The sequence below is a fragment of the Helianthus annuus genome, chromosome 9, assembly GCF_002127325.2.
Source record: "Helianthus annuus cultivar XRQ/B chromosome 9, HanXRQr2.0-SUNRISE, whole genome shotgun sequence".
In the NCBI taxonomy this organism is placed as follows: domain Eukaryota; kingdom Viridiplantae; phylum Streptophyta; class Magnoliopsida; order Asterales; family Asteraceae; genus Helianthus; species Helianthus annuus.
In genome coordinates this window covers 140,959,894-141,031,982 of record NC_035441.2, presented here as the reverse complement: position 1 = coordinate 141,031,982, position 72,089 = coordinate 140,959,894, and the positions used below count along the sequence as shown (strand labels likewise).

Here is a 72,089-nt window from a genome sequence, read left to right as displayed (position 1 = left end):
TGCGCGGGTATGTTATTCATGTTATTCATGTTATTTCAAAGTCCCGTTTAGGGCATAGATGTACTAGTACTTTGTTTGAAATTTGAAATGGTTAATTTTGTTTACAAGTGAAAGCATAACATCAGAAGCCTTATGGTAAGCTTCAGCCTTTAGAAATACCAGTGCGGAAGTGGGAGCACATTGCTATGGATCTGTTAACTAAACTACCAAGAACATCACGTGGATTTGATGCCATATGGGTAGTAGTTGACCGATTGACCAAGAGTGCTCATTTTATTCCAATTCGGGAAACATACACTTCTGAGAAGATGTCAGAAGTATATACAAATGAAATTATATCTCGTCATGGAGTACCAGTGTCTATCGTATCGGATAGAGATACACGCTTTACTTCCAGCTTTTGGCGCGATTTTCAAGAAAGGATGGGTACTAAGTTATTCATTAGTACCGCATATCATCCGCAGACCGATAGGCAGAGTGAAAGAACTATTCAGACACTCGAAGACATGCTACGAGCATGTATCATTGATTTTGGCGGTAGCTGGGATATCTATCTACCACTAGCTGAATTTTCATATAATAACAGTTACCATTCCAGTATTGGAATGGCCCCGTATGAAATGCTTTATGGCAGAAAGTGTCGAACCCCGGTGTGCTGGAATGAAATGGGTCCACGAGAACTGGCTCACAAAGATATAGTCAGGATCACTAATAAAAATATTGAAGTAATCCGGGCTCATTTAAAAGCGGCTCAAAACCGGCAGAAGTCCTACGCGGATAAAAGACGAAGATCGATCGAATTTCAGGTGGGTGATAGGGTTATGCTTAAAGTATCTCCGTGGGAAAGGGTTATTCGATTCCGAAAACGGGGAAAACTGAGTCCAAGATTTATTGGGCCATTCAAAATTTTAGAGCGTGTCGGTAAGGTAGCATACCGACTAGAACTGCCTGAAGAATTGAGCGGTATTCATAGCACTTTCCATGTTTCACACTTACGGAAGTGCTTAGCTGATGAAACAGTTTATGTAAGCTATGACGACATCGAAATTGATGATAAATTGAATTATGTCGTAAAGCCAATCGAAATTCTTGATCGTAAGGTCAAAAGCTTAAGGCATAAAGAGATTAATCAAGTTAAAGTCAAATGGGAACACCGGAAGGGAACAGACACCACTTGGGAGTCCGAAGAAGAAATGAGACGCTTATACGCTTTATTCGGTACGTATCCCGATTTCGAGGACGAAATCCTTTAAAGGAGGGTAGACTTGTAACACCCCTAAATTTATTAATCTATATATGTTGTTATACATGTATAAGTTAAAATAATAGTCATAAAATAATGAGAAACGAAACTAGGAATAATAAGCCTAGTTACAATACTAATAGAAAAGATGGGGAAATTAAAGTGTTTTAACTCTTTTTATAAAATTTGGAAAATTGAGGGGCCAAAGATGTAAATCCTGAAACTCAAATTCAAAAAACCTGGATACTGTTCGATCAAGAACCCCAGGAGCGACCCCAAGCCCTTTCCAAAACCCTAGCTCTACAATTTCACTTAAAATCAAGGAATCAAAACTGAATTCAAGGAGATTCAAGGCTATATAAGTGATCTCCATCTTTAGTATATTCAAAGGTATGCTTAATTCTTGATAAGTGAAGATGTAGTGATGTTTTTAATTTCTCATAACAGAAATTAGTGTTAAACTAATGGATGTTATGGGTAAATTATGATGAATACAAGTCTAGGAATGAGAAATTGACTATAAATTCATTCATTCATGTTATAATTCATGAGTTTCATTACTTGTTATATAAGGGTATATGGGTTTTATGAAGAATTCATGTAGTCTTGAGATATTGGATGTTGATTGATGATTATGATGCAATTTCTAGTGTGATTATAGTATTCTTGAAGTATAAATTTGAATAACTAGGCTTAAACATGGTTAAAGGTATTAATCATGAACATGACAATGCTAGAATACTAAGTATGCACACTAGATGTTTGATTAAATGCTTGAATGAAATGAAATACTTGAAAAGTATGAATTAATCGCTTAATTCACTAAACAACAATATGAAATATGGAATATTGAACCATGAGTTCTAAACAATATACTCGAATCAAATTGTATAGGTGATTTGGGTGGATCATCGAGTGGACAAGGCGGATCGGATAACCGCTTAAAAGGAAAGCTCTAAAAGGTACGTGGGTATTCGCTTTGTAATATCGTGTTTAGTATGTTACATTGAGTACTTGACTGATAAGCAAATTATTGTAATGTTGGATAATATTAAAACGAAGGATTTCGTTTGTAGTATTCAACATGAATAAGTATGAAATTCGAACTATAGAAATACGGCAAGTGGTGGATTCCACTTGAATGTTTAAATGGGTCAAAGGGACTCGAATACTACACGTTTGATTCATAAAAGAGCGATAGATTTCACTAGTGAAATCAAACAGGTTAAAATCCTTGAAGTATTTCGTTTTGATAAGATAAGGTGTTAAATGTCGCTAAACAAGTTAAATCAGACAAGTAGAATATATGTACCTTAGTTTCAGCATTTGAGTTTGGTGTATCATGTGTCGAAATGTAAAACTATGATAAGGCATCGTTCCTATATCACTTTGAGTCATAAATGCATTTTATGTCTCAATAATGTAAACGGGTTGAATAACTAGAAAGATTTCTATAAATCAAGTGTGTAAAGTCAGAAATTTTGTGAAACCATATAATTGCTTTGTACTCCATGATATAGATGGCCGCATTAAGGTCACGTAGAAAGAAACGTGACTCAAAACGGACGAGAAACGAACTAGTTATGACGTTTATCGTAAAAAGGCTCTTAGCTGGGAAATTTGCAGGTTTGGAAAACAAACCTGCTATCAAAATGATACCGTTGCGTCACGCGATGGAAGAACAAGATCATTGTCGCGTAGCGCGACCATGGTGGCGGGTCGCGACGGCTGGATTCAATCCGGTGGCGCCACGCGACCGTACTCCAGATCGGCAAAAATTTTTATTTTGCTTTGTTTGCTATTCCGAACATGTTAAGTCACATTATAACATCATAAAAATTGATATTTGATGCCTTTTTAATCACATGTAGCTATATGACTTGCGGATGCAGATCAAGCTATGATTACGAAACCGAATACGCGCATAGAGAAGCTTCCGCAAATCAAACTAGATCTTTTGTCACAAACCATTTTAAGTGTTGTGTCTCCATACTTTAGTACTTAATGTTGTGTGTGTTTAAGAAAGGTTATGGCTGTTGGATTTGAAACCATGTTTTGGGTAACGTTTGTATACGTATTGTAAAGTGTTGAAACTTATCTAAATATTGTAAATTTGATGTTTACTATAAAAACGGTTAATAAATGATAAATTAAGCATGAAGGGTCTTACAAATATGTTAAAAAGTAACTTATATAAAAAAATCGGAGCTTTTGCATATAAATACATGTAGAAGCCTTTTTATTAAAAAAATCAAAAACTAAAAAAAATGCTTACAAACAATTAAAAAGGTAAAATAAAGTTTATAAAAAATGTTTTTTTTATTAAAATAGCTTCTACAAAAGCACCGAAATTAAATATGTATATTTATTTATCATTTTAAATTGAATTTTAAATCGGTACTGGTACGGGTACTCATCCCTACACTCATACACCATATAAACCCACACACATTCAGCAACATTTCACACATCCTTCTCCCAGGGCCGGCCCAAAGGGCTTCAGACCCTAGGCCCAGGCCTAGGGCCACCCAAATTAAAAGGCCTCCAAAATTTGGTGGGTTTTCTTTATACTAGACTCAATTATTACAAGATAATACACTAAACACTCCACTAAAAAGGATTGCAATTGAAACTGTCCATTAGTCCATTACCCAAATTGAAAGGCCTACAATCATTAGCTATTATTTTAATCGAAAAAGTGTTTTTAGAATAACTTGATTACGATAATTTCATCAAACAATTTCCCTTAATTAAAACTTGAAAAATATTTTTTTTTGAACATATACTATATCTATAAAAACATGTAACTTAATTTTTTTTAACTACGCCAATTTTTTTTTAATTGCATGTCCCAAGCCCAGGTAAAGAAGGTGGATTTTGTTACTAAATATGTTGAAAAGAATAATTTTCCAAAAGGGTCTCCACTTTATACTTCGCTTAGGGCCTCCGAAAACGTAGGAACAGCCCTGCCTTCTCCCTCTCCTCACAACCTTCAACAATACAATCTCTTTGTCTTAATAGGGTTTTCACCATATCCAAGCTCACTACAAACATGAATCGGATTTCAAGCATGTTAAACATATGAGCATATGCGAGGAGTGATTCAAAAACTCCTAAGGAGGTTTTTGAACAACTAGAGTACAAATTTGGATCTGTTCGTAAAGCTTTGGTCCTTTGGGACCTAGATAGGGGTGTCCTTCGTGCTGTTTTCTCGAGTTTCGGGTTTTTTCGAGTCGGGTTGTTTGGGTTTTCAAAACTAAAAGGCTCGGGTTCTTTGGTGTTCGGGTTAAATGGTTCGGGTTTTATCGGGTCGGATTTCGGTTTTGTATAGTTTTATTGGCTCTAGAGTGTATAACTTCAACTTGAATAAGTTAAACATAGTAAAACAAATGTAGAACACGTTCTGAATTTAAATAAATAGTAAAAGATTACACATTTAGCAGAGGTGAACACTAGATTGAAACTCGAAAGTCGTATGGAATTTAATTACGAAACTTAATTGCAAGGTTGGAACAGGTTTGGGTCTGATACTCTGATCGCCGATGTAATTTTAGGAGAAGTCGAGGTACATAAATACAATATAGTAGATGATCAATATCAACGTATATTATGAAAGGATATCGATTATGTAAACATCAAAATTGGGATTTTATTGTGGTTTTGAATATGTATGCATATCCATAATATAATTGGGTGAGATTTGAATATATGATGGATAATATAATATATTTGGGATTTAACTTAAAGTTTATAGTGCATATCAAGTAAATTGCTTAGAAAACAGATAAAAAAATTTTAAAGCACTAAAAATAAAAATCTATAAAACAAAAGTCCAAGCAATGTACTATCAAGTATTTGTAGGATTCATCGGGATTTTAATATGAGCTTGAAAGTTGTTCGGGTTAACTCGAATCATCGAAACTATCCATTAACCAAACTGTTTATAGTTAATCGGGTTCGGGTTTGTTATATATCGGGTTCGGGTATGATAGTTTCTCGGGTCAGGTGGCAATGGGCCAGGTTCGGGTTTCAGATAAAATGAACACCCCTAGACCCAGATTTATACGTCAGGAATGTGTTGGTTTATGTATTACAAAATGTGTGGTTCACATAAGTAAATCAACTTAAAGCCAATGAGATGGGAAGCTATGGCAAACAGAGTAGCTATTTGTTGAAGTTGGAGGTGAAGAGAATTTACAATAACATTGACCCTGCAATAAGCGACGAGTTCGACGGTTCCTATGATGATATATTGATCGTCGATCCTTGGCCTACCGGGTGTAAAATGGGTTCTTTCGAAGAGAAAGTGTATGTATCCTATTATTTTAACCCAATTCTGTGTAAGACTGAAATATATGTCACTAAGACCATGTGTAGTGGTAATGCCTATACCTTTGGGCGTTTTGCGGCATGTGACAGCCCAATCAGCAATGGGGCATTATGGGGCGTTTTCTAAAATGTGGGCATTGTGGGGCATTATGTTAAAGGGGGTGTAAAGAATTAAATAAATAAATAAACCATAAAAAGGTGACTGGCCAAATAAAAAAGAATGTTGGCTGTGATTGGCCAACAATATCTCCATCAGGCGTTTTATTTTGCACGCCCCAACCAAATTTTTGAAGAAAAACGCCCCGGTGGGCCGATGTCGGGCGTGCGTGGGCGTGCTTCATCAAAAAAACGCCCATTTTGTTATCCACTACGCATGGTCTAAATATCTGCCCACAGATACTGTTGGGTTAATCGGGTCTCCGGGTCACAGGTCAAATGATTAGCTTTCTGATGTGTTTTATTTAGTGATTAAATAAGGAGAATAAAATGAGTTAGTCGAATTCATGTGGAGAATTAGAAGGTTGTATTACTCGGTCATGGTTTAAGCAAGTATTTCCATCGTGGATGTAGTATATATGAAGTCGTGTTCTTTTAATAATAGAGTTATTGGATTTTATCATTCTTAACTATTGAATACTGGTCCATACGACTCCCAACTATCACTTTGACTCCCACCACTCCCAACTTAACATTTTGTGTGCTGTGTCACTCCGGTTGAGTGGTTTTTGGCTCCCCTTTTGTCTTTTAGGAGTAGATTCACCTGCAGTCATTAGTAATTCAGAAAGTGTTAGGGGCTGTTTGGCAACTTCTGAATGATTAAGTGCTGGACCGGTAAGAGGTCTGAACCATTAAGTGTTGAACCAGTAAGAGGTCTGTTTAGAATGAAGTGACATTTCTGACCAATACCCCGAGAGCATTCACTCTTAAAATTATGTTTTCTAAAATAGGTTTAAAAAATTGATTTATAAAAATGATATATTAATCGACGATCCTAAGGCGTCAAGGCCACTTGCCCTCGCACCCGTAATTCGGACCAAGCCCTCTCACCACGCCCTACGTGTCACGACCCCCGACCCCATCCTGGCCGGAATCGGTGCCGTCAGCAGTCTAGTGGTACCGGTGATTATTTTGAAAAACATTGCAGCGGAAATTTCATCAGGACCGTGAGTTAGGAAAAATATCAGAGTTTAGAAACACCAGATTTTATTTAAATAGATGGAATAAATTCCATGTTTTACAAAGGTAGCTTTTAATAAAAACAATATTTCTTAATTTGATTTAATTAATAAAATAAGCCACTTCTTGAAGTCCTTTCAGTGCCGGATCCAATCCTTACGCCAATCTACTGTAATTACCTGAAACGTGTTTTAAAAAGGTTTTGTCAACGGGAAATACTGAGTGAGTTCATTCAGGTTTTATATAAAACAGATTTGTTATAATTCACAGTATTAAGGGGAATTACAATGTTTCTGATATCAACCAACTACCCACAGTATTTGTCACTCGACCATCCATTGGCTAGCCCATTTGTCCAATGGTGTCTGTGACTGTGGTCAGATCACCCCTTGGCCACCCGTTTGTCCAAGTGTGACGGGAAATAAGTAATGTATACAAAACCCCACATACCGGCTGTAACTTGGTGATTACATAGACTTAATCCCTGTAATTATAACTTTGAAAACAATTTGGAGTTTTGTAAAACAGTTGACTCACAAACTGTGAGAAAAGAGTTTATAAAAGAAGAATGACTCACTTTATAAGCATGCAAGATTGATTTAACAAGCTTCTTGATTCTACTTCTTCTGATAATTAAGCATGCACTTTATTATTCTGGATCTTCTGATGATTTAATAGTTTGTTGATTGTGAGTGTGTAGTGGGAAGTATTTTCGGTAGTTAAACATATAGTTTAACAGAATGGAATACGTATTTGTGTAAAACCCAAATCAAACCTTAATGGTAGTCACGAGATTCGAACCTTAACGTATTTCACAAAGTATAGTCTTATTCAGACAGTACTTTGGTATTCATTTAATGAACTCACAAAGTATAGTACTTTGGATTCCGTTTAACGAAATTCACAAAGCACAACACTTCGGCATTCGTTAGATGGTTTCTGAATCAATCGGACAGAACATCGCATCGGTGATTATTGGTTAGAACACCAACGTATAGAGTAAAGAAGAAGAGAAATGAGCAAAGGAAAATGAATTCCTAAGCTTCCTATTTATAGGTAAGAAGTATGCCTTTCTTAGCTAGGAAGATTTCTTAGTTATTAAGTTTCCTTTTATTTATTTAGTTTTTCTTAACTATTAAGTTTGCTTAATTATTAAGTTTTACTTAACCATTAAGTTTCCTTAAACATTAAGTTTCCTTAACTATTAAGTTTACTTAACCATTTAACTAAATAACTTATTTAGCTTAATAAATCTTGCTTAGCTTGAATTAGCTTAATTAATCTTGATTAACTGGTTAATTAATCTTACTAAACTTAATTAACAAATTAATTAATCTACTCAGCTAACTTCACTGCTAAGTTTATTTAAGTTTACTTAGCTTTTAAGTATTCTAGCAGCTCTCTGCTTACGAGTTCTAATTTCTAGATACAAGAGAACCCGTATTAGTGTATTAACTCAATTCAACTTTAACGATAATCACGAGATAAAAAACCCTCACAACGATTTACAAGTGCAATACTTAACAATTCAGCGGATTCACAACGAATGACAGAGTATCGCCCGAGTTCGGACAGCACTCAAACATTCAAGTCGAAATCACGATGAATAACAAAGTATAACCCAATTTGAGCAGCACTCAGAAAATCGTTGGATAGTTATAATCGATCGGAGATTGAATCGTAGCAGCGATTAGAGTTATTACCCTGATAACGAGCAGAGTTTAGGGATTTAGAGGGAAAATCCCGAGCTATTATTTACAAAAATAAAAGCTGACGGAAAGAAAAGAATTGAACAGCGATTGAGTTAATACCCGGTATCGTAGCAGCACTTCGTGACCCGTGTGTGTTTTAAGAGTATACAGAGTATAACTCCGTGTGTAATTCGACTTTGATTATCGATTTTGTGCACAGATTCAAGTGCCAAGGCCTGCTATTTATACACAAAATTGGCCATGCTTACGGACCGTAAGCCTAACCCCTTTACGGTTCGTAAGGGGTACGAACCGACTATAGGGTTGCCACGCATGGGACTAGCTATGCTGAATCAACAGATTAGACCAATCAGATTTAGGCAACACGTTTTTAGGATAATCGTCCACTAGGTTTAACCCCCCCTTGAGTTTTAGGGGCCCTGATCCTGATTCCGATCATTCCGGAAATTTTAGGGTTTGTGCAGAATCACATGGGTGTCTTAATTAGGGTTTCCTTTTTATTCAATTAACATAATAAGTATTAATTTTAGTGAGAGTCGTTACATCCTCCCCACCTTAATAAAAATCTCGTCCTCGAGATTTGGACTATGATATTTTCTTGGGGTTATGTTTCTTCTTTTAATAGAAACAATATATTATGGGATGGAATCAAAAGATATTTGATAGGCATGAATTTTGAAATAAAATGACTTGGAGAAACAATAGGATTTAATGTCAGAAAGGAACTTACTTTGATCAATTGAGAAAGATTCTTAATTGATAAATCTCTATTTGTGAGTAGAAGTATGAAAAATGATTTGTAAATGATTATCCGAAAATCAATATTGTTTACTTAAATGGTACTGGACAATAGAATTTAGTGTATCGTAATCTGAGTACATAATTGTACTAAGAATATGTCAAATCAAACGAATGACTCATGAATAGGGTTTAACACAGGCTACAATTCTATTCGGACGCTATAAAGCGTTTGTAATGGTTGAAAGAATTTCAATAATTATGATGACCGAATAAATTCACCGTTTTCAAAATTGAGAGTTTCAAGGAAGCGAATCTAGATATTTCAAAAGATGAAATGTTTAAACGAATGAGATGAAATGGCATAGTTTTTCAAGGTGATTATGTTTAAGCCAAAAGATATATGATCTATAGATTTTTAGAATGAATGTGAAGAACTTTTTGGAATTAAAATTTTTTGTCAGAAGAAAACCTACCTTGATTGGTACCTAAGGAATACTGAAGATTGACCGGTTCAAAAGGAAATGAAAACATGAAAATGTTTTGTCATATATTGAATTATGATATGAGAAAATCAATGCGCTGCGATGGGTGATTTGTAAGAATACATGAAAAGACAATGAAGTTAGAGTATTTTTGTCTTAATACACAATTGTATTCAGATGATTTTAATCAAAATGTTTGATTTAAAGATAGATGATATTTTGATTTACTAAATACCTTTTCCTTTTATGTTATCATAAAGTAGAATAATAAATAAATATAGATAGGTTTAAAATATCAAAACCCGTGGTAATTTTGACAAAATAATGATATATGTTTTATAAATAGGTTTACCCAATATCGTAGAACTCATGATTATTATTTTTAAAATCAAGTGTGTTTAACTATAAGATTAGGGTATTTTAAATCATAAAAGTAGAATAATAAATGTTTATTTTAATATCGAGCATACTTAAATATTGGCTTGCGTAAATGACATTTGATATTTTAATATGTATATATTATAAAAGAATATTTCTATAAGTATTTAATAGTTGTGAAATATTAATCAAGTTGAACATTTATTTATAATATGTCTTGTTCATGAATACTTAGACAATTATTTAGATAATTTTAGTCGTCCCTTTAATTGTTTTATGAAAATATGTCTTCTCTTTACAGTACAAAGTATATATATTTCTATATATATAATATAAAAATATTTTTACATATAATTGAAATTTACTAAATAAGTATGATGACTTAATTTATATATATTAAATAGTTATTATCATGGTTGGATATTGGTTAGTGCTGCCTTGTTTAAGCATAGGTGGCCAGTCCATGCCTAACTAAGGCTAGGCTATTCAATACATGCCCCTGATAATAACTCTAGTATCTAAAAATAATACTAACACTATTACTATTTAATATATTATTACTACTAATAAAACTAATATTAATTGCCAATAATAAATGCATAAACTTAAATGAGAATATACTTCAAACAAAATTTTATACGTAAAAATATAAATTCTTTACCTTAATGGTTTTATCAAAAAAAAATTTTAATACAGGAATACTATATTGTAAGTTTCTATATATAATCAATTAAGTTTATATAATGTTTTTCGATCAATGATGATAAGGTAAGAGATATCACGAAAGGCTCGATTGAGGCTGTAAGGACTACGGAATTAGGACATGAAATGGTGGATCATTATCTTAGCACACAATTGTGTTAAGATTGTTTTTATAAAATAAATCAACAAAGCGGATTCAATATAAATAAATAAATAATTAGATCCTAGATTAGCGCAATCTTCAAATTTGTGAAAATGTCATCACAAAGTGATCGTGATCAAAGAAATGATTTTGATGAATTTCGAGGACTAAACAAGCATGTTATGGTTCAAGAGAATTGAAGTGCTGGTTGGGACTATTTTGAATATGATGGTTTCAATCCATCATATGGGACTTCGAATTGAATACGTATTGCGAGCAAGTTAACTGGGTTTGGATAAAACGAGTTTTAATAAGGAAGTTCGGATATGATCATAACAGAAACCATGTATACCCTTCAAAAGAAAATCGAGTTTTTCAAAAAAAATTCATTGATTCGATATTAAAGAGTTATCGCTTTGTAAAACGCGGTTTACAATGCAAAGATCAAGTATAGCAAAATGAGATTTGAACTTTTGATAAAACAATAAATTGGAATGAAGCCTTCCTATGGTTTTCGTAACTCAAATGAACCACATGTACAACAAACAGTGCATGTGTACGGTATAGATTTACCAAGAAATGAAATAGATCAATATTTGCTACTATGAAAGAAATCTTTATGGTATGATGACCATTAAAAGAAGTAGAAACACGAAAGTCAACTTATTTATAGGCAGAAGTCAGAATTGTACCGAAAGAAATATAAGAACTTTATCTGGAATTTCGTGTGATAACCTTTGTTAAGTGACATTACCAAAGAACGTCGAATGAAATGAAATGAAATAGGTGATTTGCAAAGGTAGATGACTTCTTTTGTAGTGCCAATGATTTGACTGTGTACCGATGGTTGTGAAATATTATTCCAACGTACCTCAGCGATATTTTGATCGTTTGTAAGATCAGGTGGCAAAGTGCCGCTTTTTGATTAGGAGTTCTTTTACTGACGGAATTAGTATTGGTATCATTGTGCCTAATTTATATTTTTCAAAGGTCTTGTCTTGGAAGTTGTGTGTGATAAACTTCGACGTCCGTGGACGTATAATTTAAGTTTCATGTGTTTTCTTGTGCATTAGCACAACTTTATATGCTTCTTATTTGCGTTCATAATTTATGGCGTTAATAATTTATGATAACGCATTGGTAATTCTTATATATTTTTGATGGTAATTCTTATATATTTTTGATGGTGTCCCAACTTAATGGGTTTCCAGTATTATTTTGTTGCACGAGTTACGAGGTAGATGATCAAACGAAAGAATGTTTGACATCGAAATTAAAGATATATGCGAGAGATTCCTGATAAAGAAATCTATATACATATGCTTGTGCTTTATTCTTAATTGACTTTTGGAATTCCTTATAGATATACATATCTATATTATCATATATTTCAAATGCGGTAATATACATATCCTTTATAAAGTCAATGTATTTATCAGATTCATATTTCCAAGGACCAGTCAGAAATCCGGTCAAGATATTATTTAGGGAAATTTTGTCACTCGTTTGACATATCATATACCCTGTCTTACCCGGTACTCGCCGGAGAGGTAATCTCAGTATATCCGAACAAACTGGAGAGTCTGCTACTCTATACCCAGTTTTTGCCGGAGAAAATTTTCTATTTCCCATAAATAGTATCTTTTCGAGATTTTAAAAGTGCCTTTTTTTATTAGGGCTTTTATCCGGAATCAAGGAAATTTATATTTCCATAACATATCTTTATTCTAAACCAAGTAATATCAATAAGCAAGAATTAATAGCAATTAAGTGCTATTATCTGCGAACCGTCATTCTTATAGCATACCACTATCCATTACATTATACTTATATAAGAAACTTTATCTTGAAGCTTATATTAAGGCAAAATTCTTAAGTTCAGGTCTAAATATCATTCAGAGTGCTACCAGATAATATTAAGTTTCTAATTCTCCGTTTAAACTTAGGTATTGTTATAACACCTAATTGCTTAAACAAGTGGCTTAGCTTATGCTAAGGCATCTTTTCTTATGTTCAAGTCTAAATGCTATAAGATGTGCTACCAGTTAATAGCAATCTCCTAACTCTTTTATTTAAGCGTAAGTGTTATTATCACAACACTTATAGGCTTAAAGCAGTGGCTTAGCTCTGATACCACCTTTACTGTCACGACCCCCGACCCCATCCTGGCCGGAATCGGTGCCGTCAGCAGTCTAGTGGTACCGGTGATTATTTTGAAAAACATTGCAGCGGAAATTTCATCAGGACCGTGAGTTAGGAAAAATATCAGAGTTTAGAAACACCGGATTTTATTTAAATAGATGGAATAAAATCCATGTTTTACAAAGGTAGCTTTTAATAAAAACAATATTTCTTAATTTGATTTAATTAATAAAATAAGCCACTTCTTGAAGTCCTTTCAGTGCCGGATCCAATCCTTACGCCAATCTACTGTAATTACCTGAAACGTGTTTTAAAAAGGTTTTGTCAACGGGAAATACTGAGTGAGTTCATTCAGGTTTTATATAAAACAGATTTGTTATAATTCACAGTATTAAGGGGAATTACAATGTTTCTGATATCAACCAACTACCCACAGTATTTGTCACTCGACCATCCATTGGCTAGCCCATTTGTCCAATGGTGTCTGTGACTGTGGTCAGATCACCCCTTGGCCACCCGTTTGTCCAAGTGTGACGGGAAATAAGTAATGTATACAAAACCCCACATACCGGCTGTAACTTGGTGATTACATAGACTTAATCCCTGTAATTATAACTTTGAAAACAATTTGGAGTTTTGTAAAACAGTTGACTCACAAACTGTGAGAAAAGAGTTTATAAAAGAAGAATGACTCACTTTATAAGCATGCAAGATTGATTTAACAAGCTTCTTGATTCTACTTCTTCTGATAATTAAGCATGCACTTTATTATTCTGGATCTTCTGATGATTTAATAGTTTGTTGATTGTGAGTGTGTAGTGGGAAGTATTTTCGGTAGTTAAACATATAGTTTAACAGAATGGAATACGTATTTGTGTAAAACCCAAATCAAACCTTAATGGTAGTCACGAGATTCGAACCTTAACGTATTTCACAAAGTATAGTCTTATTCAGACAGTACTTTGGTATTCATTTAATGAACTCACAAAGTATAGTACTTTGGATTCCGTTTAACGAAATTCACAAAGCACAACACTTCGGCATTCGTTAGATGGTTTCTGAATCAATCGGACAGAACATCGCATCGGTGATTATTGGTTAGAACACCAACGTATAGAGTAAAGAAGAAGAGAAATGAGCAAAGGAAAATGAATTCCTAAGCTTCCTATTTATAGGTAAGAAGTATGCCTTTCTTAGCTAGGAAGATTTCTTAGTTATTAAGTTTCCTTTTATTTATTTAGTTTTTCTTAACTATTAAGTTTGCTTAATTATTAAGTTTTACTTAACCATTAAGTTTCCTTAAACATTAAGTTTCCTTAACTATTAAGTTTACTTAACCATTTAACTAAATAACTTATTTAGCTTAATAAATCTTGCTTAGCTTGAATTAGCTTAATTAATCTTGATTAACTGGTTAATTAATCTTACTAAACTTAATTAACAAATTAATTAATCTACTCAGCTAACTTCACTGCTAAGTTTATTTAAGTTTACTTAGCTTTTAAGTATTCTAGCAGCTCTCTGCTTACGAGTTCTAATTTCTAGATACAAGAGAACCCGTATTAGTGTATTAACTCAATTCAACTTTAACGATAATCACGAGATAAAAAACCCTCACAACGATTTACAAGTGCAATACTTAACAATTCAGCGGATTCACAACGAATGACAGAGTATCGCCCGAGTTCGGACAGCACTCAAACATTCAAGTCGAAATCACGATGAATAACAAAGTATAACCCAATTTGAGCAGCACTCAGAAAATCGTTGGATAGTTATAATCGATCGGAGATTGAATCGTAGCAGCGATTAGAGTTATTACCCTGATAACGAGCAGAGTTTAGGGATTTAGAGGGAAAATCCCGAGCTATTATTTACAAAAATAAAAGCTGACGGAAAGAAAAAAATTAAACAGCGATTGAGTTAATACCCGGCATCGTAGCAGCACTTCGTGACCCGTGTGTGTTTTAAGAGTATACAGAGTATAACTCCGTGTGTAATTCGACTTTGAACATCGATTTTGTGCCCAGATTCAAGTGCCAAGGCCTGCTATTTATACACAAAATTGGCCATGCTTACGGACCGTAAGCCTAACCCCTTTACGGTCCGTAAGGGGTACGAACCGACTATAGGGTTGCCACGCATGGGACTAGCTATGCTGAATCAACAGATTAGACCAATCAGATTTAGGCAACACGTTTTTAGGATAATCGTCCACTAGGTTTAACCCCCCCTTGAGTTTTAGAGGCCCTGATCCTGATTCCGATCATTCCGAAAATTTTAGGGTTTGTGCAGAATCACTTGGGTGTCTTAATTAGGGTTTCCTTTTTATTCAATTAACATATTAAGTATTAATTTTAGTGAGAGTCGTTACACTACGCCCCAATGATATGACACCATTGGCATCCCCATGAAAATTTGAAAATTATTGCTCCCAACAAATCATTTAGAGCTTATATAATCTATCTATACTTTCTATAAAAGGAGAAATCCAAGTGACATAAGAAAAGCTGATGTGTCAGCAGGAGAGCATGTCCAACAAGACTTTTCTTATGTCATTATTACATCATAATGCCTAATATATAAATCACTTTAATTTGATTTCAGACCACTGTCTTGTGTATTCAAATGGCCTGGCCCACATTCCAAAGGGCAAACCACTGCTCTTCTATAAAAGAGTAGCAGATGCTTCCTTTGGCAAATGTATACCTAGCAGCAGATGTTTTGAAATTGTGGGTAATTTGAAATTCAAAATGCATGGGGATATGTAATTTTCAATTAATGCATGTCACTCACTCACTTCTGTCAATTATCTTCTTATATAAACGTGTTCTCTACTTTTGTATTTTCAAACCACATTTCTAATGTATCTCTCCCTCAAATCCCTTCTTCTCAATACTCGGCATTTGTTCATAAAGGATAACAGAAAACTGAAGCTCTCTCTGTCCCACTTTCAGAAAAAATTTTGGGGATATGTGGTTTGCCTTGATCATGGTAATCTAATATATATGATTATGTTTGTTTTTCTTTTTTATTTTTACTAAAATTTTGTTATCTGAGTTATGACTAAATGATGATTGTGAATGATCTGCTGCAGATGATGATGATGATGATGATGATGATTGTTCTACAGTTGTTTCTAGTGTCATTGTTTCAACATCGTGTAAAGTATGTGTTTTTTGCTACTCCAGTTTTGAAATTTTGAATTCTTAATTTTCAAGTGATATACTTTAATTCTCGGTTTATATTTCAGTATAATCCCAGTTGTTTGAAATTCATACAATCTGCTGCGGGTTATTATAGGTTTGTATTAAAAGAAGCATAAAGTTAAATTAAACACAAAGAAAGATTATTAATAATGTACATTTAAATGATGATTATATATATGATTTTGGGCAGATGATGATGATGTAGAACCCGCAATAGTTCCTACTAAACGCAAGAAAGGATCTGCTACTGCTGTAAGATAAGATTTTATCTTACTAGAGTAATGGTCTTTCCTGCCTTTTTTGTGTTAAAAGAAGCATAAAGTTTGGTTTAAAGCAGCTCTTTATGAACAAAGATAAGGATTACGTATATGAGGACAGGGCTACTCTTCAATAGTTGAAGAAGTGTTTTCATGTACTGCATCTTGATCTGTTCACGAGAGATCAGGTTTCTAGAAACCTGATGTTGATGCATTGAGTACTTCCGTGTAGTTCATGGCGATTGTCGAAGATATATATTGATGGAGTTTAAAGCTAAAAGTACTAAATTTTAAGCTAAAAGCATTAAATTTTTGTTGTTAGGTTCGTAAATTTCTTGGTGTTATTGTTATATTTTAAAGTTTCGTTGTAATTTTAAGCTGAACAAGTATTATTATGTAATTTTTAATATCATCTGATTATTGCAGATTGGTACTTTTGATGTAGAAGTGAAATTGTTTCTGAGTTTAATTAGATTATGTTGATATTGTATCAATTTCTGTTAGTGTATAGAGAACATCTGCTCTAAATCATCATCTGCTGATCTAACGGCTGTTTGACTTGCTACTGTTGTCAATTGCTAACATCTGTTGTTGCCAACATCTGTTTGACTTGCTACTGTTGGAAATAGGAGAGGCTTAAACAGATGTTCGCAATATCTTTGTATTCCGAATGAATAGATTTTTTATCTGAGTTATGACTAAATGCTGATTGTTGGTGTGTCAATTTTTATGCTTCTGAGATTTTTTATCTGAGTTAAACTACATTTAATTTCAAACTACTACTCTATATTTAAATGTCAAAGGTCTGGCCCACATTCAAGAGTGTAAACTACTGCCCATAGCCAAGAAAGTATAACTTAGCAGATGTTTCCTTTGGCAAACATATACCATAGCAGTGGTTTTGAAATTGCCGGTAATTTCAAATTCAAAATGCCTCGAGATATGTACTTTGCAATTAATGCACGTCACTCAATCACTTCTGTCTTTTGTTAAAGGCGTCTTATAGGTAAATGAATATGTTAATTGTAATTATAATAACGTGTTTAATTTTATTTTTTCTCATGTAAATGCATTAAAAGCCTAACGAGTGTCGCATCATATTCTTTAGTCATAACCGCCTTCATTGGGTATATAAAATACATTGGGCAGTGGTTTTGATCATTACTGTTTTCATCCATCTACTCAATCATCTTCAAAAGTTTGTTGACGAGATTTTCACAAGGCTCTCTTCAGAATGGAAAAATTTGGGTTTCAAGTGATTGTTGACGAGATTTTCACAAGGCTCTCTGCAGAAGATATTGGCCGTTTCAAATGTCTTTCCAAGTTTATAGCGAATTGTCAAGTCATGCATTTCAGATGATGCATGCTCTCCGAAGTGGAGATTCGGTACAAAAGAAACTACTATCCTTTAAAGACACGTCAATTGTCATTGACGACGTAGTTGCTGGTACTTTGGATGTTGTTAGAAGCAAAACCTTAAGTTTTCCTAACAATGTCCACCCTAGCAACTTACGTATTCTATCGTCATTTAATGGTTTGTTGTTAGTTTGCAATGAAGGGATTTGATGTCAGTTGATTCTTTGGAATCCAACTACCAGGCACTATAAGGTTTTGTGTGATGACTACTTTAATTACAATCATCATCGAAACTCTGATACTGGTGGAATTTATTTTGATCAGTTCAATGATCTGAAAGTGCTGAACATCAGATGTTACCGTAATATAACTGTTGCTCGTGTTTACTCACGACGTCGTGAGTCATGGAGAACAATAAATTTCGGTAGCGTAAACAATTATGGTTCAAGTGGTTATTCATGGTCTACAGGAGTTTATGCTGATAAAACCATATATTTTATGGTTTCAAATTATTGGTATCCACTAGGTGAGAGGAACATTGTTGCTTTTGATGTTCTGAGTGAGACTTTCAGAATGCTTCATTTTCCCGAGAGTATTGTAGTCAATCCTTGCCAAGGGCATTTTTTGACCATCGCAAAGAGGCTGCATTTGATTGTTATTGGAAAGTCTGCTGAGCTAACTGCTGGTTTGCTCAGATATGAAGAAGAAGGCTGGATGAAGGTGTTTATTTTCAATAATCCTCGTGTAGTTGACTATGTAGATAGGCGCCGAAGGACTAATATAATTGAAGACAACAAGTGGCTGATAACAAGCATCTGGGGGGATATGATTGAAGTTGATCTCAGCAACGAACTTCTGAAATACCTCCAACATGTTGACAACTACAATGGTCCAAAAGGAGCTTTACTTATCGAGACTACTGTTTCACCAATTGATTAGGAATTAGGATCCTGTATTTTATTGAATGCTATTTGCTGTTTTGAAAATTTTATTTTATATATAAATAGTTGTGTTAAAATTATTAATCAAAGCTCTGTTATTTGCTGCGTTAAAATTTTATTGAATGAATATTGATATTTGAGAGTGTAAAAGCTTGTAATATTGGCAAAGGTCTGTTTAAATGATCAAAGCTCTGTTATTGCGAACAAATTTTTCAAAATAAAACAGTGGTTGATACATCTGTTGACTTGGGTCAACAGATGGATGAACTTTGTATGCTGTTTGACACTAGTAGTTTTTATATAATTAGTTCTGTTAAAATTATTAACCATGTTTGTTATTTAAATTAAATAAATAAATATTTAGGTTTGAGAGTGTAAAAGCTTGTAATATTGGCAAAAGGTATGTTTAAATGATCAAAGCTCTGTTATTGGGAACAGATGTTTGAAAATGAAACAGTGGTTGATACATCTGTTGACTTTGGTCAACAGATGTATAAAAACAGATGTTTGTAACTACTGTTGAGAAAACTGTGGTTGAAACCGCTGTTTGGTTAAAATGGTGGTTTAAAACCACTGTTGTGTTAAAATAGTGTTTTGTGGAGGTTGAAGGGGATTGAAATGACTGATGGGTTAAATATTGTTTTTTTGGAGAAGGAAGATTCTTGAATTACTGTTTATATAATGACTGTAGTTAAAGCTCAGTGTTTTGATCCACTGATAAGCTATCCACTGATAGTTATAGTCAGCTACTGTTTTCATTTTCAGCACTGTAATATTGGCAAAGGTATGTTTAAATGATCAAAGCTCTGTTATTGGGAACAAATGTTTGAAAATAAAACAGTGGTTGGTACATCTGTTGACTTTGTTCAACAGATGGATGAAAATAGATGTTTGGAACTACTGTTGAGAAAACTGTGGTTGAAACCACTGTTTAGTTAAAATGGTGGTTTAAAACCAGTGTTGGGTTAAAATAGTGTTTTGTGGAGGTTGAAGGGGATTGAAACGACTGATGGGTTAAAATATTGTTTTTTTGGAGAAGGAACATGCTTGAACCATTGTTTATATAATGATTGTTGTTAAAGGTCAGTGTTTTAATTCACTGATAGTCTATCCACTGATAGTTATAGTCAGTTATTGTTTTCATTTTCAGCACTGTAAACTACTGATATTGATTCATCAGTGGTTTCCTAACAACTGTCATCCATTATTCATCAGAGGTTCTCACGTGGACAGTACTTAGCCGTCAGATCTTTTGTAACAGCTGCCACGTCAGCATTCACTTTTTCCACCTATAAAACCCTGATCAAAACCCCAAACAGGGTTTTGACTGTTGAGTCGAATTCAAAATTCCTTTCAAAAGCAGTTTTCATCAAATTCTCTCAAATCACGCATCTTCTTCCTTCGTTCTTAACTACCTTTGATTTATCATGGATCTGCCATTCAAAATCCGTCATAACTACGTGTGTACACTTGCAAAAACAAGTAAAAACACAGGTTTTCATTCCGTGATTGATGCACTTTCATCTTTAAAGTACAAAACTTTGTTGACCTGCAATGAAACCATCTACGTGGATACCCAACGAGAGTTCTGGAAAAATGCAAAGCTTGAAACTAAGGACAAAAAGACCTTAGCTATTACTTCATCAATAAGGGGAATTCCAGTGGTCATCACACCTAAAACCATTTCAGAGGTTTTTGAAATCAATGATCTTACAGGTAAAAGCTCTTTCCCAAAAACAGAATACCAAACTGATTTCTCTGAGAGAGGGTATGAAGAATAAATGAAAAAGGATACTTTAGAAAAGGGCAGTTCTCCTCCTGCTCCGAGGTTTTTATTCCATACCTTGCTGATATGTGTGTCAAATAAAACAACAGCTTTTAATGAAATACCATTGAAAATTCAATATATGGGCTATGCTATCATGGCTAAACAAAATTTTAACTACTCTCAGGGAAATTTCAATGATATGGTTAAGAATATTAATAAAAATCATTTTTATTGTTTCCAAGGTTTTTTAAGTTTTTATCTTCAAAAGAAATTTTCAAAGGATAATGCACATGTGCTTATCCAAGGAAATCCTATTCAAATAAACAGTCTAACTTCTGAAACATTCACAAGTCTATCAAAACCTTTAAAAACCCAAACATAGGTACCTGAGCAGAATTTAGCAGCAACAACTGCTCCTCAGACCCCTGTGTTGAGCCCACTGTTGCTGGTGATCACAGAAGCACAACCCCATCTGTGAAACCCACACCAAAAATCACCAAAAAGACCAAAAAGAAAACTATCCAAAAGCCCTCCAAACCCACCAAAAAGGTGACTCTGGAAGACGAGATCCCAGAGGTAACACCTGTGACAACACAAAAGTCACCTGAAACCACTGCTGCTACTTCCTCACAGCAGATGGAAGAAAGATCTCAACCTGAGCCTAAAACTCCTCCTGCATCCTCTCAAAAGGATCAGGTTGTATCAACAGGGACACCACAATCAATGATACTTCTGTTGGATGCACTTGATATAGCTCAGATAAAAATCAGTTCTTCTCAATCACCTATCAATGAGAATATACCACAACAAGTGACTGAGTCTGGTATCTCTATCTCTGTTAACCCACCAACAGTTGAGAAAGCTACACTGCAGGAATTACAAGTAATTCCTGTCAGCAGTGCAAGTGGAGCACTACTACTGGTGTTGAACCCACTGGTTTACACCTGGATAATAGTTTCATTAGTGAGACTCCCTTGAAGGCAATTTCTTCTTTGGGAACCATAGTGTCCACTGGTGTGTTTCCATTATACGCTGGTTACCTTAAAATGGTAAGCTCTGCTGAAGAAAGAAGTCCCCAGTACCGAGAACAAGGGGCATCAGTGGATGATTTTTGGGAAACTTTTCCTAAGTTAACCACTGATACAAGCACCACTAGTGGGAAATCAGATGATCCCATTAACTTGGGTGATGGTTTAAAGTACAAAGAATTGACGGAGAGGGTTGATAAACTTGACACATCTGTCACAGAAATCAAAACTATGCTGTAACAGTTGTTACAAGCTCAAAAGGCTACACCCACTGCTGCACCATCCGCAACATCTGATCCATCCGCTGCTGAGCTATGGCATCTGTTTCAACCTCTGTTTCACAAACAAAGACAATATGCAGATCAACAACATGAAGTTCAACTTCATATGGTCAGAAATGTCATGGAAGCTAGGTACAAAGATACTCAAGAAGATATCAAAGCCATTAAAGCTCATCTGCTTCAAACTACTGGCGCTGCTCCTCCTCCAATCATCTATGTTGAAAATCCTGTTTATGTCAAAAAGTGGGAGAAAACTAAAGGGGAGAAGGGAAAAGAAGATGGTTTATACATGCCACCAGATCGAATGTCCAAACTTGTGGTAGAAATCCCAAGGCCAGATGGTAAAGGTTGATGAGACTCAAAATGCATTTGCTGCATTAAAGGCAAACATGAAAGGATCTAAAAGGTTTGAGGCGGAGAAGAAAGTTTTGATGGAAAAAGAAGAGCAGGGTACTTCTAAACCTAAAAGAAGACAGCCTACCAGATAAGTAAGTCAACGCAAAACCACACCTTCCAAAACCACCAAACAAACTCCTCAAATTCCCAAAAGTTCTTCTCATCAAACCTCCAAACCAACAAATGTTAAAACTCATGTTGTATCAACAGTTGTTGGTACTTCAGTTGTTTCAACAGATGTTATCTCAACAACTGCCATCACTACATCAACCCACACTCAATCCACTGTTATACCAAAAACAATATCACCACCACAAAAACCAGCTGCCAAAAAGCAGAAAACAACAGTGGTTGGAAAACCAGTTGTTTCAACAGCTGTTAATCAGATACCAACTACTTCAATCTCTGCCACTGAACCCATAAATACACCACCAACTTCTCCAAAGCACAAAAAGAGAAAGATAACAAACATTATACTGGAAGATGACACTTCCCCAACTCTAACATCTACACAACCACTGTCCCTTGTCACCATTCCAAACCCTGTTCCATTATCTTCAGTTCAACTCTTCAATCAAAACACTGCCATTGACCCTGTAGGAGAACAATATCCTCTAGATCTTCCAGCAGTCAGGGAGGAAATCAATCATTCTACTCTGAAGATGATCCTGAAAAGAGGAAACTCCCATCTGTTCAAGGTTATCCTTTGCCAAGAAATATAGAAGAATATCTCAAAATAAAGGCCCAACAAGCAGATGATATATCTAAAAGAGATACAGAGGGAAAGTCTGACAAAGAGATTCAAAGAAATTATCAATACCTGCTCAGTAAAGTTAGAACTTTAGAGTAGTTCTCAAAAGTCTTTTGTCAGAAATTATCAGAAAAAGATGATGAAAGCATGAGAAATTACAGGGCAGAAAAGTATTAATACAAAGAATGGACCATCAGTGAACTGCAAGAGGAGACAATCAGAATTCAAAAGATTATTCAAGACAAGGTAAAGCAAACTCCTCCGGTTTGGGCCAATTACAAGAAAAAATGTACCAGAAAGGACCTTGAAACTGAAAAGAATGAAAGAAGAGCTGATAACTGCTGATTATGGGTCAAGGAACCAGGTTACAAGGTGGAGTGAAGAAAAGGTGTTTGCTACCTACAAAAAGTTGGAAGAGTTAAGGAAGAGAGATCCCACTGCTCCTAAAAGCCTGATTATCCGGAAGCAGTGGTTCCAATCAAACAACAAAAATTGTCAATCAGGAGACCCACTGCTCCACATGCTAGCATCCTTTATCAAAGAAGGAAAGAAAAGAAGATGGATGAATTAACAAAATAAGACAAGGCTCAAGAAGATTACATCATCAAAATGGTTTTTCAGACATTTACGGAAGAAAAACAAGACTCAGCAGAATCTAAACTTTAAGTTTTTATACTCTAAACTTTAAATAGAGTTAATTGCCCGGATGGTCCCTGTGGTTTCACATTTTTTCACGTTTAGTCCCCATCTTTTGAAAACAGCATGTATGCTCCCTATGGTTTGTCATTTTGTTACTAGGATAGTCCCTGAGTAGATGTCAGTTAGTTTGGAAATTGCATGTATGCTCCCTATGGTTTGTCATTTTGTTACTCGTATAGTCCCCAGAGTAAATGTTGGGGGACTATCCGAGTAACAAAATGACAAACCATAGGGAGCATACATGCTATTTTCAAAAGGTGGGGACTAAACGTGAAAAAACGTGAAACCACAAAGACCATCCGGGCAATTATTTACTGACTGACTTATTTATTTATTTATTTTATTTATAAGTCTATATAAATATAACTATAATCATCGTTTATATTTGTTATGCATGGTTTTCTAAGAGACCACCCGTGTTTGCCTAATCTAAACTTTGTTTGCCCAATCTAAACTTTAAGTTTGTTAGACAACTTTTAGACATCTTTTATTAACTTTGTTAAATATCTTTTATATTTACTTATAGTTGTCTTTTATCTATAATAAATAACACGTTTTGGTAAAATATCTATACACATATCTATATGTTTTGTCAATATGTGTTATGCATGGTTTTCTAAGAAACGACCCGTGTTTACACACGGGTCTTACCGCTAGTACTATATAATAAAAAAAAACCATTTTAGGGACACTTGTCATAATATTAGGTCATGTCTTATGGATAATTATTGTTTTAGTTTAATATCTTCTAATTAATTATAGATAACCCTCATACTAGATATTATTTAATTTAATATTTTATGGATAATTATTATTTAGTTTAATCTTTTCTAATTAATTATATATAACTCTCTTACTAAATATTATTAACGAGTAAACTGCCAAAATGGTCCCTGAGGTTTCGTCACTTTTGCCACTTTAGTCCAAAACTCAACCTTTTGAATCTGGGTCCCTGTGGTTTCATTTTTATTGCCATTTTCATCCAAAATCACAATATGGTCAGATTTTTCAGTTAACATTCAGTTTTTTTTTACTCTCTTTTAATGAAGGGCAAAATTGTTAGATGTTAGATTTTGTTTTTTAAATGAAAATGACAAAAAAAAAATTGAAACCACATGGGGCCTAGAAGTGGCAAAAGTGACCAAACCTCAGGGACCATTTTAGTAGTTTACTCTATTATTAATTTAACATATTTTAAATAACCAAATTATTTATCACCAAAACCAAAATTTTTATTAACATATCATTTATTTTTATTTTCATTACTAAAAAAATTATTATATCGACTTTATTACATAGTTTTTAATAAATTGTATATAACTTTCAATATTACTTTATATATCAAAATTAGATTTATTACGGGTTTTTAAATATAATTTATATTTTATCACTCAAATGGCTGATTATTTGCTTCTTGAATAGCATGTTTGACCACTGTTTCTTCTTTTCAATAATCTCCGCAATCACTATATCTGTCGCGTACCGAGTATATCCATTAGTTTTTTAAAATATAATTTTCTTTATTCGGTATATAAAATTATATTTATTCAAGCCGTGTAATACACGGAGGTTTTTAAAGATGTAACTTTTTTTATTATTTGGTAAACAATATTCTATTTATTCAACCCGTGCAATACATGTGGTTTTAAAGATATAACTTTTTTTATTATTTGTTATATAAAATTACATTTATTCAACCCGTATAATATGGTTCTTGTAAATATAACTTTTTATTACTTAATATTTAAAATTGATATTTATTCAACCCGTGTAATAAATGAGGTTTTTAAAGATATATTATTTTATTATTTAGTATATAAAATTCACTAGGTTAGTTCCCGTGTGTGTCACGGGTTGAACAATTTAAACTATATAGTATAGATATTTCCTGTAAATGCAAAACAAAGACAGAGACATTTACATACCATATTAACATAAATGAGTTAATATAGATGTAACCCATCAACTCGTAGAGTTCAATAAGACGGCTCTAATATCGATTGAATGAGGTCAATCAGAGTCTATTTGATACCCTTTGTACGACTTCTTATTTTTTGAATCTTTGTATTTGATTCTAAACCTACTATTAATATTATTGATAATAATTTTAGTTATATATATCAATAATATATTTAGTCTAACATATTAATATTATTATGAATTTCGAAACTTGTTTAGCTAGGATTTAAGATTCTATTGAAGTTTTAGTTTAACAATAGGTTATTGAATTAATAATAAGAATTTGTATTAGATTATATTAAATATTATTATTATTATTATTTGTATTAGATTAGATTAAATATTATTATTATTAGTATTATTAATAATTTTAATTAATTAAATGAGAGAATGACAAGTGTCTCAAAACAGATTTCTTTTATTATATAGTATAGAAGTATAGATTTATTAAACCCGTGTAATACACGGAATTATAAGCTAGTTATTTATAAGAAATAAAAAATCTAACCAATTAAATCTCAACAAACTCTTTGGTGTATAAACAAGACCAACCCTTATCCTTGATTATTGTCATTTTATTTTTACTCCACTCCACTACACACCTATGGAAGCCCTTTCTCCTGCGCAGCCGCTACCTCATAACCACCAAATCGGCGGCGTTATGTCGACGCCAGAGTCTCAACCGGCGCCGGAGAATGCTCACCATTCCTCTCAGACCTTATCTGCTGGTAAATCCATATCCTTTTCTCCTTATCTCCACAAATAACCATTACTTTTTTGTATGTTTTTTAAAAACTCTACATAATTCAATCTAATTTCTTCATTTTCCTCATAAACATAATTTGAAAGTGATTTAGTAGTATGTTAGCTACATTTGAAGAGAATTTCATATTTTTACTGGTTTGTTGGCAAGTATGCCAGTTAATAATATTTTAATTTCTGGAATAATTATTTTTCTTGTTCTTGTTTCAGATGTTGTGGTTTTTAGGAATTGATAATTTACTTTGCTAATTTTTCTACCTGATTTATGAATTTAGTGATACATTTTGATTTTTTGATTAAATCTAGCCCTAATTAAATGCAAAGTTGGTGTTGATTATGTTACAAAGGTGAATGAATAATAATTTATTGGGAAGTTTGAGGCTTTTTCCAGGCTTAAATATTATATTTTATTGGGAAATTGGTCTGTAATAATCCATAGTGACGTCATTGGGCATTGGCAGTCGCACTTTTGAATATCCCCATGTCAGTCCAACATTTCACCTATTTTTCGTCTACCGGTCCCCCGTTAAAAATTTTTAACGGAGTTAAGTTTTTTTCCGAATTACAAACAGATGTTTTAGGGCTTTTGATCAGAACGACGATACGAGTCGATTGATGTAAAACTTACCTCGAAATGCTGCTCCAAACGACTTGATTTTTGTTAATTAGAAGTTTAAACACCCGAATTGAAGCACCGATTTCGTCGTTTGGAGCACTGTTTCGAGGTAAGTCTTACATCAATCGACTTGTATCGTCGTTCTGATCAAAAGCCCTAAAACATCTATTTGTAATTCAGAAAAAACTTAACTCGGTTAAGTTTTTTTAATGGGGGACCAGTGGAGGAAGAATAGGTGAAAGGTTGGACTGGCAGGGGGAATAGTCAAAAGTGGGACTGCCAATGACGTCTACTAGGGATTATTACAGGCCAATTTCCCTACTTTATTTCAGCCATGGGTGTGATTAGGGATTTAATTTAAAATCGTACGGTTTGAAAGATGATAAATGAGACATTGTGGTAAAGAGTTAGAGGAAGATGTTGCTTTGTAAAATGAATATTTGTTATCTACTGTGACCGCTGCTTCCATGTAATTGATCTAAGTTGTGGAGTTTATGGGTCTCAAGGTTAAAGTAACTTGTCGATACTTTATATTTGCAATGGGTGCCGTTAGTACTTCTAAATTCTACGTGCAAAAAAAAGGTTTAAAAGAGTGCAGAAAACATGTGGTATGCCTTTTCATTATATACGAAGCACATATAGTTCCATGATTCATAATTTGATATATCACATTCGTTGGGTGGTTAAACTACCGTTTCTTAACTTAAATTTCAAATAAACTTATTACATTCGTTGGGTGGTCATAGACTCTAGTTGTAGTTATTTTATGATGCTTCTCATGAGAGACGTAGAGACATGATACCTTGCTTATTATTATTTTTTAGGTCAAAAGCCAACTTTTCTATACAAGTGTCTTCTTAACCAACATGTTCAAAAGTTGAAGAAGCCACCCCCCATATATCAAACACAAAATGAAGGATCTGAGCATCTACCATGGTTCAGGACCACTGTTTGGGTCGATGGTGTGAGCTACACATCTTCTAACAAATTTCACCAACGTAAGATGTCGGAAGCGGATGCTTCAAGAGTTGCATACAATGCCATAACACAGCAGGCAAAGACTGACGCATTGCGTTTTATACAACAGGTTTGGTGTTTACAAACTATAGCGCTGCTTTTCATATCATAAGTTTTGTTATTTAATTCTTGTTGTTATCCAGGAGAAAATCTTTTGCAAGTCTATTATTGTTGAATTTGCTGCTAAGAAGAATTTGGGAAAACCTGTATATGAGACAACTCAAGTGGAGGAGTCGGTTCATGTTTTCCGTTCGTATTTGCATTTTAATGGTGTGACGTATCCAGGAGATGGTGCCAAAAGCAAGAAAGAAGCCGAACAACTGGTGGCACGCTCTGTCATTCTTCAATATTTAGGTATTATTCAAAACTCGAGAGCATGTTTTCTATGATTTGACTTGCTTTTTTCTTATGTTTATGTTAATGTCAGAATCCGAAAATGGAGCTGACATGGCGGACATAGTTTATTGCAAGTTGAGGCAATATTTTGAAATGAATAAAGCTCCGGAAATCAACACCATGGCTAAATCATCTGCAGCACCCGAGTCAAGTTTAGTTCAAGACACCATGGTTGCAGCCACATTTCAGTCTTCAGGTGCACAACTGTCGGTTGAGCCCATCACTCCAGCTGCTCCAATTGTAATTCAACCACCTACCCAACAAGTATCAACCGAGTTGGTCAATCCGACTGTTTCTCTTGTAAGTCAACCACCAACTCCACACACATCAACTAAGCCAATTCATCCAGAGGTTCCTGCCGTAACTCAACAACCTAGTGCACAAGTAACAGTTGACCCAATCGAGCCAGTTGCTGCTGAATCTTTGGTTTCGACTGCGGTCCCATCTACTGTGGTCGCCAACTCATGCACTCCTGTAGTATCAACGACAACGGTTGAAGTTCCAGAAACCACCAACGTTAGTCTACAACCAAAGCCAGAAGCATCACCTGCACAAGCACTGGAGTTCATACCACTTGTGGATCAATCTTCTGACAAGAAACGAAGGCGGACACAAAAGAAAAATGCCCGAAGGAAGAAGCGTGCTAATGCTCAGTAAGTATAATGTTTCTATTAAAATTTTATGATTCCTTTCTAGTGATACGCGTTTCTAATTTATTTTGTGAGCGCATAGTTGTCAATAGCGGTCGTAGCGATCGCTATAGTGCGTTACGTAGCGTATAGGTCTAGGCTCGCTATTAGGGTTGTAGCGATAGATAGCGATAATAGCGACGGTTATTTATTTATTTATTTATTTTTATATAAATAGCAATAAAATATAGCTATAAAATAGCTGGATTTTAGGTTTTTGTTAAATATACATGTAAAATAACATATATACCATGGTATTTTGATGTAGTATACATATAATGTTTTTTTTTAAATTTCTAGTGTCGTGCTATTTATAAAATAGCCGCCCGCTATTTATCGTTATGTAGCACATAGGTACCTTATTGCTATTTGTTGTTATTCGCCATTAACAACTATGTGTGAGAGGTATTTTTTGCTATTTTTAAATTTGAATCTTATTGGATAAAAACGCACTCCTAGAATATAAAATGGAGGATGTATCATCTTTCTCCTTATCTTTATTTTATTTTATTTTATTTCAGGATACCTGTGATACCTGCAACAACTCAAGTTCAGCCATTTTCGCCTTCAATGAATAGCTCTAGTTCTGTGTAAGGTGAGCAAGCTTCTTTGCATGGTGGTGGCGCGTGGGGTTTAGCTCTGAATCGTTAGGCTGTGAACAATTAATTTAGTTGGAAGATGTTTTATGTATAAGTTTGTATTGTTGGTTGTCGGTGGTCATTATTGCTTAGTGCTTACATAGTTACATTGCATATGGCGAGGAAGAAAATCGAGCAAAGCGTCTGAACCGTTGAATAGAAAATAACATTAATAACTGCAACTGGAAATGCTATTCGAATTGAACGATAGAGTCTGAAAGCATTAAATCTGTGAAACTCAGAAACTTATCAGGTTTAAAGGTTTAAATGTGTAATTGACATTAAATAAGTTTGTAGCACAATATGATAGGTTTAATGTAACACTTTATTAGTGTGGTGTTTAGAGTATTATGAAGCCGTTGACATCCTGTTTATTTGAATATTGCTACTATTAAATGCCTCATAATCAACAACTTAAGTTTTAACGATCGTAATGAAAAAATATATTAACGACCAATGGAGTGGTGGCCCATTAGCAAAGACAAAACCTTTAAACACTTTGAGAGGAGGAGGTCTTGGGTTCAAGTTCCACAAACGACGGAAATAAAAGAAATTTGCTGTTAAAAAAAAAGTGACAAATTATATCACTTTATTGCATATACTGCAACTAAATGAAATGATGTATAAAAAAAGTATCAATAATATAAATTTTTAAAATCAATTCTACGAAAATGAAATACCTTTAAACGAAGACTAGATTCATATTAGACAGAAAATGATTATTTGTCATATTAATCTGTTATAGTTTAACTTAACCAGGAAAACAAAAACCAATAATGAAAAGTATCCTAGAATGATAAGAATCAATGGATGTGCTTATCGTATGGAATTTATTCCATCAAAATCTCTTTAAAAATTAATAATATGGTTTAATTTAATAATCATTAAGACATTAAGAGTTAACTATGTATGTAGTAACTTTGAGAGAAACTTTTATTTAAACTAGGGGGAATACCCGTGCGATGCACGACATGCATAATAGTTATTGTTTTTTCCTGGAACGACGACTGATATAGATAGTGCGTGACACGGTACGAAAGTGCGAATATAGTATAGATTTTTTAAAACAAAAACCGGGTTTTTTTAAAGTTAGCCGTTTGACCATGGTTATTTTGACCAAAGTCCACTCCTCATTCGGCGCTTTGTGGTAGCACCACCAGTCAAAAAAAGGCCCAAAACACCCGAGGGTACAGTGTTCCCCCACGTTTTTAAGACGCTTTGAGAGAGGTTTGCGCCCCACCACATGTGGTCTCACAAAGCTTCAAATCTATGGACGTGTGGTTTCTCAATCCTCTTCAAAAGACGTCACAGTTTTCAATTTTTTTTATTTTTTCTTTTTCATTGTGTTTTAAATGGTGTAAAATAGATGTTATATATATATATACATATAAATTTAGTTTTAACATCTAAAAGTCAAATTGCAGGTTTTGTTCCCTTTTATAGATCAGAAAGCAGTTTATAAACCAACAAAATTAACAAATCCTAACAGTTCTTCAAGTGTTTAGTTATATAATCTATATATTTATTTACTAAAATTTGTTACAATTAACCCAATACTTAATAAATAGGGTATGCAGGACTTAAAAAGTGTTATCTGGACACGTATGTCACTCCAGCTTGCCAATCTTGTGTACCGACTCCAGGGTAACATTTTCAGATGCCTGCAACACATCTGGTTATAAAAGTAAAAAATAAACAAAAATGATGTTTTAGATTTTTACCCTGGTCTCAAACTTAATGTAGTTGTTTAGTCCATTTAATTAAAATTTATTTTTAGTTGACGCATAGGTACAATGTAGTCCTCTATTTGTGACAATTGTCATTGTGCTTTTAGTCATGTGATGTTGTTTTAATACCCGTTAACCAACTCGTTTCGCCTCTATTTCTCAGTTATTTAAAGAAGCAACATATACATCAGAAGTAAATTTCTAAAGATAATGGTGAACTGTCAATGGTACAATAAACTTACCTCAAGACTACCATTTGCTAAACTGGTAGTGTATCTCAGAGTCCAGAAATCCCGTGCTAGAGCTATTTCAATTAATATATGGAGAAAAGGAAGAGCCGCATTGATTAAACATGGTCATAAAGGCTCGTACTATTTCATTAAAGTTAATTGTAATATTAAGTATTAGTTATCTAATAACCAATCAATCCTTTAAGGTGAATTGTTATGAAAAGTCTATAAACCCTAACTTAAACATTAATATATGGAGAAAAGGAAAAGACTCATTGATTAAACATGGTCATAAAGGCTGGTACTATTTCATTAAAGTTAATTGTAATGCATTTAAAGCAACCATAAATTTGATTTTAAATATAAGATATAGCTAAACTTAGATATTGTTTACTGAAAGTTGAAGTTGAAATAAATCATATTCAGATAATTATTTTTTATATGCAAATTCAAACAGACCTATCAAAATATGTAGGAAAACTCCATGCAAGTCTAACTCCGTCACGCTTAAATTCATGTAACCTGAATGCGGTTCATTACTTATTTAACCCATTTATTTAAATAGGCAGGCGAGTAGTAATCGGGTTGGTGGGTTGTAAAACTGTGTTAATTTTACCAGCATGGTGGAAGTCAATATTCTACCAGTATCATTACATCCAAATTTTTAAAAGTAAAACAAATGGTTTGATAATATGAAAACTATTTCAAATGAATATTAGTAATGTATAAATTTAAACGAACATTCAAATGAAAATAAAGAATGGTTACAAACGAACGCAAATAAGAGAGAGGACAGACATAAAAGAAAGTCAATCATCGAACATAAATGAACGAAAATAAACGAACATAACATTGAACCTCCAATTCGTTTACGGGTTGCACCTACTTCTGTTTAAAGCAAGATGTATAGATTATGCAACGTACCTTAACCACGCGCGTGTGTGTATGTGAATATATGTTTTTAACTTGATCCGCATAAATAGTTTTGAGCCAATAGAAAGCGAACCGGGGACTAAATAAAAAATGGAACCCAACTAAAAGCGAAAACCAAGGAAACTGAAACCAAACCTAAACGAACCAAAAAACAAACCAGACCAAAATGAACCTATACAAACTGAATAATTTTACCGAAACAAATAAGCTGAGACAAATAATGTTGCTGAAATGAAAACCGAACCTGAACAAAAAACAAATAAAGCGAATCTAACCGGAAAGGAAACTAAATTTACACAAAACTAAAAAAAAACTGAAAACGGAACAAAAAACGTAAAAGATCTTACCGAAACGAACTCAAAAAACTTAGATCGAAACAAAACAATTCCTGGGAAAAATCAAAACCAAAACGATGCAACTAATGAGATGTCGTACGGAGGCGAAACTAATGAGATGTCGTACGGAGGCGAAACCGAAATCTCTGGCGGAGGATTTAAAGCTTTTCCGGCGAACCTCCGATGACTCGCCTTCTCTTTCTTCTGGTTAGGTTTACGGCCGCGACAGTTAACCTGTTCACTACTGGTAAAGTTTTCTTCAATAGCTTCAATTACTTGATGAATTAGCTCTCGGTTAACAGACGTGTCCCACCGGAACCAGTAGTTCGTGTAATAATCGAAGCAATCGCAGTCGAATACCGGAGATTTGTGTGCGGCCGGAGCTTTCTTCTTATTGTTATTATCAGATGATCTAGGGTTTGTGGAATTATTTTTGTGGAATTATTTTTGACACAAATGATTAAAGTAATGTAACTTGTGATTATTAAACTGGAATTGTTTTTGACCCAAATGATTAAAGTAATGTAACTTGTGATTATTAAGTAAATTAAATGAAATTAATAGGATTCTTATAGGCTGGTGCATTTAAAAGGAATTTTTACATATATCCCCTTATTAAAAGCCCTTATTACATATTTGTCCAATCTTTAAAATCAATTACATATTTCCCCCTTTCTTTATGAAATTACCCTTTTACCCTTTTTCTTAATTTCTTATCTCTTAACTTCAAAATCAATCTAGTCAATACTCTATATATTGTGATAAAATCTTTAAAATATTTATTTGGAAAAAAAAACCGGTCATACCCATTTTATAAAACAAGTGACCTTTTTACATATCTAGTTACTGGTTAAGTTTAAGTTTACATATTTTTTACAACCGACCCATTATACATTTAAATTTTAGTTAACTACACTAACAATTTACGTTAAAATATTGATTATCTAAAATATCTTATATAAAAAAACATATTGTTATACAATATACGTTTGTTTTTTTCAAGTCGTAATCAATTTTTCTTTAGCCTAAATCTTAGTTCGATCATCAACATTTTAATTGTTTTGAAGCAGGAGCTAAATTTCCATTTTTTTTGTGTAATGCTATTTCAGACATCTAATTGTCATGTTTTAAACATTCAAAATAATATTGAAAAAACTGTTTTACAGCAAAAGTAAATTTTTAAACCATGGTCGCATGACTGTTTTCTTTAAAAAAAATAATGCTTAAGAGCTATGACGTATTATATATAAGCAAAACTTTCAATTTTCACATAACAGAGGCAGAAGCTTATAAAAAAATAGGCAGGGCTTATAAAAAAATGAATTCATATCATTAGGTTAATATCTTATTTGTAAACAATTATATTACACATTAAATCATAAAATATGTAAGTAATGGTATTAGAAAGGGGAAAAATGTAATAATCATTTAATAAGTTCATTAAGGGTAAAATAGTAATTCAATAGGAGTGATTTTAATAAAATGGGTAAATATGTAATATGTATGGTTTAAAAGGGGGAAATATGTAATTGATTTTATGGGTTGGGTATAAAAGTAATAAATGATCTTAGGAGGGGGATATATGTAAATGACCTCATTTAAAACAACCATAAATTTTGGTTTTAAAATAGAACATATAACTAAACTTTAGAATATATATAGATGATTATCACCAATCTACTCATTTACTCTATATTAATTAACTAGGTTATGACCCCGTGTATTACACGGGTCGAATAAATGAATTTTATGTACTAAATAATAAAACAATATATCTTTAAGAACCTCTTTTATTGCACGGGTTGAATAAATATAATTTTATATATTAAATAATAAAAGCTTATATCTATAAGAACCATATTGCGGGTTGAATAAATATAATTTTATATACCAAATAAAAAGGTTATATCTTTAAAACCACTTGTATTACACGAGTTGAATAAATGTAATATTGTTTACCAAATAATAAAATAATACATCTTTAAGAAACCTCATTTATTACACGGGTTGAATAAATGTAATTTTATATACCAAATAATAAAAAAGTTACATCTTTAAAAATATGTGTATTACACGGGTTGAATAAATGTAATTTCCTATGCTAAATAATAAAGGAGGATGGTATTCAAAATTTAAAATAGAAGAATGCTATTAAAAAATTTAAAGTATGATGAAATTTAATATTAGTTCGTTATTCATTTATTTATTTAATTAATATAGATAAGTTTGGAAGTGAGGTGAGAAAATCATAAAATAAATGATTACAATGAATGACAGGTGTCACACATTAATGTTTTATTATATAGTATAGTATAAATATATATTTATATTGATATAAATAGATTATTATATTGTAGTAAAATTTGTTAACAAAGTCTCAATAAATTTTACCCTTTATTTATAACTTGTAAATGTAACGAAGTCTCAATAAAGTAAACTATTTATTTAAAACTTGTGAATGTAGAAATGATAAGTAATATTAGTTAATTTTTTTAAGTTTCGTAAAATCTATTTGATACCAAACTAAACAAAACGTTCAAATATATAGTTAATATCAAGAGTAAATTATGATTTTGGCCCCTGTGGTGATATCACTTTTAACATTTTAGCCAAAAAACGAATCTTTTAACATTTGAGCCCCCAACGTCTTTTTTTCTAACCCTTTTGGCCTCTAATACTAACCCCATCCATTTACATTTAGGGGCCAAAAGGGTTAGAAAAAAGACGTTGAGGGCTCAGATGTTAAAAGATTCCTTTTTGGTCTAAAAGGGTAAAAATGATATAACCACAGGGGGCCAAAATCACAATTTACTCTAATATCAAATTAGTTAACTAAGTTTGAATTTGAAGTAAATAGATAAATATAAAAGTAATAATTAAACTAAATAATATTTAGTAGGAGGATTATCTATAATTAATTAGAAGAGATTAAATTAAAATTATAATTATCCATAAGACATGGCCTAATATGATGACAAGTGTCCTCAAAGTGGTTTCTTTTATTATATAGTACTAGTATTAAGCCCCTGCGTTGCAGCAATTGTCATAAAACTGTGTTACGTAGTAGCAATACTATACCATTGTCAGCGACCACCAACACCGGAAAAGCTCGTAAAAACAAAATAAATAAAAACGGGAAAAAAATAACGCCGAACGAAAAACAGACGTAAAATCTTTGAATCACGCACGCTCGTTGCTAATAAATTAAACCGAAATGTAAAACATAGAAAAAAACAACTAAGTCCATCCAGGACCCGCGTGTTGGATGAACTTGTCAAACGTAGAAAAATAGATGTGACGCGACGGGCTAGTCAAACGGGAAAAAAAAATACGAAAAAATGTTGAACCACACACGCACGTTGCGGTGCGTTAACTCACAAAATTTAGAACGAAACGAAAAACTTGGGAAATATGAAAAGTATGGTGGACCAAAATTGAAAATAAAAATGAGTTGGATTAAATTGCAAAAGATGAAAGACTTTGTGTTAAAGTAAAAAAATAAAGGGTCTAAATTGTAAAATTGAAGTTATTTATTAATTTTAGATAAAGATAAGGATAAAAATAAGTGATATCTATATATTAAAACTACTATAAAGAAGCAACAAAAACATGCAATAGAACTTGTACATTGTGTTTTATGAGTTTTTCAAAAAAAAAAAAACTTGATTTTTTACTTTTAGTCCAAAGATTTTTGTCTTTTGCACATTTAACCCTACACAATTTGTTTTTTTAACTTTAACACAAAACTTTCATTATTTGCAATTTATAATTACACAACTTTTGTCGCTTTTAGTTTTCATCTTTCGCAAATTTTCGTTTTACGTATAGTTCTAAATTTTTCGAGTTAATACGACGCAACGTAAGACTGTGGTTCAACTTTTTTATGTTTTGTTTCAAATTTTGCAAGTTAACACGGCGCAATGTGCATGTGCGGTTGAACGTTTTTACCTCTATTTTTTCATGTTGACAGGTTCGTCGCAGCACGCATATCCTGGGTCGAGTCAGTGTTGGTGGTCGATGACGGTTGTGTGGCATTAGTACTATTTGACACCGTTTTACACCCTGCCGCAACGCGGGGTGTGCTTTGGGGGTTTTCAAAGAAAAAATAGTTATGCATAAGGTTGTTGTAACCTTGGCTTTAGGGGTTTTCCAAAAAAAAATTGATTTTTTTTTTACATTCCACCCAAAGGTAGTTCGTAAATTATTTTTAACCCAAAACTATTTGTTTTTTTTTACTTTCAACCGAAAACTTTTTTATCTTTTGCAATCTATCCTCATAACTTTTTTACTTTCAACTTTAGTCCTTTATAGTAGTTTTCATTTTCCGCAAAATTTTCGCTTTATGCTTGGTTCTGAATTTTGTGAATTAACACATCGTAACGTGCGTCTTTGGTTTAACGTTTTTACGTTTCGTTCTAAATTTTGCGAGTTAACACGACGCAACGTGCGTGTGTGGGTGAACGTTTTTACATCGTGTATTTTTCCCCCGTTTGACAGGTTTAACATAACGTACGGGTCCTAGATCGACTTAGTTATAACTAAAGAATCCCCGCCGCATTGCGGCGTGTCGGAATCCTAGTTGGTTATTAATTAATATTAATATTAAAAGAAATTTATTAAACAAATATAAATAAAATTTATGAAGTTGAAGGAGAGACATGTGGCATTATTTGGAGTCTTTTATTATAAGTTAGATATTAAAAAAGATATATTAAATTAGTTAACTATGTAGACACTTATTATAACCTTATTATTGAAAAGCAACTAATTTATGCATATGAGAGTTGTACAATTGGCTTTGGGAGCTTTTCAAAAAAAATTGAAATTTTCCTTTTTGACCTTAAAGTTTTAAACTTTGACAATTTAAGTTTAAAGTTTAATATTTGTTTCATTTTTAACCTTAAAGTTTTAATCTTTGACAATTTAAGTTTATAGTTTTAATCTTTGTTAATTTAACCCCTTTCATTAATTTGATTTTTTACTTCTAATTCAAAAGTTTTCATCTTATACAATTTAACCCCTTTGATTAATTTGATTTTTCACTTCTAATTCAAAAGTTTCCATCTTTTGCGATTTAACCACTTTGATTTTTTTACTTATGTGTTGTAATCTTGGCTTTGGGAGTTTTTCAAAGAAAAAATGGTTATGCATATGGTTGTTGTAACCTTGGCTTTGAGGGTTTTTAAAAAACATTGATTTTTTTTTTTTACTTTTCACTCAAATGTATTTCATAAATTACCTTTAACGCAAAACTATTTGTTTTTTTTTACTTTTAACATAAAACTTTTTATCTTTTGCAATCTATGCTCACAACTTTTTTTACTTTCAACTTTGGCCCTTTATAATTTTCATTTTCCGCAAATTTTTCGCTTTATGCTTCGTTCTAAATTTTGTGACTAAACATATCGAAATGTGCGTCTTTGGTTTAACGTTTTTACGTTTCGTTCTAAATTTTGCGAGTTAACACGACGCAACGTACGTGTGTGGGTGAACGTTTTTACATCGTCTATTTTTTCCCGTTTGAAAGGTTCAACATAACGTGTGCGTCCTAAATCGACTTAGTTATAACTAAAGAATCCCTGCCGCATTGCGGCGGGTCGTAATTCTAGTTACTTCATATTTGGTAAACTTTTTTGAGTTTGTATTAGTACCAAAATTCTGATAATTTTTTTATAACTTAGATGTAACACACTGAGGGAGTTGTCAATGTATAATCCACTTTCGGAACGCACTATGGTTTGCCATCCGCTATGGCTCAAACCTGATTACTCGAATATGGTGCAAAAAGTGGGCTAAAATGTCTGAAAACAACAACCTTATAACTAGAAGTGTCGTATTTCATAGGTAAAACATTGTAGTGCGTAAATGGAATTGTTGCAATTGATAGGTAAGGTGTTGTCATAATCAAAATATGTTACATTTGTAGGGAAGCAAATTTGTAGTAGTGAGATTTTTATTTGAAATTGTGAAAAACGTTAATATCCTCTTTATTATGATATTGGTTTCAAGAGCATCGTGTGCTTAGAAATAGGAAAACACAAAAGGATTCTCAAAATCAAAACGGTATCAACAATTAAAAAATGAATGATTTAAAAGGAAAAAGATATATTAGATTAACTTTTTGTATGATTTTAACTATGTATTAAGCATATATATATCTATACTATATAATAAAAGAAACCAACTTTGGGACACTTATCATTATTCTAAACCATCCTTAATTTTAGATAATTATAATTATTATTTAATTTAAATTATTAACTATCAATTAAATTAATATAAATCTTATCAACCCTAAATTATTGCGATAAATTTAATTTCAAATCGTAAAGTCTTATTTAAACTAAAAAGCATTGTTTAACTGATATACATGCATATTATTTATTGTTAATGTTATTATTGTTAACTATGAGAAATTATATTAAACAACTTATTAATCAAACTGAAAATTTAAAATAGTATTAACCTAATTTAAACAATAATAAAAAAATCCATTTTGATTTAGAAAGATTTTTTTAATAATAGATAAACCTGTGTAATACAAAGGGTTTTTAAAGATATAACATTTTTTTATTATTTACTATATAAAATTAGATTTATTAAACCCATACAATACTCAGAGGTTTTTTTAAAATATAACTTTTTTTATTATTTAGTATATAATTACATTTCTTCAACCCGTGAATACACAAGGTTTTTTTAAATATAGTTTTTTTATTGTTTGGTATATAAATTTACATTTATTCAACCTGTACAATAAACGAGGTTCTTAAAAATATAATTTTAAAGATTTTTTTAACAATAGATAAACCCGTGTAATACACAGGGTTTTAAAGATATATCATTTTTTTATTATTTGTTATATAAAATTAGATTTATTCAACCAGTACAATACATGGAGTTTTTTAATTTTTTTTTTTTTATTATTTAGTATATAAAATTATATTTTTTTCCACCCGTTTATACACACGGTTTTTTAAAATATAACTTTTTTTATTGTGTGGTATATAAAATTACATTTATTCAACCCGCACAATAAACGAGGTTCTTCAAGATATATTTTTTTATTATTTAATATATAAAATTATATTTACTCAACACGTGTAATTAGGGCTGTAAACGAACCGAACGAACACGAACAAGGCCATGTTCGTGTTCGTTCGTTAAGGAAATTCAGTTGTTCATGAACAGTTCGTGAACACTGGTCTCGAACACAAACGAACGCACGCAAATGATGTGACACCCCAGGAAAACCAGCAAACGATATAACCTATCTAGCTTTAACTTATCTAGCTGCTTTAACTTATCTAGTTTTCTCAGTGAGTGCGTACCAAATTTCGGGACGAAATTTCTTTTTAGTTGGGGATACTGTGACAACTCGTGATTTGAACCTACTTTCTGTAACGCTATGTGCTTACGTGAGCTACTTTAATTGAATGAATGCATGTTACGTGATATGTGTGACTATTGTATGTTACGAATTATATGCTTATACGTATGTTGCTTGAACTAAACCCGCACGACATGGATCAATCACACAAGGCCATTTGGGCCGTAAACCTTGTAATCGGAACCAAGGGGCAACCCAAGTGGGGGTTCGGCCCATCCCTCTTTAATTGTTTAACAACTAGGGTGTTAGTAACTTTTGCACATTTTGGCAAGATCATTCTCACACAAGAAACCCTAGACCTTCTCTCTCTCTCTCTCGTTTTTGCTTGGAACCCGACGGCAGCCCTTCCCCACTCGAAGCTTCACACATCGGTCCATTCAACCCATTCAAACATCACGGTTAGTGTCTATTGGTTACTGTTCTTTGATTGCATGATAATAATGATCATGATCGATGTGTTTCATATGATGTTTGATAATAATGACTAGTTGTTACTATGATGATTTCGTGAACCGAATGTATGGTTAATCGACTGTTGCATGATGTTAATTGATTGAATATTGTTCACATGTTTGGTCTAGAATCCGGTTGCATGAAAGTTAAATGATCCGATTAGTATGCTTGATATATTTGCTGGTTAAATGATCTTGGTGATGATGATATGAACGTATATGAATAAGGATAATTTCTGAATTGAATTCTGTGATTGATCTGAATTGTGAAACTGCCATAGATGTTTACTGAATTTACGGAATGATTGTTGCTGTGTAATCATGGAAAGTTGTTACATGCACCGTTGCGACACCGATTGCGAGTCGGAATCACCCGTTGCGACTCGAAACCACACACGGTTGCGAGTCCCGTTGCGACTCGAGACCTCACACCGACACACAGCAGCACAACTCGAAACCGTGGTTGCGAGTCCAGTTGCGACTCGTAACCGGACCATGACGAACCGAAACGACCCTTGTTGCGACTCGAGACCTTCCTCCGTTGCGACTCGAGACTGTGAAACCAGTACAACCCGAGACCGTCTAGTCTCGACTCGAGATCTCTGGTCTCGACTCGAGACCATACATACGTACACACTGTTGGGCCTGCACACTATTACGAGCCCAACTGATTGGGCTGAACACTTGGACTTTGCTTGTTTACGTGATTGTTTACGTGGAATACAATGTTGAATACTTGTACAACCTGTTACAATATGTGTGGAACATACGTGCACTACTTGTATACGAATCTGACCAGTATAATAACTTTGGTAGGACGTGGTTAATCGCTCTATAACTTAATTGAACTGTGTGTATCATACCGAGCAACCCCAGGTGAGTTCATTGCATTTTCTCAAGCATGCGTCCCGGTGGTTTGGGACAACTGGTAAACATTTGGAAGGGAAACTTGGGGTAAACAACTGGAACATAGAAACAATCATCTACCGGATTGCCTGTAAGGCAATGGGGTAATTAGTTGATAGCGCTATTAGGTTTGGCACCCTCACACCGGGCCGTAAGGACGGGCGTGAACTAATTACTGGGACAACTTGTAACGCGGATATAAGACCTCCTACAGCTTGTCAAGGTTGTTTGATACCTTGACTTTGACCAATGCCTGTAAGGCATTGGGGTTAGGCATTCCCATCATTGACGCTGCATACGGTACAACAAACGAATTAACAACGATATCTGAAACAAACAACGAGTTGATTTAACTAATATCTGGTAACTTCACACGTAAGCAACACCTTGAACTCACCAGCGTAGTCTGACACCCTTGTCTGCATGCTTGTAGGTCGTTAACACTTGGAACATGGACTTGCTATCTGGGAGTGCTGGAGTGGTCATGGATCGTGGTTCTTGGATTTATTTACATTGGAAACTTTGGTTTTAAGTATTATGAAACAATTGCTAAACGATTTATTAAATGCTTCCGCTACACAATACTTTGGGATTTGATATTATATTTTATTTAAGTATTTACTATTGGTTCAATGTGATTGGTGGCTCGAACTCTGATGCGTAACACGTCTCGCGGGATTTCCGCAAGTGGGATTTTGGGGGTGTTACAGTTTGGTATCAGAGCCACTGGTTATAGTGAACTAGGTTTTAAAACGTTTTGTAAAACCAGACTATAACCGAACGTCTTCGAAAATCGATCATGACACTCAGCACCAGATTGCAAGGTTCGTTTCTCTCTCACTTTATACATTACTAGCTTAGCAGTCACACACCCACAACGTATATGAGCTGAAACGTTTAACACCATAGTGACTTGATAGTGTGACACTACTCTTCGACTCATGAGAACCATAGAACTGTGATATCATCTATTGTGTTGTTTGAACGGGGGAAACTTCGAGCGTAAGTTAAGAGGCACTGAGATAAGCATGCAAATTGCCTTATTATTATGGGTGCACACTTAATAATAACGCGGGGTGCATGCAAGTCCCAGTGAGGCTTATCGAGCGTGAGAAGGGTTCTGCCTTACTATGTGTGAACTTGGTAGTACGTGAATACCAGTATGATACTTGACTCCTGTTTTGTTTCGATTTCTAAATCGGTTTATTCCCCGCTATAGAAACATGAGTGGACGAGGACACGGACGTGGCAACATCAACATGACTCAGGCTGAGTTGAATAACCTAATCAATACCCGCATGGCTGAGGCTTTAGCAGCCTATCAAGCTGGTACGGAATGTACCAAGTACTCTCTACTCTCATACCACGTACACGTCTTTTCATTCCTATAATATGTTTCCTCCCGTTATTTAGGTCAACAAGCGCAACCTCAACCCAACCAGCCTGCGTGTACATTCAAAATGTTTATGGACTGTAAGCCACAGACCTTCACCGGAACCGAAGGGGCTGTGGGACTTCTGAGATGGTTCGAGAAAGCAGAGTCTGTGTTTGCTATCTGTAACTGTCCCGCTGGGGACAGGGTGAAATATGCTGCGGGTACCTTGGCTGATGGTGCCCTAACATGGTGGAACGCCCAAGTGCAGTTGTTGGGCATTGAGGCAGCGAATGCCACAACTTGGGAAGATTTTAAAGAACTGATCAGGGAGGAGTACTGTCCTCGGGACGAGGTCCAGAAGTTGGAAAACGAATACTACGACTTGAAGATGGTTGGATCTGAAGTCGAAGCGTATGTGAAGCGATCGTATGAACTAGCCGACATGTGCCCGAACTTGTCTCGGCCTATGTCCCGGAGGATTGAGTTATTCATCAAAGGATTGCCTCCGCGTGTGAAGAGCTTGGTCACTGCAGCCCATCTCAATGATTTGACACAGATCGTTCGTCTGACTCATAAGATTGTGGACCAAGAGGTGGAAAGCGATTCGTTACCTCCGCGCATTTCAGCCACTGCTGCTGCGACACCCACTGCTACTACATCTGCCAATGATAACAAACGAAAGTGGAGCGACTACGACAAAGCATCTAGTGCTGGTCAGACTCAGAAAAGGCCAGACAACAGCAACCGCAACATCAGCCAGTCGTCTTCTGTCAATCAAGGCCAGGGAAGTGGTCAAAGTCAGGGCTCGTATGCAGGGAAGAAACCACAGTGTAATAAGTGTGGCTACCATCATTTCGGGCCATGTAGTCGCACATGTCGCAGGTGTGGTAAAGTGGGCCATGAGGCCAAGGATTGTAGGGCTTCACAGCCCAAACACCAGCAGCAGCAGAACCAGCAGAATCAGAGACAACAGGGACAACCACCCCAGCAGAACCAGGGTTTCAGGAAGGGGTGCTTTCAGTGTGGGGATGAGGGCCACTTTAAGCGGGATTGCCCTCAGTTAAACCAGAACGCCAATGACAACAACAACCGCCCGAATAGCAACAATGCTGGAAACAACAACAACAACGGCAACAACGGGGGTAATGGTGCTCGGGGCAGAGTGTTTCAGCTTGGAGCAGGGGATGCCAGGAATGACGGCAACGTTGTAACTGGTACGTTTCCTGTTAATGATCGTATTGCTTCTGTATTATTTGATTCGGGTGCCGATTGGAGTTACGTGTCCCTAGAGTTTAGTCAACGATTAGGGATAACCCCAACACCCTTAGAGGTTAAACAAGTAGTAGAACTAGCAGATGGTAAGATGATAGAAGCCTCGAATGTCCTTTTTGGATGCAAACTAGATCTCGTGGGTCAGGTGTTTGATATTGACCTCCTTCCCGTTACGCTCGGTAGTTTTGACATAGTGGTAGGCATGGATTGGTTGTCTAAGCACCAAGCAGAAATTCTATGTAAGGAGAAGATTGTGCGTATTCCTCTCCCTGATGGAGAGCCACTGTTAGTGCAAGGACATCGTAGTGGGACGATGGTTGGGATTATCACGGCCATGCGTGCACAGCAGTATCTACAAAAGGGGTACCCAGCAATGTTAGCGTTAGTTACCAACGCTCAGTCTGAAGAGAGTAAGATTGAGGATCTACCAGTGGTGCGAGAATTCGCTGATGTATTTCCAGAGGAGCTACCAGGGTTACCTCCTCACCGTCAAGTAGAATTTCAGATTGATCTTGCACCGAGAGCGGCTCCAATTGCTCGAGCTCCTTACCGGTTAGCACCAGGAGAGTTACAGGAACTGTCTAATCAACTGCAGGAGTTGTTGGACAGGGGTTTTATTCGACCCAGTTCTTCGCCTTGGGGAGCCCCAGTTTTGTTCGTAAAGAAGAAGGACGGGTCATTCCGTATGTGTATCGACTACCGAGAACTCAACAAGGTGACCATTAAGAACCGCTATCCGTTACCACGCATCGACGACTTGTTCGACCAGTTGCAAGGGTCAAGCTTCTATTCAAAGATCGACTTAAGGTCGGGTTATCACCAGGTAAGGGTTAGGGAAGAGGATGTTCCCAAGACAGCCTTTCGAACGCGCTACGGACACTATGAGTTTTTGGTCATGCCGTTTGGATTGACCAATGCACCAGCAGTTTTCATGGATCTTATGAACCGCGTATGCAAGCCATATCTCGACGAGTTTGTTATAGTGTTCATTGACGACATCTTAGTCTACTCGAAGAACAAGGAAGATCACGAGCGCCACCTACGTCTCATTTTGGAACTTTTGAGAAGGGAACAATTGTATGCGAAATTTTCTAAGTGTGACTTTTGGATTCGAGAAGTGCACTTCCTTGGGCATGTTGTTAACGAGAGAGGGATACATGTGGATCCTGCGAAGGTGGATGCGGTAAAGAATTGGGTGGCACCAAAGACTCCGTCTGAGGTGCGACAATTTCTTGGTCTCGCAGGGTATTATCGAAGGTTCATTAAAGACTTCTCGAAAATCGCACAACCTCTCACACTTCACTAACACAGAAGAACACGGCGTACTCTTGGGGAACGAAGCAGGAAGAGGCCTTCCAGTTGTTAAAGCAGAAACTTTGCAGTGCACCGATCTTGTCATTACCAGAGGGTACCGAAGATTTTGTGGTTTATTGTGATGCTTCAATTCAGGGTCTCGGTTGCGTGTTGATGCAACGCGAGAAGGTGATAGCTTATGCTTCTCGTCAGCTGAAGGTGCACGAGAAGAATTACACGACACACGACTTGGAGTTAGGAGCGGTGGTGTTTGCGTTGAAGATTTGGAGGCACTATCTGTATGGTACCAAATGCACCATCTACACCGACCATAGAAGTCTCCAGCACATCTTCGACCAGAAAGAGTTGAATATGCGACAACGGCGATGGGTGGAGTTATTGAACGATTATGAATGCGCCATCAAGTATCATCCGGGCAAGGCGAACATTGTAGCTGACGCCCTCAGCAGAAAGGATAATGTACCTAGGCGCGTGCGAGCATTGCAACTCACGATTCAGTCCAATCTCCCTTCCCAGATACGGGATGCTCAGTTAGAAGCATTGAAACCAGAGAATGTTCGAGCTGAAGCCTTACGTGGCTCGAGACAACGACTAGAACAAAAGGGAGACGGCGCCTACTACGTAACTGGACGCATTTGGGTTCCACTCTTTGGCAACTTACGGGAACTTGTAATGGAAGAGGCACACAAATCACGCTACTCTGTACATCCTGGATCAGATAAGATGTACCACGACCTGAAAACTACCTACTGGTGGCCCAGCATGAAGGCTCATATAGCCACCTACGTCAGCAAATGTTTGACTTGTGCTAAAGTCAAAGCAGAACACCAAAAGCCCTCAGGTCTACTGCAGCAACCAGAGATACCCACATGGAAGTGGGAGCAGATCGCTATGGATTTCGTGACAAGACTACCAAGAACTCAGGCTGGGAACGACACTATTTGGGTGATTGTTGATCGCCTCACGAAATCAGCACACTTCCTAGCAATCAAGGAGACAGACAAGTTTTCTCAGCTGGCAGCAGTGTATCTTAAGGAAGTGGTTTCTAGGCATGGAGTGCCAACTTCTATCATTTCGGACCGTGATCCGCGTTTCACTTCAGAGTTATGGCAGTCAATGCATAAATCGTTTGGTTCCCAACTCGACATGAGCACCGCTTATCACCCACAGACGGATGGTCAAAGCGAGCGCACCATCCAAACACTCGAAGATATGCTTCGGGCATGCGTACTCGACTTTGGAAAAGGATGGGAGAAGCACCTACCGTTGATAGAATTCTCCTACAACAACAGCTACCATTCAAGTATTAAGGCAGCTCCGTTCGAAGCACTGTACGGACGGAAATGTCGTTCACCCCTCTGTTGGCATGAGGTGGTTGATAGTCAGATCACAGGCCCTGAGTTTGTTCTTGAAGCATCAGAAAGCATTGTGCAGATCAGAAACCGTATGGCCGCAGCTCGCGATCGTCAGAAAAGCTACGCTGACAAGCGTAGTAAACCGCTGGAATTCGAAGTTAATGACCGTGTTATGTTAAAGGTTTCACCCTGGAAGGGTGTGGTACGTTTTGGGAAACGCGGCAAGCTAAACCCTCGTTGTGTGGGACCGTTCAAAATTCTAGAACGAATTGGAAAGGTGGCTTACAGGTTGGAATTACCGGCTGAGTTGGGTAATGTCCATGACGTATTTCACGTATCGCAGCTAAAGAAGTGTTTGGTTGATGAGACACTAGTAGTACCATTCCAAGAGCTAAAGATAGATGACAAATTGCAGTTTGTCGAAGAACCAATTGAAATTATGGATCGGGAAGTTAAAGTTCGTAAGCACAGCCGTATACCAATTGTGAGAGTTCGTTGGAACTCAAGACGTGGTCCAGAGTTCACGTGGGAACGCGAGGACCAGATGAAACTTAAGTATCCACATTTGTTCCCCGAAGACCAGTCAAAACCTAGCGAACCTAGTGTTGATGCAACTAGCGAATTTCGGGACGAAATTCCCATTCAAGTTGGGGAGGATGTGACACCCCAGGAAAACCAGCAAACGATATAACCTATCTAGCTTTAACTTATCTAGCTGCTTTAACTTATCTAGTTTTCTCAGTGAGTGCGTACCAAATTTCGGGACGAAATTTCTTTTTAGTTGGGGATACTGTGACAACTCGTGATTTGAACCTACTTTCTGTAACGCTATGTGCTTACGTGAGCTACTTTAATTGAATGAATGCATGTTACGTGATATGTGTGACTATTGTATGTTACGAATTATATGCTTATACGTATGTTGCTTGAACTAAACCCGCACGACATGGATCAATCACACAAGGCCATTTGGGCCGTAAACCTTGTAATCGGAACCAAGGGGCAACCCAAGTGGGAGTTCGGCCCATCCCTCTTTAATTGTTTAACAACTAGGGTGTTAGTAACTTTTGCACATTTTGGCAAGATCATTCTCACACAAGAAACCCTAGACCTTCTCTCTCTCTCTCTCGTTTTTGCTTGGAACCCGACGGCAGCCCTTCCCCACTCGAAGCTTCACACATCGGTCCATTCAACCCATTCAAACATCACGGTTAGTGTCTATTGGTTACTGTTCTTTGATTGCATGATAATAATGATCATGATCGATGTGTTTCATATGATGTTTGATAATAATGACTAGTTGTTACTATGATGATTTCGTGAACTGAATGTATGGTTAATCGACTGTTGCATGATGTTAATTGATTGAATATTGTTCACATGTTTGGTCGAGAATCCGGTTGCATGAAAGTTAAATGATCCGATTAGTATGCTTGATATATTTGCTGGTTAAATGATCTTGGTGATGATGATATGAACGTATATGAATAAGGATAATTTCTGAATTGAATTCTGTGATTGATCTGAATTGTGAAACTGCCATAGATGTTTACTGAATTTACGGAGTGATTGTTGCTGTGTAATCATGGAAAGTTGTTACATGCACCGTTGCGACACCGATTGCGAGTCGGAATCACCCGTTGCGACTCGAAACCACACACGGTTGCGAGTCCCGTTGCGACTCGAGACCTCACACCGACACACAGCAGCACAACTCGAAACCGTGGTTGCGAGTCCAGTTGCGACTCGTAACCGGACCATGACGAACCGAAACGACCCTTGTTGCGACTCGAGACCTTCCTCCGTTGCGACTCGAGACTGTGAAACCAGTACAACCCGAGACCGTCTAGTCTCGACTCGAGATCTCTGGTCTCGACTCGAGACCATACATACGTACACACTGTTGGGCCTGCACACTATTACGAGCCCAACTGATTAGGCTGAACACTTGGACTTTGCTTGTTTACGTGATTGTTTACGTGGAATACAATGTTGAATACTTGTACAACCTGTTACAATATGTGTGGAACATACGTGCACTACTTGTATACGAATCTGACCAGTATAATAACTTTGGTAGGACGTGGTTAATCGCTCTATAACTTAATTGAACTGTGTGTATCATACCGAGCAACCCCAGGTGAGTTCATTGCATTTTCTCAAGCATGCGTCCCGGTGGTTTGGGACAACTGGTAAACATTTGGAAGGGAAACTTGGGGTAAACAACTGGAACATAGAAACAATCATCTACCGGATTGCCTGTAAGGCAATGGGGTAATTAGTTGATAGCGCTATTAGGTTTGGCACCCTCACACCGGGCCGTAAGGACGGGCGTGAACTAATTACTGGGACAACTTGTAATGCGGATATAAGACCTCCTACAGCTTGTCAAGGTTGTTTGATACCTTGACTTTGACCAATGCCTGTAAGGCATTGGGGTTAGGCATTCCCATCATTGACGCTGCATACGGTACAACAAACGAATTAACAACGATATCTGAAACAAACAACGAGTTGATTTAACTAATATCTGGTAACTTCACACGTAAGCAACACCTTGAACTCACCAGCGTAGTCTGACACCCTTGTCTGCATGCTTGTAGGTCGTTAACACTTGGAACATGGACTTGCTATCTGGGAGTGCTGGAGTGGTCATGGATCGTGGTTCTTGGATTTATTTACATTGGAAACTTTGGTTTTAAGTATTATGAAACAATTGCTAAACGATTTATTAAATGCTTCCGCTACACAATACTTTGGGATTTGATATTATATTTTATTTAAGTATTTACTATTGGTTCAATGTGATTGGTGGCTCGAACTCTGATGCGTAACACGTCTCGCGGGATTTCCGCAAGTGGGATTTTGGGGGTGTTACAAATGACAATGAATGTAAACGAACATTTAACTTGAAAATAAAAAATAAAAAACATTGGTATCCTTAAATGTTGGATATAAGTAGTTAAATACAACCATCAAATGATAAATCAAAACACAAGAAGTCTACTACACCATTAAATGATAAATCAAGGTTAACTAACCTAGGCATAATTATCCCAAAAAAATGTCTTCGAGTGTCCAAATTTTAGCTAACTTAGAAAAGACAGGGTTTCAAGTTTTCAATATGTTTAAAGATTTATTATTTATTATTTTAATATAATCAAACGAACAAGAACGAACGAACATGAACAAACGTAAACAAACATATTACCGAACATTCACGAACGCAGTTGAACGAACGAAACCCGTGTTCGTGTTCATTGGCTAAGCTAACCGAACGAAAGTTTTTGTTCATGTTCGTCCGTTAAGCTAATCGAACGAACATAAACGAACTTCCCGCCGAACGGTTCACGAACTGTTCGCTGAACGTTCGGTTCGTTTACAGCCCTACGTGTAATAAATGTGGTTTTTAAAAATATAATGTCTTTTTATTTAGTATATAAAATTACATTTATTCAACCCGTGTAATACACGGGGTTCTAACCTAGTGAATGATTTAAAAGGAAAAAGATATATCAGATTAACTTTTTGTATGATTTTAATTATGTATTAAGCATAAATAATTCTTAATAAAAGTAACTTTAAGTAATCACAAATGATGATAACCTAGCTGATTTATATAGAACACATTAATGATATTTTTTAGAGTTAAATACTATTTTAGTCCTCGTGGTTTGCTTAAAATATATCTTTCAGTTCAAGATATTTTTTTGTGATAAAAACCAAAGAGCAATAGAGATAAAAAACTGAATTCTCATTGTTTCATTACAATATATAATAAACAAAACTGTAAACCCTAAAGCCCATAAGTAATGGGTTGGGCCTAAAATGTCTGATTTATAACACTCCCCCTCAGACATTTAGAATTACACACAGTTTAACAACATACTTCAGGATGATGTTAAATAGGTACTTCAGGACCTGAATAAATAAACTGGTACTACTGGAGCAGCTATGATGCCTCATTAAAAACCTTACTAAGAAAACCCAGTGGGACAAAACTTAGTTAAGGGAAAAAGAGTACAGCGTGCATAATTCTCCCCCCTGAATTCAACAAACATCTTTCAATCTACGAAGACCGATCTTGTGTGATAGCTGCTCGAAACTGCTTCTAGGTAAAGATTTCGTGAATAGGTCAGCTAGATTTTCACTTGACTTAATCTGGAAAACATCAATTTCCCCTTCCTTTTGCAAGTCATATGTTGAGAAGAACTTTGGTGAGATGTGCTTCGTTCGATCACCCTTGATGTAACCTTCTCTGATCTGAGCTATGCAAGCAGCATTGTTTTCATAAATAATTGTCGGCTCTTTCTTGATCTGTTCTAATCCGCATGCTTCTTGTATATGATTAATCATTGATCTCAACCACACACATTCTCGACCAGCATCATATAGTGCTATCAATTCAGCATGATTTGATGATGTTGCTGTAAGTGTTTGCTTAGTTGACTTCCAAGAAATTGTTGTGCCGCCGTATGTGAATACATAACCTGTCTGAGATTTTGCTTTGTGAGGATCTGATAGATATCCGGCATCAGCATACCCAACGAGCTAGGACTTTTGATATTTCTGATAGAAAAGACCTAAGTCTTGTGTCCCGCAAATATACCGAAATATATGTTTTACACCATTCCAGTGTCTACGTGTTGGATTCGAACTGTATCTCGCTAGTACATGTACTGCAAATACAATGTCAGGTCTTGTGTTATTTGCGAGATACATAAGGGCACCGATCACGCTTAAGTACGGTACTTCTGGACCAAGTACTACTTCGCCTTCTTCTTGAGGGCTATAAGGATCCTTGTGTGGATCTAGCGGTCGGACAACCATAGGTACGCTAAACGGATGTGCTTTATCCATATTGAAACGTATTAACATCTTCTGGATGTAGTTTGATTGATAGACAAATGTGCCATTGCACAGATACTCAAATTGTAGTCCGATACATAATTTCGTCATACCAAGATCTTTCATTTCAAATTCCTTCTTTAACAACTGAGCAGCTTTCTCTATCTCTTCAGGAGATCCGATGATGTTGATATCATCAACATAGACTGCTATTATAGTGAAATTTGAGAGTGATCTTTTTATAAAAACACATGTACTGATTACATCAGACTTGTATCCTTCTTTTTCGAGATATTCACTAAGTCGATTGTACCACATACGACCAGATTGTTTGAGACCATATAAAGATCTTTGGAGCTTTATAGAACACATTTCTCGAGGTGTTGATTTTAATGCTTCAGGCAATTTTAATCCTTTAGGGATTTTCATGTAGATGTCATTTTCAAGTGTCCCGTATAAGTATGCGGTGACGACATCCATTAGTCTCATATGAAGTCCTTCAGAGATTGTGAGGCCGACTAGGAACCTAAGGGTTATCGCATCCACTACAGGGGAATACGTTTCCTCATAATCAACTCCTGGGATTTGGGAAAACCCTTGTGCTACAAGTCGAGCCTTATATCGTACAATCTCATTCTTTTCATTTCTCTTTATTGCAAACACCCATTTATAACCTACTGGTTTGACGTCTATGGGCGTTCGGACTACAGGTCCGAAAACATGTCGCTTTTCGAGCGAATTCAATTCGGCGTTTATGGCTTCTTGCCATCTTGGCCAATCATTTCTGTGCATGTACTCTTCTAAAGTTTTTGGTACGTAATCATTTTCATTGATTACATCCGTTGCTATAGCATATGTGAATATATCATCAACACGTGTTTTATTCCGGTTCCACATTGTACTATCTTGTACATAATTAATAGAGATCTCATTTTCGTTCGGTACCAGTGTTTCTTCTGAAACTTGGTTTTCCTCTGGATTCATAGTTGTCTCTTCTGGGACATTTACCACTACCGGGGTTTCACTTATAATCTTTTGTGAGTTTTCACCAACTATGTTACTTTGCTCTTTTCATTTTCGTGGGTTTTTGTCTTTGGAACCGATTAGTCTCCCACGCTTTAGTTGTATAGTAATCGCTTCTGGGATTACTTCAATTCGAGCAGGTGCATTTGATGCTGGTACATGTGACTTTGTCACTCTATTCGTGTCTGTGAATGCATCTAGTAATTCATTCGCTATTCTTTGCAAATGTATGATCTTTTGGACTTCATATTCACATTGACCACTTCGGGGGTCGAGATTTGATAGTGATGATGCATTCCACGTTATTTCTTGCGTTACCAGTCTTTCTTTGTCCTTATCTCCCCCTAAGACTGGGAATATTGTTTCATCAAAATGACAGTCAGCATACCGTGCTGTAAACATATCTCCCGTCATTGGTTCTAAATATTTAATTATGGACGAGGAGTTAAAACCAATATAGATACCCAGTCTTCTTTGGGGTCCCATTGTAGTACGTTGTGGTGGTGGTATTGGTGCATATACTGCACAACCAAAAATTCCGAGGTGGGACAAACTTGGTTCTCGTCCGGAGACCAGTTGTAATGGGGAGTATTCGTGATCAGCAGTTGGTCTCAATCTAATCAGTGCAGCGGCATGCAAAATAGCATGACCCCATGCAGAAGATGGTAATTTACATCTCATCAAGAGTGGTCTAGCGATTATTTGTAATCGTTTAATCAGAGATTCAGCTAAACAGTTTTGTGTGTGAACATGAGGTACTGAATGTTCAACATTGATCCCAATTGACATACAATAGTCATTAAAAGCTTGAGATGTGAATTCTCCTGCATTATCCATCCGGATGTTTCTAATTTGATTATCGGGGAAATTGGCTCTCAATTGTATGATTTGGGCCAATAGTCGGGAAAACGCTACATTTCGGGTAGCTAAAAGACTCACGTGTGACCAGCGCGATGAGGCGTTAATTAAGACTAAGAAATAGCGGAATGGACCACAAGGAGTATGTATTGGCCCACATATATCCCCTTGGATTCTTTCCAAAAATGAGGGGTTTTCTTGTGTCAACTTAGTTGGTGAGGTCGAGTAATGAGTTTACCTAGAGAGTATGCCGCACATGATAAATCTTGTGATAACAAGACTTTTAAATTTTTAAGAGGATGTCCATTTGCACTTTTAATTGTTCGCCTCATCATTATGTTACCAGGGTGACCTAGTCGGTCATGCCATATTATGAATGTGTCTTTATCTAGTAACTTCTGGTTACTCACCACAATGTATGATTCAAAAGGAGTAATATTAGTACAATATAATTCAGAGGATAAAGCTTTTAGCTTTTCAACAATGGTATCTGTGCCATTTTCATTTGAAGTAATTTGTAAGTATTCAATATTATTGTCGGAAGTTGTTTTGAGGTGGTAACCATTTTGTCAAATACTTTTAAAACTAAGTAAATTTCTTCTGGATTTACTAGAAAATAATGCATTATCAATAATTAATTGGGTACCCGAAGATAATGTTATGTGTGCTCTGCCGGAGCCTTCGTTAAGGTTACTGACACCAGATATAGTACTAATCGGTGTCTCTGCCGGAGACAACTCAGAGAAAAATTTCATATCTTTGAGAATAGTGTTAGTACTACCACTATCTACCAGACATTCATCACCGATAATAGCTCTACTGGAGCTAGCATGCATATTTCCGGATTGTGATGAACGAGTGGTGTTAATGAATTCCTGATGTTGAAAATTCCTGATGAAGATCGATGGATGTTCCCGGCGAAGAGCAATCGTGCTGATAACGTGATAAAAACTAAAGAGAAATAGAGATAAAAAACTAAATTCTCATTGTTTCATTACAATATATAATAAACAAAACTGTAAACCCTAAAGCCCATAAGTAATGGATTGGGCCTAAAATGTCTGATTTATAACATTTTGGACTTTTTAATCCAATAGTTTGGTTTTCATATCAATTTAAATCCAATCTACTAACTTCATCCAAATTTTATGTAAATTTCTAATGAAATGACCAAAATACACTTAACCCCCTTTTAAATTAATATTATATCTTTCTATACTAGTAAATGAAAATCATTTTAAACACATATTACTCTCTGGTGTCTCCACACTTTTAAATAATAATTAAACAATTTTATTATACATATTATATATATATATATATATATATATTCTCTTGTTAGATAATAATATTATTAGTTTTCTTTATACACATTGATGTATTTATAAAATATTATTTTGGTGTATAAAGAAAATATTTTTTTTGATATGCTCGTTTGATGTTTATGATCGTTTAAAAACATGGGGATAGTTGATTTAAAAGTAGCCAATAATTAAGAAAAGAGTATTTTTATCTTTCTATTATACCCCTTTGAATAAATAAAAGAAGTGGACAAGATAAGTGGTCAATAATGTGTGTGTATATATATATATTATTTCATACATTAATATTTTTTAAAGTAAACTATAGAAACGAGCATATTAAAAAATATATTTTTCTTTATACATGTTATTAGCGCGCAAAAAGATTTCAGTAATTAGTATAAAAGAAAAAAATAAAATATAAATTTAAAAAAAGGCTAAAGGTAATTTGGTTATTTCACAAGAAATTAACAAAAAAAAATTGAATGGAGTTAGTAGACTGGATCTAAACTGTTATGAAAACCAAACTATTGGATTAAAAAATCCCAAAAAAAAATCTCTTGAACTGAAATAGATATTTTGAGCAAACCACAAGGACTAGAATAGTATTTAACTCTATTTTTATCAAAAAAAGTCCGGTTAATGGGCATGAAATACATTTAAACCAAGATAGAGTCATAGTTTAAACCCAACCAGCACCACAAAACCCCATTTATACTATAACAATTATCAGTTTGTGTGATCAGTGCTTCAACCTGATTGGTCCATGTGTCATCACTTTATAGATTCATTTTTTCAAATTTTTAAAGAATCTACGGCCTTTGTACCCGTATCTAGGGTTCAATTTTGACATGAGGATGCTCGGAGAAGTTGGAACGCTATCGAACATAATCGGTCCAATATCGTTGAAAAACCAAAGTCAGATCTAGGGTTTGACGTTGAGAAAACCGTAGATACCATAAATGTAGATGGAAGCATCAATGAAAAGTGTCCTCACATGATAAGAATCATAAGAATGCGCCTTCCATGTTGTTTTATCAGTTATGCAAAAAAAATCATAAAACTTCTTTAAAATTTAATAATCTTGTTTGAATTAATAATCATTAAGAATCTAAAGTGTGTGTAATTGCTTTGAGTTGCTTACTAACCATATAACTTTGTACAAAATTTGGTAATGAATATGAATTGTTGTTTGCCGTTCAAAAAAAAAATCTACTTATGACCATAAGGTCAAATGTCAAATCGACTAAATCATAAATTCAACTGAATGTATGGTAATACCTAATTTGAACTACATGATACTAAATAACTTTACAACATCTAACTATTAATCAGTGAATGAAAATTAAGTCTAATTTAGCAATCACCATTCGTGTGTGATAAGGTAATCATGAAACTTGACTAATATACCTTGCAGCTCGTACTGTTTGTTGGCCATAATTCATGAACTCAGTTACCATAGGAAATATATCGTGAATATCTATAAAAACAAGATACTTGTTTCTTTCTCTTGTTTGAGACAAGTCGTGAATATAGACGTATTTTTTTACAGTGAAAGAAGTTGGGAAGAAGTTGTTAATAATAGATTACCTAGAGAAATAGGTAAAAGAAATTTCCATCCAAGATTTAATAATTGATCCATTCTCAGCCGCGGTAGAGTCCATCTTGTTGCGATAGGAATGAACAAGAGCAAATATGTTTTAGCTAATGTAATAAAGATACCAATTATTGTTCCAAAGACTCTACCCCTTTTAGTAATATCAAAAAGCTCAGGAACAGGTATGTACAGAATAGAAAGATTCCAAACCCCCAAGTAAAGAACTGTTACAGATAATGAAGAAACTAGTAGATTTAAATATGAAGCAACGTAAAATAAACCAAATTTGATACCGGAATATTCGGTTTGATAACCTGCTACTAATTCTTCTTCTGCTTCTGGTAAATCAAAAGGTAATCGTTCACACTCGGCTAGGGAAGAAATTAGAAAAACTAGAAACCCTATAGGTTGACGCCACAAATTCCATCCCCAAAAACCATATTTTGAGTGCGCTTCAACTATATCAACTGTACTTGAACTGTTAGATAATCATAGTAGATGATAACATCACATATTCTCATCCCTATTGCAGAACCGTACATGAGATTTTCATCTCATACGGCTCCTCAAAGGTCATAAATAAATCTAAGGACCCGTCCATTATTCTTTTTATTGATATGTTTGTAGGATGGATAGATATAAAATTAAATAGTTTAATGACAAAATCGACTCGTTTACACTATTATCATTTAATGATCAAAAGTTGATTGTAGAAAATTATTTATGTGGAATTAACACTCGATGATTTGATACACTTTTCTAATTTTGAATTGGTCCCTTAATTAGTTTTGTTAAAATCAGATCTAATAAAAGATTGAGGGAGTGTTAATACATAATTTTTACCAAATGCAATATTTGGAATCTTTCTTATTATACAACTATTGCTAACCCGACCCCCTTCATGTGGACCGAGTCAAAATCATCATAGGAAGTGATAATAGCAGCCTTTTTAAGAGACATAAGGATGCTTGGAGAAGTTGGAAAGACGGAATGCTATCGAACATAATTGTTCCAATATTGTTGAAAAAGTGGAGTCGGTATAGGGTTTGAAGTTAAGAATCACAGGGATACGCCTTTCATGTGTTTACCAGTAACGTAGTTGGAATGCATCAATGAAAAGTGTCCACGCATGATAAGAATCATAGGGATGCACCTTTCATGTGTTTATATCACTTAAGGAAAAAAAATCACAAGAAAACTTCTTTAGAATTAACTACATTGTTTGAATTAATATTAATAATCATTACAAATTGAATGTGTACATAATTACTATGAGAATAACATTTAAAAATAAAGATAAAAATAAAATATGGTACTATGACCATAAGGTCAAATGTCATATCGACAATATCATAAACTCAAGTGAATATATCATAATACCTTGTTTAAACTACATGATGGTAGATAAACTTTGCAACATATATCTTTCTATTAATCAACGCTTAGAGGACGTGATGTGAAAATCTAATCTAATATATAGCAATCATCATTTACTTAAATCAAATTCTTTACTTAATTCAACTAGTTGTTTATCATGCGCGCGCGTAGCGGCGCGCTAAACCAAATCGTTCTATAAGAATGACAAAACATGTCAAATAACAAAAAGTAACTCAAACTAAAACGTCACGTATTTTCGGTACCGTTTCGGCACCGGTATTCACCGATTTTTACCCTCAAATACAACCCCCGCCCAAGGGGCCACGCCGAAACCCAAGCCCACCCGGGGTGGTGACTTGGGCGTTTGTACCCAACCCACGACACAACCCCCGTCCCATACCCCATATTCTAATATTTCCTAGATCTTCTTTTAAACACATAGCCGTTGGCCAACAGCTAGCCTAAACGGCTACTTGTCTTGGCCAATGAGATCCCGCAATGTCATCTTGATAGCCCCGCTCGACGCCCGGGCTGAAACCCCCACCCAAGGGGCCACGCCGAAACCCAACCCACCCGGGGTGGTGAATTGGGCATTTGTACCCAACCCACGCCACAACCCCCGCCCCATACCCCATACCCCATATTCTAATATTTCCTAAATCTTTTTTTAAACACATAGCTGTTGGCAAACGGCTAGCCCAAACGGCTACTTGTCTTGGCCAATGAGATCCAACCATGTCATTTTGATAGCCCCGCCCAACGCCCGGGCTGAAACCCCCGCCCAAGGGGCCACGCCGAAACCCAAGCTCACCCGGGGTGGTGACTTGGGCGTTTGTACTCTACCCACGACACAACCCCCGCCCCATACCACATATTCTAATATTTCCTAAATCTTTTTTTAAACACATAGTTGTTGGCAAACGGCTAGCCCAAACGGCTACTTGTCTTGGCCAATGAGATCACGCCATGTCATCTTGATAGCCCCGCCCAACGCCCGGGCTGAAACCCGCGCCTAAGGGGCCACGCCGAAACCAAGCCCACCCGGGATGGTGACTTGGGCGTTTGTACCCAACCCACGTCACAACCCCGCCCCATACCCCATTTTAATTAATTGAATATACTAATAAAAAATAAACTCAAAATTACTGTTCATTGAGTTTACTTTTTATTGAGTTTACTTTTTATTAGTATATAATACCGTCACAAGTGAACCCCCAAACGCCAAACCATCGACCTAGTTTTCGCCAACTTTAAAACCCTCTTTTTAGTAAAAAAGAAAAACCTTTATTAACTTATAAATCGATAATATTACTTAGACACATTAATTAATAAAGAATACCATATAGTATTGTTAAAATTGTAACCATTAAGAAAATGTAACGATAATTGTAAGAACAAATGCATGATTGATGCATGTCCTATGATTGCACACAACCTTAATCTGAGTGAATGCCATTTTCCATATGAGTGAATGCCATTTTCCATAATTTATAACAATATATTTTCTATTTTAGCGTTTTCAAATCTTTGTTACTAGTTACAAAGTTAATTTTAAGTAGTTTAATCTCGTATGAATTTAGCTTTAGCTAGTTTAATAATCAAAGTTTGATACTCATTTACACTATCATTTAATAATCAAAGTTTGATTATTAAATTAGTTATTTATTGTGAAAGTGAAACCGAAACTCGATTCTTAATTATACTATTTTTTTAATGACAAATTTGAATCGCAACGCTTGCTCTACTCTATTACACCATTAATTCTAAATTGCTCTCATTGTCTAGGTTCAAACCTGAGACCTCTTCTCTAAAAAGCATAAGCCTCTATTAAGTGAGCTAGCCCCACATTGACTAAGGTGCTATTTGTTTTTAAGAGGTAAAATGTCTAAAGTCTGCAGACCACATGGTGGTGGTGTACGGATGGTGGTGGATGGTGGTGGTAGACGGTGGGTGTGTGGTGGTGGTAGACGGTGGGTGTGTGGTGGTGGACGGCGGTGGTGGGTGGTGGACGTTGGTGGTGGTTGTCACACCCGCTCATAGGCAGAAGCGCAATGTGTTAACTTTATTAATTTCCATTGCATATGATGTAAGTAAACAAACTATATGAATAAAATACGTACGATGTTCATCCATTCATTAACAAGAAATTGTTCACAGGTTTTAAGTTGTACTCAAAGGTCATCACAAGTTATATTGTTTCACAAAAAGACTTGTATAAAAAATAAAGTTTAAACAAATCGAGGTTTTGCATTCCATCTTTCGCACAAGGGCGGGAGATGTGAACCAAAATCTTACAAAAGGGTGACATCGCTTCTTGACATGCTCGTTCTTGTTTCATCTGCAAGGATCCACTAGTTGTCTGAAATACATGTAAGTTTGAAAAGTCAATATAATGTTAGTTAATTCATACGTTTGAGTTCGTATCACATGAATCTTCAAAACATTTGAAAGTTATTGTATCAAAAATCAGTATGTAAAAGTGTGGTATGTAAAGCGTCTATGAAATCGTTGATCACTAATGTTTTGCAAGGACGTTAATATGTGTGCCGGCATAGGAAACACTCAACCCGTATTCGCCCTTCACCTGGATGCCGCAGAAAATAACGGGGAGAGTGGGAGTCGAACCTGGGTCACAAATAACACCAAATCTTTCCACAACCACTCCACCACTACCTCATTGGCATTTATTAAATTAGTTAATTATGTGGAATTGACACTCACTTCTTAGTTGTTCTATTACTACATGATTTGATACACTTTTTCTAAGTTTGTATTAGTCACTAAATTAATTTTGTTCAAATGGGATCTAACATATTCAGAGAGTGTTATTACATAATTTTTACCCGATGCAATATCTGAAATCTTTCTTATTAGTTAACCACATATAATGATCAATATAACCGTCGGCCTGACCACCTTCATGTGGACCGAGTTAAGACCATCATAGGAAGTGATATTAGCAGTCTTTCTAGTGACATGGGTCTTGGGTAACACAATAAGGTTTTTTCTTGGGTAGTACAACAATAACCACTTTCTCGCACTAGGGTTTGTCATACGCTAATGCCCTAAACCGAACAAGCTTATATCAAAGTGTTTGAAAGCAACAACCATGTAATCAAGATCACATGTAACAACCAACCACCCACTACCTTTCTCTTGATGTTACGTCTTCATTGATGTTTGGGAGACCTATAGAGCGTGCATCTTAGAAGAATTTTCAAAAGTGGCGTGAGTAAATTTAGATAATATTAAGGAGTGACAAGCGGATAACTTGAGAACAGTCACGAATGAATTTTGCTAGGATCCGTATTGAATTTTTACATATTGTATTAAACTTCAATATGGATTTTTATTTAAATAGAATAATGATCCTTAATTGTCTAGATTAGTTCACATAAAAATTATGATGAATCGTTTAGACTGGTTCACATGAAAATTATGATTTTATGTGAGAAACTATGTATTGGCCTTATATGGTTTAATTTATTGATATACTTTTAAAAAAAGATTGTAATATATTAAAGATATTTAAGATTAAATAAAGTATAAAATTGTTTTGCTTTGAATTTGAAAGAAAGACGACGGGTTTAAAGTTTGCTTTTGCAATTACTCTTTTTTCTTTTCATATTTAGTTTGACTATTAATTACATTTATTGCAACCACAACAACCAATACCCAAATGATAAACATAATTTGTTTAGGGTGTAAGGGGTGCTCATCTAAGAGGTGAGTCCCCTCTCTTACGCCCAACCAATCCTCGTGTGCCACGTCAACTCCCATCTTAAACTCCCCTAACACCCTAAATTGATGGCGGCACTCCCCTCTTAGGTGACTTGGTTTTTATTAAAAAAAAAAAAGAAAAGAAAAGTTTTGATTGGTCCACTCATCCTCTCTCCTCCCTCTCTCCTTCCCCTCTCTTCGGTGAAGCCCCACCGATTTCACTCCCTCTCTCTACCTCACCGATATGTTGGCGCCACCTCCCCTAATCGGTACCGGGGTCCCCGCGTGGGTTTTCGGTGGGTGCCCCGCCCACCCTTATACACATCTTAAACAATGCTATGAGTTCAATACTTAGAACATGTGTAGTGGTTAAGAAAAATAATGTCCCCATCATGGGGCATTATCCGACACATTTCATCCCAGTCAGCATGGGGCGTTATTGCAAAAGTGGCGTAGTGAGAATAATGCCCAAATAATGCCCCTTCCAATCATTAAAAAAAAACAAACTTATTTAAAAAGCTTTTTGGTCAGACCATGTCAGCCCACTTGGACCAAATACTCCTTCCCATTGGTCAGCCCACTTGGACCACTTGTATCTTTGAGCGTTTTATATAAAACGCCGGACTCCTTTTTTTTCAAAAAAAAAAAAACAAAATAACGCCCTATGTAATGGGTGGGGAGGCGTTTTTGGGCGTTATTTTTGAAATTTAAAAAAAAAAAAAACGCCCCACTACACATGGTCTTAGAAATTGAAAGTATGAAACATCATCCTAAATAACACATTTTGCATTAATCTCCATATAACACTACCATATAAGACTTTCGCAAAACTCTTATGTCAATCTTTTTTTTTTAACGACAAATTTTCTTTTAATTCATTTCGTCTATGGGACTGGAACACAAGACCTCCTCCTCATGTTTCATTTAATTACAAAAATATCACCAGTTAATTTTCCAAAATCCGAAAAAACAAACACTGCAGACTTGGTTTTCTGTTTTCGATTTTCAAGTTTAAGCGTAATTTAAGTTGTAAGTGAAATTATTGATTGAAAAGTTTTTTTCTTCTCTTAATTGTTTAAATCGTAAGAGACAACTTATTTCATAAATTAACTCATAACTTAACAGGCATTATTGTAATTTCCATATACCAAAAGGTAACATTTTAACTTTATACAACTCATTATACAATAATGTTTTTTCTCTTATACCAAAAAGTAACATTTTAACTTTATACAACTCATTATACAATAATGTTTTTCTTTTAATATTTTCTGGCGATATTAATTGCAATTAATTCGATATCTTTCTCTGCACTATAAATACCTTGTCACCTTGTACTCGAACGACTCACTAAACCCTCTCACAGGAGCAACCGTCTCACCGTCATCAAACCACCGGAGCTATGTCGATGCCACCGTCTCAACCGCAGCCGGAGAATGCTGGTAAACTCATATATTTTTTCTCTTATCCTGTTATGATTCCTACTTCTAATTCGCTTTAATTATTAACTCCATACATGTTATAATTCCGTCATTCTTATACTATTAAATTAATGTAACTTAAAACACAATGCAACAGTGTGATATATGCATGTGAATTGTTAACTTTTTTTAGCTACCTGCTGCTGTTTCATTGTGTTGATTTTTTTGTTTGTGTGTTTAATTTTTATTTTTAATTTGTGATTTCTTTTAGCCCTAATTAAATAGAATGTGCGTGTATTAATTATGCTACAGGAGTATCGATATTTTTGTGTGTGTGTGTATGTTATAAAAGTGAATGGAATTACAATTTATTGGGAAGTTTAAGGCTATATTTTGGCTTTGATGTAAGTTTTCATTTGACCTTTCGAGTTGATTTACCGGTCGCTACATGATGAACTTATCTTGAAACTGATACATTTGTTGGGTTGTAATCGAGCTGAGTCAGGCTGGGCTCGAGCTTGAACTTAAACGATCCGGCTCGGCTCCGCTTATTTATTTTCGAGCTGAAAAGTCGAACTCGAGGTCGGCTTGTAAAAACTTCGAATGAGCTCGAGCCCAATTGAGCCGGCTCATTAATTTTTTTCCCAAATATATTAATAGCATAAAAAACAAAAATGAAAAAATTAACACACATTTCTAAAATATATATATACACAAACATACATACGGGCCATGAGTCGAGCCATCGAGTTGAGCTGGCTTGGCTCGAAAACAAATTGAGCTTTTTTCGAGCAAGCTTTTTGAACACCCCTATACACTTGTGGCACTGCCTGCCATGGGGTACGGTATTATAAAAGAAGTAGGGTTGAGGGGCTTTGAAAAATGAATATATGTTTCTTATTGTGGCTACTGCTTCCATATTGATTTATCTGATGTAATTTGTGGTCTAGGTGGTGAAAATCACAGTTAAGGTAAGTTGGTCATGCTTGTTGATGCTTCTATATTTGCAACGTGTTGTTAATATCTCTGTTCATGCTTGTGGATACTTTGTATTTACACGAGACGTGATGTCGTGCTTATTATAATTTTTTTTAGGTTCAAAGGGATACAGGTGTCTTCTCCATCAACATGTCCAAAAGTTGCGGAAACCACCCCCTGTATATCAAACACAAAATGAAGGATCCGACCATAATCCAAGGTTCAGATCCACTGTTTCCGTAGATGGTGTGAGCTACACGTCGTCAAGCACATTTCAACTTCGTAAGATGGCTGAGTTGGATGTTTCCAGAATTGCATATACTGCCATAATGCAGAAGGAAAAAACTGAAGCATTGCAGTTTATACAACAGGTTTGATGTTTACAAGTTATATCATTTCTTTTATAGAATAAGTTTTGTTATTTAATGTAATAACCCGTCGTAAATAGGTATACGATTTTATACCCTATGGAAATGAGTAATAGTGTAAATTTAATGATCGAATATGAAATTAGATGTGATACTACTATGAGTATGCATACGCTCAAGGTAATACGAAATGGTGTCTAGTTTTTATTGAAGACTAAAATTCATTAGTCGTATGTGGTAATGTGATTACATTACAAGTTTTGTTAAACAAATCCTGATGGCTATGTTTAAGAGGTAATTTACATGCATAAGTTATCGTACTTTAACCACTTAGCATCAACCACCTTGAGGTGCCTATGTTTAAAGTTCAATAATTTGTCGGTCTGTACCTCCAGGATAAAACCTATTGCAAGTCTATTATGGTTGAATTTGCATCTAAGAAGAATATAAGAATACCTGTTTACCAGACAAAACATCTAAACGCATCGGTTCCTGTTTTCCATTCTACGCTGCTTTTCAACGGTGGTACTTATCAGGGAGATATTGCCAAAAGCAAGAAAGAAGCCGAACAATTGGTGGCGCGCTCTGTTATTATTAATATTTTAGGTATTTTGCAAAACTCGAGACCGTATTTTCTCTGAGGTGACCTGCTTTTATCTGATGTCATTTATGTTAATTTCAGCTTTGGAGTCTGATACTGACATGACGGACATAGTGAATAGCAAGCTCCGGCGTAATAAGGAAATCGAACGTATTCAGATTAGCTCGCATGTTTTAAAAGCACAAGCGGGCTACAGAACTAGCACCATGGCTCCAGCCTCAGCCACAGCTACAGGTGTACCTCAACCAATTATTCCACAACAGTTGGTTGAGCCAGTTACTCCAGCTGCTCCTGTTGTAGTTCAACCGTCTACTAAACGAGTAAAAACTGAGTCGGTTGATCTAGACGTTCCTCTTGAAACTCGACGACCAACTCCACGAGTATCAACTAAGTCGAACTTAGTTCAAGGAACCATGGCTCCACCAACAATTCCACATTCAGTTGCACCTCAACCGATTGTTCCACAACTGTCAGTGGGACGAGCCGCTCCAGCTATTCCTGTTGCAATTCAACGTCCTACTCAACTAGTATCAACTAGTCCAATCCATGCGTTTGTTCGTGTTCCTGTTGTAAGTCAACAGCCTATCAAGGCAGCTGTTGCTGAACCTCGGGTTTTGCCACCAGTCCCATATGTGGTAGTCAACAACTCATGCACTCCTGTCGTATCAACGACAATGGTTGAAATTCCAGCAACCACCAATGTGAGTCCTCTACCACAGCCAGAAGCATCACCTGCTCAATCACTGGAGTACATAACACTTGTGAATCAAGCTTCTGACAAGAAACGAAGGCGGACACAATTGAAAAATGCCCGAAAGAAGATGCGTGCTAATGCTCAGTAAGTGTTATCAAGCTTCTTAGCATGGTGGTGGCGTGGGTTTGAGCCTCTGAATCGTTTATTATTGTTATAGTGTTTTAAGCTATGTAGAAGTTTGTTGTACTGTTGGTTGTGTTTTCGACCTTATAATTGGTGTTTTTGTAGGTGATCATGAATCATGATAATGTATGTTGTATTATGTTTTTGTGTTTCTTTTGTTGGAAGATTTGGCAAATTAATAAGATTTAAAATCGCGATTTCTTGACTGTTTTAGTGCCCGCAAAAGAAACATCATAGCATCGCAAATCGGTGTTGAATGATGGATGTGGTAAGGGCCGATGACCCATTGATAGATGGATGTTATTGTTGGACATTCTCAAAAACAAGAGGAGCTATGGATTATGTTAAGTGATCCAACCCATTAGTTTTTGTTTGAACATTTAAGAAAGATTCTAATGTGCTAGTCTAAGTATGTTTTGTTATAAAATGTATCATTACATATTTAGCAATTTAGTTTGAATGCAACTTATATAATTTTAGATTATAGTAAAGTAGTTGTATCGTGTGGGGTAAAATTGTTATTCTCTTGTCTTTCTTCTTTTGTTTGTTTTTTTTTTCTTTTGGGTTTTTACAGCATATGATGGCCCGTTCTATATAATCATAGAAACCACCGTTCAAAAAAAATATATATATACTTTAAAGAATGTCTATAATAAAATGAGGGAAAATAGAAATGAGGGATTATCAGAACTCACTTGAGAATATTAAGAATGGAATTAGAAACAATAAATTGTGAATCATACATGGATAGTCAAGTAATTTAAGTAGGTTTTAACTTTTGAGAGTAAATTATATCAGGCACTTCCACGTAAAATCATGTCATTCATAATATTTGGCAAGTGTTTTTAACTAGTGTTTAGTTCGTGCGCGTTGCGGCACGTTAAACCCCAATACGTGGTAAACCAAATTGTTCAAAACTTGACTAAACAATAAAAGCAGTTGTTTTGGGTTCATCTTGAAACCATCGCAAACCGTGCATTATTAAGAGCCATTAATAACATTATGAACTTTAAGAAAATTTTCGCAGAAAAAATAAGAATAAATACAATAAACCAACTATAAATAAATAGTACCAATTGCAATATTGATGTCCTACTTAATAAATAACAACGACAAACTGTTAAAAGATCAAAATTGTATATAATCTATCCAGGAAAATAAGAATAATCACAGTAAGCCAAATATAAATAAATAGTACCTGATGTCCTAGTTAATATATAACAACGACAAACTATTTAATATACAACATTGGCAAACTGTTATGGTAGGCTTTCAGTCGGCCATGGTTCATTTCAGTACAACACCAGTATGATACAGGTACTCGGTATAGCAATAAAGTGGACATAGACACGTGCTTTACGTCAAACAAAAACGATACAAACGAATACCTATACCGATTGTGTTCGGCCGATATTGCTCAGTTCGCCAATAAAAAAGAAAAACCGCTAAAAAATAAAAATTGTCTAAATGAGAAAACAAATAAATAAATAATTAAATAAACATTTAAAAGGAAAACTTGAGACACATGTCATGTTTGGGGAAAGGTTTAAATACCCGTCTCCATTCCTCTAGTACTCGCTACTTAGCTGAGTACACAACTTTTCTAAATAGGAGAACCGTAATTACTATGTTTTTATTGTAGTGTTCCTAACAACCTTCAAGGATTGTTATATTATAGAACATTATTTTTTTTCTTTTATGTATAATTATGATTATGGTTACTTTTTTTAATTATGTTTATAAAAACAAACAATAAACCTTAAAGCCCTATAACTAAAACATGTAATCATGGGTGTCCATAGTCTAATCTAGCTTGTTTTGACAAAAAATATTAGAACAAACCAGTAAGTAAGCTTTCTGAAAAAAAACTAATCGAACAGCTCACACCGATTTTAAAAACTGTAAATTCTTATAAACTACAGTACTATTTAACAACATATATAGAATATACCCTTTTTATTTAGTCCATAAGCAAATGACATTTTTAACAATTTAGTAGCAAATGATACTTCATTTTCATCAACTTTGTATCATATATGAAAACATTTTGACCCATCCAACATATACAGATATGTATGAACCGGCATTGCATACCGATCAAATCATAGTCACAAGCGACGTCATGTATAAATGGGTGATATAGTTTCTAATGTCACGTCGTTGAAAAATGCGCTATTAAGTTATGTTGTATACTATATAGAAAGAAAGATATAACCCCTATATTTCATACTCAACTTCATCAAAGATTGTTGCCATATTACTAAATATGTCGTGCTGATCTAGAATTTGTTGTCACTGTTCCCGATCATGAATACACATGTTTGCGAAGTCAAATAGATATATATTATATTATTGTCTTATGTGTTACATGAACAACTTTAAAAAGATAATATTGAATAGAATAGTAGTTTGGGTTTATGGTAATTATTTTTATGATATCTAGAATATATGATTTAATCAAGTTCTTTTAGCAACTATCTATACATATACATATATAGACGTATCATTGTAATGGTTTGAACACACCTTTACATTTGCATGAAGGATCCATATTGTGCCACGTGCATTTCATGCCATACATCCATACATGTTATCTATAGACATGCATATATTTACGGACTTACAAAAATGGGCATATGTCACAAGAAAAAAAAAGGAAAGGAAAGATCCTTGTCAAGCCGATTTATTTTAAAGAACAAAGATTAGGAAAGCAAACAATTTAGCAATCGTCACTTTCAATTAAGAATCATAATCTTGATTACGTTATTATTCAGCACTTTATGCCCGAATCCAATGCTTACCATTGAAATTATATTCCAAAAGGGGCACACAATTCATTAGTAGATAAATACAGATAGTAATAGAATTTTTTTTAACAAAAATATCAATTTAAATATAGAGATGTGAATACCGTATAAAAGTTTGTGTTTTGTGATAAATAAGACGGTCATGTAACCGGAAAAGCCTCTCTTTTCCTCTCTACCACTATCTATGGCAGACACATTATGAGTCAATATTTATATTTTTGTATAATTCTATACTTCAAATCAATGTTTTAAAATTCGATTTTTTAATCATACCGGATTAGGCATAAAAATGGTTTAACCGGGTTGTGCCGGGCGGTTCAACCGGGTTGACTAGTTAATTGTATAATTTCATAAATTACAGCATTAACTAAAAAAATAATCCAAACTTGGATTGAAATGGAAATCTGGAACGAACGATGGGGTGATGGAAGTCTAACAAGTCACGAATAATGGCGTGATGAAGCAAGTTTTGAATTTTGATCGATGGAGATAAAATATTAAATGGAACAAGTCACGAATGATGGAGTGATGAAACAAGTTTTGAATTTGATCGATGGAGATAAAATTTTAAAAGTTGTTAGGTACAAAGTCTATACCGTTTCTCCTACTTAGACCCCCCGTAATGGGGCGTTTTAAAAAAAAAAAAAAAAAAACGCCTAAAAACGCCCAATAACCATTACACCCGGCGTTTTTTTAAAAACAATTCAAAAAAAGCCCCCTTGGCGTGGTTTGAAGCATGCCTTGCCCCCTTCTCCTTGTCCAATCATCTTTCATCTCCCTTTTTGTTATCCAATAAGATTTTTAAATGTTTTTCTTTATTTTATTTAATGCCCCAATAATGCCCCATCCCTACTACACCCATTTTAGAAAACGCCCAATAATGCCCCTTTGCTGACTGGACCGTCACATGACGTAAAATGCCCTAGGGTGAGGGCATTATCTTCCTCTTCCACTACACATGATCTTACCGGGATGTTTTGGACCGAATTTACATAAAAAAACGGTAATATCAATATAACCAAACATTTCTTCAAATTCTCTTCTTGCATACTGAGTTTGGTTGTATATCAAAGCCGTCCAATAATAATTTAGATTTGTTTTTCATTTTATATAAGTGAATTTTTGGAAAGCATCTGTGGACAAAAATACATTTTAATATTGTATATGTTGACATTGAGATTAAGTTAGAGAAACACCACCAAACCAACCAATAAAAAGGTTTGCTGCTGAATTAAGTATATTATAATATTTATATGTATGAAAATAACTTTTTTAATATTTATTTTAGAATATGGAGTATGATTTGATTTATGGTTTAGTAGAAAAATAATAGTTACTTCTTCATATGAATAATTCTTTTAACTGAACTTTAAAATTATTAAGTATCTAAAGTCTTAATACTTGTTTAAAATATACATACTTGAGATTTTGTGACAGAAAAGTTCTTTTTTTTTCTTTTGTTTGTTTTTTATAAAGCATCAAGATTTGATTATGTAATGTTGCGTTATTTTTATTTATTTAAAATGGGTGTATTTTATTTTGATGAATCAGTCTATGTCACACGTCAAAAAAAAATGTTTGTATAGCCTCCGGTACTCCATATAGGTAATAAATGTGTTAGTAAAAGGCGTTTTTTTACGTTCACATACACATGTATTTTAAAATAGTCCCCGACTTGATCGATATACCAAAGTCGCTTTGAATTTTTTTTCATAAAAAAATCATGTTTGCTTTTTAATTTTGCTGTAATTCACTTGTTTACATACTTGATAACAAATACATTGGCCCGCATTAAATCACATTCTTATCTCGTCACAAAAAGTCTGTTTTTTTTTTTAGTTTCAACATAGTAATTTAAAACTCGAACGTTGATTTAAATTTGAATAGAAATATAAAATTATGGTTGTTTGTTTCACCTGCTACTTTGTTGTATAGTGATTTTTTTTACTATTTAATTGCTTTGGATCCTTGCAAAAATAAAGAGAAATTTTGATTGTTACAATTAAAATTAGAAACAAAATTCCTTTAACAATATATAGATATATATATAATTATATATCGATGCGAAAAAAAAATAGTGTTTATTTTAGTTTTATCTTTTCTACCACCATCAAAGAATTTTCTGATCATATGGAAAAGAATTTGATAATATATAGGATTTTTGAAAAATACTTTCCAAAGAAAGACTTACTTGAGATTCATTTAAAAATAGCAAATTGGATTTAAAAAATCTTAATTTTTTCAATTTTACCGATAATAATCATAACTCGGTTATTTGCCGATAATAATCCGAACTGGTCTATATTTTGCCGATAATAGTCCGCCGTTAAAAATAGCTTAACGAAGTTAAATTTTTTTCCGAATTACTAACCGATGTTTTAGGGATTTTGATCAGAACAAGGATACGAGTCGATTTATGTAAACTTACCTTGAAACGGTGCTCCAAACGATTTGATTTTTTATTAATAGAAAGTTTAAACACCCGAATTGAAGCACCATTTTCGTCGTTTGTGACAGTATTTCGAAATAAATTTTTATACACGTGTCGCTGTTAATTCAAGTTAATTTACGCTTTAGCATAAATTTTCTTCGAAATATGTCAAATCAAATACGACACACTTTCGTTAAACCCCCCCCCCCCCCCCCCCCCCAAAAAAGCCGAACGTAACCCACTATTTTTCCACAAAAAGAAAAGGAAAATTGCCGTCAAAAAAATAAGTGTTCCTTAACGCCAAGGCACCACATATCACGTTACCTCTCTCCACCTTACACTTACACACCCGTTTTATAACCCACCCCTTCATTGATCACTCCCTCCCTCCCTCCCTCTCATTCTCACCACCTCCGCCATGGACTCACACACCACCACCTCCGCCGCCATCACCGGAGATCACACTTCGGTCATCACCCGCACCCTTCAAACCCACAACCAAGATCCTTCTTCCAAAATCCAAGCTGCCAAAGAGATCCGACGCCTCACCAAAACATCCCACCGCTTCCGCCGCCACTTCTCCGACGCCATACCACCGCTCGTCTCCATGCTCCGCTATCCTTCCGTTGAATCCAACGCCGCCGCTCTTCTCGCTCTCGTTAATCTTGCTGTTCAAGATGAAACGTAAGTAGTTAACCATTATTACTATTGTTTGTGTTTTGGAGTGTGGACGACGTCCTTTTCTATGCATAGAATTCATCAGTTTGAAGAAAAAGTAGAGAG

At 35.1% G+C, this 72,089-nt stretch overlaps 3 protein-coding genes across 3 annotated transcripts in view; all 3 read left to right on the top strand.

The window, feature by feature from the left end:
• Positions 1–26,256: 26,256 nt before the first annotated feature.
• On the top strand, positions 26,257–30,184 carry LOC110878953. The gene is made up of 5 exons (XM_022127352.2): positions 26,257–26,420; positions 27,895–28,157; positions 28,231–28,441; positions 28,515–29,136; positions 29,694–30,184. The coding sequence occupies exons 1-5, from the start codon at positions 26,297–26,299 to the stop codon at positions 29,764–29,766; spliced, it is 1,293 nt and encodes a 430-aa protein (XP_021983044.1). The 5' UTR covers positions 26,257–26,296; the 3' UTR covers positions 29,767–30,184.
• Positions 30,185–64,369: 34,185 nt separating this feature from the next.
• On the top strand, positions 64,370–66,192 carry LOC110878954 (SH3 domain-containing protein C23A1.17-like). The gene is made up of 3 exons (XM_022127353.2): positions 64,370–64,593; positions 64,986–65,196; positions 65,273–66,192. Exons 1-3 carry the CDS (start codon positions 64,510–64,512, stop codon positions 66,031–66,033), a joined length of 1,056 nt encoding a protein of 351 aa, XP_021983045.2. The 5' UTR covers positions 64,370–64,509; the 3' UTR covers positions 66,034–66,192.
• A 5,471-nt stretch (positions 66,193–71,663) lies between these two features.
• The window catches only part of LOC110878955 (U-box domain-containing protein 4), a 2,759-nt gene continuing 2,333 nt past the window's right edge, over positions 71,664–72,089 (top strand). The window contains exon 1 of the mRNA XM_022127354.2: positions 71,664–71,990. Coding sequence (XP_021983046.1) covers positions 71,725–71,990 — 266 coding nt within the window. The 5' untranslated portion in view covers positions 71,664–71,724. The remainder of the gene's footprint in view (positions 71,991–72,089) is intronic.

What these genes read in the sequence shown, in the direction of transcription:
- LOC110878953 (XM_022127352.2), top strand. Translation starts at nt 26,297, where the DNA reads ATGGAAGCCCTTTCTCCTGCGCAGCCGCTACCTCATAACCACCAAATC. An exon ending in CATTGCGTTTTATACAACAG is followed by an intron (nt 28,158 to 28,230) that starts GTTTGGTGTTTA and finishes GTTGTTATCCAG; the next exon opens with GAGAAAATCTTTTGCAAGTC. An exon ending in AAGAAGCGTGCTAATGCTCA is followed by an intron (nt 29,137 to 29,693) that starts GTAAGTATAATG and finishes ATTTTATTTCAG; the next exon opens with GATACCTGTGATACCTGCAA.
- LOC110878954 (XM_022127353.2), top strand. Translation starts at nt 64,510, where the DNA reads ATGGCTGAGTTGGATGTTTCCAGAATTGCATATACTGCCATAATGCAG. An exon ending in CATTGCAGTTTATACAACAG is followed by an intron (nt 64,594 to 64,985) that starts GTTTGATGTTTA and finishes CTGTACCTCCAG; the next exon opens with GATAAAACCTATTGCAAGTC. An exon ending in TGTTATTATTAATATTTTAG is followed by an intron (nt 65,197 to 65,272) that starts GTATTTTGCAAA and finishes TGTTAATTTCAG; the next exon opens with CTTTGGAGTCTGATACTGAC.